Below are 60,948 nucleotides of genomic sequence, written 5' to 3'. Positions count from 1 at the left end.
GCAAAAGACAAAAACCAACAGAACGGGCAGAGAAAAAAAAATGCATATATCGATCACCTGGATCACCTGCTGAGAAAGAAAAAAGAAAGCAAGCAGAAGAGAACAAGAGTAATAGAATAAACAACATCACAATGATATATGGGAATATGACAGTAAATACTAAATGTTAAACATTATTGTGCAGCACATAAGATCAACAGAACACAGTGTGCTTTGAGGTAGGAGCCAAAAAGGGTGTAGTTTGTGGGTGTGATCACCTGTGTGTACACCTGTGAGCATGGACGCGCTTGTTTTTTGTTTTTTAAAAGGTTCCTTCATGTAATAATCTGCTAGAGGGTGTGGGGGGGCCACAGCCCCATCCTCCAGGGCGTGAAGCAGGTGTGGAGGAGATCAAAACTCCAGACATCCAGAGGCCCCCAGAACACAAGAGACCAAGGAAGACCAACAGAGGGGCAGCCGCGCCACTGTCCCGGAAAGAGCTGAGGACAGTCCCAGATGAGGGCTCACTCAGCAGCCGCGGAGCAGAAGCCAGGGGGAGTTGCAGTGACGCGCCCGTGAGCTCCGCCGGCAGCCAGCTGCGCCTGAGTGACCGAGCCCCAGGCCGAGAGGCCGGGGGCACCCCACCTCCGAAGTGGCCCGAGCGAGCCCCAGGCTCCAGGCCCCGATAAGCGGCCGCCAAGGAGTGAGCCGGTGTGTACCTGGACGCCCATCCCCGGACACAAAGAACCACCAACGCACCGATGTCTGAGGGGGTCCGCCACTGGCAGGGGAAGTGGTGGTAGGGGGAGATAGGCCTCCAAACCTTGGAGGGCCTGAGATGTCCCCAGAGAGGTGGCGCCTGACACCCAACCTGACATATAGACACAGACATACAGCCAGCTTGCAACAGTTTTTGTGTTTTTGGACTCCGTTCACGCCTCACCCGGACCCCTCTCCTTTCCCATCTACGTCTCGCCTCCGCCTGCACAACTAAGACTGTTACTAATCACTGCCCATCACATTTTAATACCTGACCCCACTTGCATTCCACTTGCATTCCACTTGCATTCCTCCCTTCCCCTGCAGCATAGGGTTCACGCTCGGGATTTTACCCAGTGTCGGGTTCCTTAGCTGCTCCCCTTACAGCATGAGACTAATTCCCAGGACCTTTTTCACGGCACATAAAGCGTACGTCTAGTTCATGGTCATGTTTTTGTTGTGTGATTCTTTTAGTGATGTCTAGCTGTGCCATAGTGTGTATATAAGCTCATAACTTAACACAGAAACTTTAGCTTGTTTCATTGACCGAGTGTTTGATACTGTTCAAGAAGTTTTGTATGAATTAACTCATAGTGTACTTTCGTGGCCTGTGCCCACTAGTATTGCTTTAGTTAATAGTTCTTTCTTAGTGGTTGTTTCCCTTCCAGAGGATTTTTCTACTTCTCGCCCTTAGTTCATAGTTTTAGGTCATTTGCATTTTGTTGTTCACCCCACAGTTTGTGTCACTCTATTTGCAGTAATAAACAGTTGCGTAACATCCACACCTTGCAACTCTGAGTGTTGTCTGCACCTGAGTCCATTTACCTGTTTTTGGCCGCTCGGCAGTGACAGATTTTCCTTTTTTGAATCAAAAAAACACAAGTAAAATGAATTAAAGCCTTCCAATGCCAGTGCGGCATGCAGCCTCCAGCTCCCTCCGTCCTCACAGGCCTCTGTTGTTACAAAAGCACCGATTTAATTAAGAAAAACCTTTTTATTGTCGTTCAACACATTTTCACACATACACACAGCCCCCCAAAAGCAGTTGTCTTAATTTATTATTTTATTTATTATTTTTGGACATATGATTATTGATTAGTACCAAGTTCAGAAATATCATAATGTGATGATTTTCATAAAACGTTATAACTGTTATTAACTCTTACTACTTCCTTTATTATTTCCTCAGTTATAAACCAGGGTTATAAATCACTGGTTTGACATAAGGTACATAATATCTCTCCAGATGTGCTAACTCATGGTGTCCAAGGTTATCTGGGGAAGTAGCTGAAAACAAAGTGAATCTTAACTAAAAGAGACACACAAGCCCCTTTCATCATCAAGAGAAAAAGGCAAAACTTAGAAGCTAAACAAATGTCAAGAAGATTAGATGAAAGCAGATACACTCCTCTCCATGGAGCAGGAGTAAATCATCAAAACATATACAGCCACCACACAGCAAAGGCAGGCTAACACTGGAGTTCTGCTGTCTCTTCCTAACTGCATAGGACAAACAGCTGCACACAACAGCAGGAGAGGGAGCAAAAAAACTGGAGCAAAATCACAGTGTTTCATGCTAGGCCTGTACGCCACACACAAAATGACCAATGGGTCTAAAAACTACTGGTTATGGAATTGACCCGTCAGCGATGGTCAGTATACTCCTCTAATTCTCAACCCTGGTCCGATCTCTAGCTAATCAGCATCCTGACTGGTAATTGCTGTACTTCTTATGTCCTCAGAGATCCTAATGAGGTCAAACGTACTGTCACCAACCTGTCCACAGGCTGACTTAACACCACATCAGGGTCAGTATGTTCACTGCAGAATGTTTTGTGTTACAGGGAATCCGAACAGGAGTTGCCTGTCTGGAGTTTGAGTTTGAGGCCACCGTGGTGAGAGGTATTTCCGTTTTTAGGATTTAGAAAACAGTTCTCTGTTATGTGGCTTCAACTACATCATTATTACCGAACGTGTTTGATTCAGTTTGGTAAGCTCCAACAGTAGACTTATGAGTATCCCCACTGCTGCCTGCTGCCTTTCATTCTGGGAGTTTGGTTTTTGTGCTGGAGCTGTATGTAGGGTCATCCTGGGCACATCCAGTCTGGATCACTCCACTTCCTGCACCATGAAAACATTGAAAATGATGTGAGGAATCCTATTACTATTTAAACAAAGTAAAAGGTCTGATGACTGATTTTAGAAAATGTTTTGTATAGTCACTTTCACTTATTCTGGACAAAATCCCAGAGTATGGAAGAACAAGCATTAGAAACAGTTTGGGTTCAGCAGCATCATTCTGCTGGACAAACCACAGCTTTCGTATCCTACATGACGCTGTGTGGAGCTTCAATGTAGTGAAGCTCCACACAGGACAGGACTGCTCGCATTGGTCTGAGGACATCAAAGAGTCATCCATCATGTGGACCAAGTAGGAAGCAGTGATCGCAAATCTCTGATTAAAATTAAAAACATACTTCCCAAAAAGGGGATTTTGTTCATCTGGACATGGTGTTTTGAGTGGGAGAACTGTTTCATCACTCATCTAAGTGACTTTTTCAGTTACTTATTTTTTCAGAGGTTACTTGGATATCACAATGATGCCATAAAGTTTAACAAAATACTATACTGACTGAATAATTCTTAAAATCTTAGGTTTTTATTGCTTGCTCAAAATTCTGCTCCAGTCATATGTGTAAAGGTAAGGTTCAGGAGGTGCTTGGAAATTTGAGTGTCAGTTTGAACAGCAAGCTATATAATGACAACGGTGGTGTCTGAGTGTGTCTGTGTCTGAGAGAGAGAGACAGAGAGAAAAATATACTAGACTCACGAGTGTAAAAATTGGCAGCTGAAATACTTGAAATTCTGGCGAGCACTCCCGGAAGTTTTGGACGCCGGGTGATCATTCGAGCTGGAAGTGTTCCCACGCTGGAGACAGCCTCAACTGCCGCTCATAAGCCGTCACCAGCTGCAGCTGATTGTTTATTAGAGACACAGATTAGAGCACAGATATGGAAACTGTTTATTCACTGTCACAAACACTCGCACTGTGTGGGGAGAATCGAGAAGATCACCTTGGAAAGCCACAATGCTGAAGATTTGGATATATTTGTTGTCATCACTGTTAATAAATTCACTGCTTTGTCTCGGAAGAGTCTTGCGTTGGGGTCTGCTTTCTGAACCCACACCCTGACAGCGATACATGTTAACAAAGAATATGCTTCGATTCCCTGTAGTGAACAACAGTTGTAACTCTAAATTTGCTTTAACAAGTAGGTCTTTCTATAAGGCTTAATTCTCCAAAGTGTGGATAAAAGAAAAAGTAGAAAAGATGAAAGTAATTCCTTGCTTGTATGTTTGCTTTTCAATCATGAACTGTGCTCCTTTCTGTGTGGTAGGAAATTTGTGACGGCAACTGGTCACGCTTCTCACACCTGACAAGCTTCCAGAAAGGTCAAAAGGTCAAAGGGAAAGTCCTGAGATCAAGGGTCACCATCAATCACACTCAGATTCTTGAGTGGCATAATGTACCCACCTGTTTAAATGTTTAAATGCATTGAAATGCTGCCATGTGACTGGCTACGCAGGTACTCGTGTTAACAAACAGTTGAACAGATGTACCCAATAAAGTGGCCAGTGAGTGTAGCTGGAGATCTGCAAATAAACTATGCCTACTACTACCCTCAGCAAGTGACATCAATATAGAATAAATAGCAGTAGGCAGGAATCAGACAAAGTCAAATAAAAAACTCTGTTAAATGAGTAACGAATCCTCCTCCTGAAATGCCCTGTGACCTCTTAACCAGCTGGATTAAACACAGGTCAGAGGACATCAAAAGATCAAGAAGAATGATCTCAGTAAAGTGTCATTTCCCGTAACAGATATTTTGCTCTATTTTTCCACAACCCATGAAGTCCGTGTTGGTAGTAATAGCTGAGTAATGGCTCCCTCTGCCTCTGATAGGAAACAGGCAGACGGGAGGAGTGATGTGACCTCACTGCCGTCAATCACTGCAGGTTCAGTGGGTGGCAGGGAGACAGGTAGAGACAAGGGTGTCGTTAGAGTGAGTCACAGAGATGAAGGGAAACACACACACATAAACATACAATACCTCCATCATGACACACATTTAGACACAGACAGCTGAGCAGAAAGTGACTGCGATCATCTGTTTTAAGGCAGTCAGGTGAGGTGCAGGATTTACGGCTCAAGTATTTTTATTTATTTTTTCTGTTGGTTGGTCACTGTAAACATTTCCTCACATCAGCAACTGTATTTGATAAGTGTTACTTTTTGTATGAATTATATAACATCAAAGCCCGGTAGTCAGGATGAAAGCGGTTTCCTATCGGACGCTTTGTGACTGAAGACCCACAAGGGGGCGCAACAACATTAAGAAACACGACTGTGCTGTGAAGCGTTGCTTAAAAACCGAAAGTGGAAAGGCCGGTTTTGGGCTCCTTTGATTGATTGATTTGTTTAATCCCCCCCTCCCATTTTATTTAAGTACTTTAGGCCTTTGGCTATTAGCTGCGTGTTTTCATTTATGTGGTTATGTAGGTTTCCTTTTTGCAAATGTTGGAGGCGTATTTTGCTACAAAACTGTTACAATGGGAGTAGCTGACTCCCAATAAAAATAACGAACTAAATAAATAAATAAAAATAATAATAATCATATGTTGTTCAAAAGCAAAATGTGGCTTTTGTGTTTTTGAGATATTTCATTAATATTTATATATTTTACTATTATTCATTATTATTATTATTTATTTTCTGCTTAACATTTTAGGTAATTTTAGGCGCAAAAAATAATAACTTTTGGGCATCGTCACGACCTGCAAAATAGTGCAATTTTTATATTAACTGGGAAAAAAATAAATAAATAACTGAGGGTTGAGGAGGAGGGAGCTCTGAGGTGGTGGGATCAGGAGGGAAAAAAGGAGGAGAAGGAGACCGAGGAAAGGCAGACCTCAGACCAGCCCGCCTTACCTCACTCCCCCTGTCCGCGAGCCCGGTGTTCACGGGCAAATCTGACCGCAGATCAGCGCACTCGGGCTCCCTACACACTACGAGTTACACCAACTGGGACTGAGACCAGAGGAAATCGTGTTCGTCGGTAGCCAAGGTACGCACGCCAAGACTCATCCACAGCAGACCGAGGCGAGGGAACGGACAAGAAGGGAGAGAATTCAAGGGGAAAGCTGGTAGGAACCACAGAGGAGTTCACTGCAAAAGAAAAAATCCCCACGCGTTTAGGGGCGAGAGGAGAGGGTGACTGGCTGGCCCCGCAGAAGGAGTAGTATTACGCGAAGCTAATTTCCAACATTTTCTATTCTTGGCAGCGAGAGTGTGCTCTCCGAGCCACATTTATAAAGAGAGCTAGCGGAATGTAATGCTAGCAGGCTAGCCGATGTTAGCTAGCTAATTAGCTTGTCAGGCATCCGAGAGTCGGACGTGTGATCTTTATTAAAATAGGACACTGTCGTCGTTTTTCTTTTTTCAGGGGGAAAAAAGAAAGAGAGGGACAACTGTACTTAATGTGCTTTGTGTTGGATTCTGCCATGGTTTTAAAGGGGTGTCTCGCATAGCTAAGGCTAAGTTAGACAATAAACAGTGCAAGCTTGTGTATATTGATGAAAATCCGTTCAATATTATCTGTCTGGGAAAAGCCAAATCCATTGTGAATATCGAGCCGTGGACAAACCAAAAGGAGAAGGCAAAGGTAACAAAAGAAAAGAAAAAGCCAAAGAGACTTTTGACTGGTGACTGTCTCCCGTCCAATGTTAATGTCGACCGACGTTGCATCTATTATGCTACCCGTTAGTCGGGGAATAATGGACCGGGAAAGGGACATTGATACAGCAGCCGGACCCCATGCAAACGCGGCCGGGGGTCCAGCCGTGGTCCGAGGGATGAAGAGAGGAGATCCGGAGCCCGACGCTCAGACTGCCGCTGCCCTCACTGACTTGTCCGGGGCGGAGTGCAAAAGACCAAGGATAGACGGGACCGGGAGTGTTGTCGGTGACATTGGCCAGGTATGAATGCAGTGTAAACACAAAAGATATGTTTCTCACATCTGTGTCTTTTTTGTTTCCATCTGTTACAAATGCTGCTCACTGAACTCAGTATCATCCGCCCTCCTTTTCCTTCTTTGCTGTTTTTTCTGTTTGCTTCTAAGCATCAGCTAGGAAGGATGATGTTTTTGACAGCCCCCCCTCCACGCGCGCATTTTCCCCTCTTGATAATCATGCATCGTTGCAACAGCAAATCCTTTAATTATAACAAGCGAAACGCAGGAAAAGTGTCTCAGTAGTAAACGCGTTGCTTGCTGTGATTATCGAGGCTTGCTGTTTGTTCCTCTTGGTGCTGCTCTTACCAAACCAGACAAAGGTAATATGATCCAGGCTCCATTGCTATGACAGTCCCAGACACCACGGCAAAGATCAGAGCCATTCATCATGCCTGCCTCACAGAAGGTAAACCAGTGCTTTGTCACATGTTGCGAGGGATTTTGTATTTTTATACTTATGTGGATGAAATTACTTTGAACTGTGCGGATAATTTGTCAGTGAGTCTTCAGAAATCCTGACACACACATGCAGGGCATTTAATGGCTCCGTGCCCCCCCATGATTGTCGCTAGGTGTTAAAAGAGAGAGGCAGACAAGGATTGGGGGAGGGGTCACCACAGAGAAAGACAAAGAACAGAGCCTTTTTTTTTTTTTGAGCTTGAAGGAGCGAAGGGTCTCTGGGGGCCCCTCCTTAACACGGGTCTTCCCTTGCTTTTATGACTCGACTGCTGAGACAGCAAAGCATCAGCGTCCATTCCTGCCTCCCCGGACCAACCTGTGTACGTTACAGTAAACTAGAGAACTGCCGAGGCGCAGGGTGCACCTCTCACTTGTTCTGCCTGGATCTCTTGCTATTTATTTCTCTCTTGCAAACACACAGCACGCATCATTCCTACACCTACACACACATGCTTTGAAGTGCCCCTGTAATGCAATAGTACAAGAGAAAAATTTCAGCTGACGTCTGGTGGGTTTTGTTTTTTTTTTTTTTCTTTTTCAAAGACCAGGGAAACTGCTCTAACGGTAGTCGAAGGGCAGGCGGACACGACTTGAGGTCGTCTGCAGGTAATTGAATCCTGGGGAAACTGGTAAAATGCTTCAATGGGCTGTGCAGCTGACCCGCTGCAAAGACAGAAAGGTCCAAGTGTGATGCTGTGATGCTCAGTGAGCCTCACAGAGGATGGATGTTGATGATGGGAAAAGGTTATAGCCCGCTGGCAAAGATGATGTGACAATGAGCAGGGCGGCATGTGGTGGATTCTCGCTGCCCATCGGTTGTATTGATTGTTGGGGTCGGGGTGAGGTCGTGTAAATGAAATAAAAGGGAGGATGAGGCTACAGCAAGAGAAAGAGAGTGCGCCGAAGGTTGCACGTGGAGGATAAAGAGGGGAAAGCGAGGATCGTGGTTTAATTGGGCACAATGTGCGAGTGGATTAGAGGAGAGAGAGAGAGGTGTGACTGGGGACTGATAGATGGATAGATGTGGGGATTTTGGGGTGGGGGTGGGGAGGTGGGATAAAGGAGACTGATGGCAGAGTGAAAATCTGAGCGGTTAGTTTGCATCCATCAGGCGGCATGATAAAGTATGCGAGGGAAGTGATGGATGGCAGGCATGACACCATCAGTTGTGGGATAGATAAGCATGAGGACAGGGCCTGAATGACGATAATCAGCTCAGTGACACTTTATACAAAGGATAAATAAATCGGAAAATGACATTGAGGGGATGTATCGAGTAGCTCTCGGGCGCTGCATGGCTGCTCGCGATGGAGATGATGACTCCAGTGGATGTTCCTTGAACTAAATGCACCCAGCAATTACTGTAGGGCTCCTACAGTGAGCTCGAGCTGGTATACTTCTGACCTTCCAGGCTGACTGCAAATCAGGACTGTAATAATAAACGAGAGTGCAGCCTCCCCTCTTTTGTTGTTGCTGCTCTCCTCCCCCGCTCCACCTCATACAAACTGCACCCCTTCCCACCCCCACCCTTATCTGTCCTCTGATTTGTCCCCCTCCTGCCTCCCCCCAGGCATATTTCCAGATTGCTAATTGACTCCTGGTTCACAGGCTTTCAGCGTGCCACTGAGGCAAGCCCCCCCCGGATTCACTCTTTCCTCTGTGCCGCCCCATCTATCTCCCCCACTGCCATCTTTGATAATGTCTTCATTTCTCAGCCCGTCTCCCATCACTCAAATCGGTGGAATATCCATTTCTTTTTCCCAGCTGTGTTGTCTTATTTTCCTCTCTCCTTTTCCCCCCTTTCCCCTCCACTTCATCTCCCCCTATGCGCTCTTTCTTTGTATGTTTGGTGCGCTCTGTTGGTCTTATTGATGCTTCCCCTTGAGGCAGCACTGTTGTCTGCGCTGAGGTAGTGGGAGTACAGTATCCAACTCTCCCTCTTTCCGCGTTTCTCGGAGAGCCGATTTGTCCTATCGTTGGCAGTAAAGAGGCTTTGTGTCGCGCTAACGAGATCAAAGCTCATTTAGGAGAGGGCATTAACCAGAGCGATCGCTTTAATGGGGCCAGGGTGGAGTTGGGGTGGGGGGTGTGGGCGGTATGTATGAACAGATCACTGAAAAAGATTATCACCGATAGCGCACGTTTTTTTTTTTTATTCATAGTGTTCACCACAAGCAGCATCCATAGCACTGAGAATCATTACTTCTCGTGGAACAAGTGAAGTTAAAGTTTAGTCTGCTGAGCAGCTTCAGAACTTATTGTGCTGCAAACATGAGAGCTGATGGTTGCCTGAGAAAAGAGACGTTAAAGAATACCCCCGCAGCCCAGGCAAGAAAGTAAATTGCAACAAGAACTTTAAAGTCTCATGAACCTTGGATATCACAACAATATTACATGTACCCACCGTAATTGCACCTCCTTTTTTTCCCCTTAGGCCCTCAAAGCCACAGGACAAAAACAATAAAAATGCATAAATATTTTAAAAATATGTAAAACTGAACATTTAACAATTTGTTTAAATAGTTTATATGCCCTTGTTTCATTTTAGTGCAGTGTAAAATTTTACTGCGTCTGTTATTTCTGCCGGCGGTAGTTTCTGTGCTTCTCTCTGCATGTGTGAGGAGTTTTGATTGGAGCTTACTGTAAGACCTGCGTTAGACTGCTGCGGGGGGTCTTTGTCAAACCTACAACGTAAACCATGTAAGTGGCTAACGTTGTTGCTCGCATTTATGCTTGTGTTGGTTCATTATGTGTTTAAAGTGTGGTTGTGGACTTTATTCCCTCCAGAGTCCCCGTGCTTGTTGTTTTTCTTTTTCTTTTTTTGTGCATCATAGGCAAAAATATTGGTCTTTGTGTATTTCCCTCATGTCCATTCCAATAGTTTTGGTGATCTTCTTTCCTTTGCTGACATTTGTGAGTCCATATATTATGATGTGTTATGATTATTATTCCTTATAGTGAGAGGATGATTGTCATTTTCTCGCTGAAAAATTCATCAACTGCAGCAAAAGACGAGTCGAAAATGCACACGATGAATCAATTGTGCTGAACAGGCCAATCACAATAATGGGCCAATCCAACCTATAGTGACATTTCTGGGCAGGTACGCTTCAGATTATGCTGTAGGTTATGGAGGGGTTTGTGGTTGTGACGTAGCTACAGCAAAATTTTCCAGCTGAGGCATTCCCCAGTGAGATGTGTAAAAGCTGATCAACCCCAAATCCTTTAGCTATTAAAATCAATTATAAGTGTTGCCAAGTTACATGTGTGTTGCATGTATCCAAAGGTCTGCCTGGGTCCATGTGATTGCATTGTTGTCATAATGTGGTAAACACGAGGCTCCATGTGCACATCTGCATGCCCTCAATTTTGTTGCATACACTCTGCAGGCACTACTAAGACACCCTCTGTGCATGCATCCCCAAAGTGTGTAATAACTATTCATCCCTGCGTGTTTGCACGTGAGCGTAATCCCTGGATTTAACACTGACTTCGTTTGACTGGCACAGCTAGACTTATTAGTGGTTAGTAAAAGTGATGAAAAAAGAAATGCAAAGACAGGGAAAAGTGTCAGTGAGGTAACAGGAAACCCTGTATGGAAGAAACAAAATGATTTGTTGGCAAGTAATAAGTGAAGAGAAGATTAATCTGCATTTTTGTTTGATCATGATTTATCAGTAGTTTTTTCTTTTTTTCCATCCTCCCCAATTGGGTTGATTAACTGCCTTTCTCCTCCATACATTATTGTAAACTGAAAGGGACAGAGGGTTTTTGTTTAGCTGCGATGCACATTTTTCAATTTTAAGACTATTAAAGCCTTAAAAGATGACTTGAGATAACAGTAACACTCAGATTCACTGATAATGAAAAAAATCATTAGTCACAAGCAGCCAGAAGTCAGCAGCTGCCATTATGCTAAGAAGAAATATCCCCAGAAGTGGAAAGTGTTAGGAGGACGGGGAGGTGTGGGACCAGTTGTGTGTTCGGCACATACTAATGTGCTAACATGTGTTGCAGAGGGTCACACAGTCCCAACCTGGTCTCGCATTATGTGCTGTGCAGCTGTTAATGATTGCTGTTAAACTTTGAGCCACAGCACAGTGGACTCACCCTTGACTTTTGAACCAGCAACGATAAGCTAAAATTCCCCATATGCAGTTGCTCAACTCCTCTTTTCTCCCTCCCTTCTTGTGTTCAGCTCAGCTCACTACGCAACAGCATTATTACCCAAGCATCGACAGCAGACAAAAGAAGGACGCCACTAGGGCTGGGCCATATTATACCGTTCACGGTAATACCGGTATAATGTTAGGCAACGATAGGAAAATGAAATATCGCGATAGAATGGGAGTAAAACGCGCATGCGCAGTGCCTTTGTTTTCATACGCACATGGCCGATTGTTGAGTGAAACAGATGAACCAGAATTGGTTTGTAAAAATGGTGCAACTTCAGTGATGTGGAACTGGTTTGGTGTTTGTCCGTCAGATACACAACAAAGCACATTTTTTTGCAGAACATGCAAGCGGCCATCGTTATTGTCATATTTGTCGGACTAAGATGCTCTTAAATCTGGGAGTAATCTGGGTCCTAAACTCCGTATGCTTCAGGTCAAACAACACTGCAGCATCACTGAGAGTTAAAAACTGTCTAAATTCTTTCATCTTTAATAAAACGATCAGCATTGCTGCTTTACCAGGTGTAACTATAAAGTTTAACTTCCAGGCATCCATGAAAACAAAAGTTATTACATTTAACGGAGTTAGAAGTTAGCAGGAAGCTAGCGGAAGTTAGCTCGCTAGTTTCGCTAGTTACCTAAGCATGATATAGCATGTTCTGACGGAGAGATTTCTGAAAAAAATCAAACGTACAGCTCTGCTATCACTTCCAACATAAATGAAGACAGGAAACTAAACAGCAGTGACGTTTGTAGGGTTACTGAAGTTGGGCTAGCTGGTATATAATGATGTGCTACGTGATCGCTAGCGACACAGCTATGTTAGCATAACATAAACAGTGAAGCTGGAGGACGAACACTAACACTTTTCCACTTATAAAAGTTAACGTGAAGGTTCTTCATGGTTAGAGACAAATGCAATCGCATGGCAGGATGCTGTAAACGGACCAAACTTCAGTCAGGAGAACAACTGAGATAATCCATCCACAATACGAGGTTAGTCATTAATATACTGCAACAACATGGGAATAGAGCAGCTGCCAGAGAATTCAACATTAATGAATCAATGGTACAGAAGTGGAGGAAGCAAGAAGAATGAGTTTAATAAAGTTTGATTTATCTGACTGCTTTGTTTCGCTTAATGTGCCTTATAATCCCGTGCACCTTATGGTGCGAAAAATGCGTACTGCACACTGCAGTTTAATGTTGCAAAGCACCTCTTTTTAACTTCAGTGGATATTATACATGGTTATGCTCAGGATATGTCAGCCCATTTCTACTGGAAATGCCTTTTGGTTAAACTTTCAGCAAGGAATTTGCATTTGCACTGTTACATTTTTATAAAGCTTTAATGTACATAAAAACCAGCTTCTTGTTTAAGTGAAAATAAATGGAAGGTTGTCTTTTTGCGCTAGTAATGTTGTGGAGTTGTATTTTGTCTCGCATCAATTATATCGTCGGTTATATCGTTATCGCAAATTTTCAAATATATATCGTGATAAATATTTTTGGCCATATCGCCCTGCTCTAGACGCCACCATTCATAAAGAGATCAGAATAGGTTTGAGATCCCTTTGTCTCTCACTTGATTTCCTGGTTTCAGCTCCTTCACATGGCACTTTCATGCTAGCACTCCCTTTATAGTCATCATGCCACTGCTCCCCCACCCAGCATAGCTCCTCCCCAAGGCTGCCCCCAAACTGTCACATGTGCTCCCATCTCCTCCCACACATACAGCCAAATGTCAATTCAGTGCTTCCCTTACATGGGGGTCATCTGCGATGTGCTGCCACAATACCCATCACAGCTGTCTATGAATGATACCCTGGTTTGCTATGTGAGTTTTCCCAACTTCAGCTGAATGCACTGCAATATTTTTGTATTTCTTTGATTTTTATTTAGTTCTTTTAAAGCTTTTATTAATGAGGCCTTACAGCATAAAGCATGTCCACAGTGCACTAAGAGCTCTGCCTCGGCAGACTGAAACAATAATTAGATCTGACAGAGAAGAGTGAAGCAACCTGTGCAGGTTATTGGTGGAATTTATGAATTGCGTTTAACTTGGTGGCTTAGTCCAGTACTAGTTAATTTACAGTTTGACCTTTGAAGTTGTGCCACATTAACAGTTGGATCCTTTTGCTATTGTGTTGTGTTATTTACAACATTCATCAAATCTTTTTTAAATTCTCGGCTTTACTTTGTGATAAAGGCAACAAAGAGTTCACATCTGTTAAATCACTAACTGGACATTTGTCCAGTAAACACTTTTGGCACTTGCAATATTTAGATAGTTACACAACTGCCTTGTCTGTCCAAACTTGACACGTGACCTTTTCAAATAAATTGTAAATGCCTTTAGAAGGTTATTTTAAACACCACCATTTTGACCTAATAGATGTTTGATTGTAATCTCTACATTATTTGGAATGAATGGACAAACAGTTGTGAGATACAGGGGTGTAGGACCATTGAGCGGTAAAATTAAATCGCTTCATCCTTGAGTTCAAAGGTGACGCTTGTTCTAGATGTAGTGAAATTTCTTTCATGTGTTCTTGATACTGTGCAAAAGTCTTGGGCCATTTCTTTATATTTCACTTCCAAAGGGCCAGACTTTTTTGTAATTTAAAAAAAAAAAAAAAAGGTAGTCTTGAGTAGTTAGCATGGGTCTATACACTTACATGAAAAGTCCTGAGCCCCCCCTACTTATGGATTCCAAATCCAAAAAAAGAAAAGTTGAAGAGGAAAATGGAGAATTTAACAGTATGTGCACAGATTTGTTTGTTTTCACCACCAACGCTGCTGGCTTAGAATAGAATAGCTTACCGGTATACTCAAACTGTGGCTGGTCTTTAGCCAAAATTAAACTGAAACTGGCCTCTCTCGCTTAACTTTTGCTATTCTTAAAACTTTGAGGCTCCTAAATGTTTTGTTTGTTATCAAGGTAGCCCACTTTTGTGATTCATTTGCATAAAAACAGGATAATGAATCATACGTTCTCAGTCTGGTTTTGAAAGCTGACTCAAAGCTGGCCTGCAGAGCTTTAGAGCTGCTCTGTTTCAAAGGAGGCTTAAACATGCTAATTGAATTTTTCTTCCTCCACTTTTTAGTAGTTGCATTTTATGTTTCTTATTTAGACAGTTTTATAATTGAAACAAGGACTGGAATTCTTTATAGTATTGTAATGAGTACCAAATAATGATAAGATTTTTCTTTGGTCAAAAATGTGGTGGTAAAGTTTGCAGATGCTTTCTTAAACTTTAACCACCCAAATCTGACTGGTTTCTCCTTGAGTTTAAGTGAGCAGGTGTGATCTCGTTTACAAGATTAGGACAGGTTTATCGACAGATGGGCAAACAGATAATATAACTCAGTGAAATAACAATGTGGTCCAGCTATAGATGAGTGCTTTCTTGTGCAGGAACCTTCATGCGGAGACGTACGGGGACCTGCATAATTCCCAATTCCTAGGTCATCTGTTTTTATTAGCAAATCCACACAGTCGGTACAGAGGAAACAGTCATCAATAAATCCACCCAGTGAAGTGCCCTCGAGCTTTATATTTTATTAAAGTCGGAACCACCACCATCACCAAAAAAAAAAAAAAAAAATGTGTCCAGTTCACATCAGAGGTGTTGAAGACTCCTACTCTTTTAGAAAATACATCGCTTAAAAGAGAGAAACTCGGGTAGTTGTAGCGGTGCCATTGTGTGGGCACAGTTTGGTCTGTAAAGTGAAAAAGATGCTGTTGTGATAAATGAGCCTTCAGTTCTCGGGAAAGCTTGTGTTTCATCTTGTCTTTCTGCGCTTCCTCTCGGTCTTTGTCCTTATGTCCTCACATATTGACTACCTCCAATGCATTTGTCATTCTGAGCGTCGTCTCTCGGCTTTAATACACCCGTCTCGAGTCCACCATATCCATCACTTTGTGGCTCTTCTGCACTTTTCTCCATAGCTATAATACGGTACGCTGGTGTCTACGTTTCCTCCTCCACGGTTGGGTTTTGTTGACTTGATAGAGCTGGTGGTGGAGCTGATCAGATGTTAGCATAGCTGTGATTTGACATTTGTCAAATCACCCCTCCTAGATTATTTTGCCACACCTCAGACATAGGCATGCAGCAGCAGATATATCAAAAAAGTCTTTTTCATGATGATTTGGAGGGAGCAGGTGTGTTTTTTATTTTCCCCCCCCTAACATTTGGTGATATGAGACCACAAAGCCACCTCCTCGGGCTGTTCTGTTTGGGACCGCTGGAAGCCTGCAGCGGCCTGCCTAATTACCGTCTCCCCTCCTCCCTTAGTCTCCCTCCCCTCTCACCATCTGTTGACCTCATGTCATTTTGTCTTCCTTCACCACTGCTGCTCCACTTTTTTCCCTTGCTTCTACCCATTTGCTCCAGCAACTTCCCAACTTCTTTCCTTCTCCTCTTAAAATAGCAAGTCAGAGACAGAGACAGAGAGAAAATAAACAAGAGAGACGCCCTTTAGTTTTTACCCTCTGTCGAGTCAGTGTTTATGAGCGTGTGACTGGTTTTTCTGTGCTTTTGCTGATCCCTGCCAGCGCAGACTGAAGCCCTCCACAGTCAGCCGGCCGGCGCCTTCAAAGGCTCCTCCTCGCTCGCAAACTATATGGAATTAACTTAATGGAAAGTTACAGAAGTGAGGCATGAAAGCACAGCTCTGAACCTGCACGGGCTCAGACCGAGCGAAGCAGCACAGCTGCGTTCATTTTTATTTATTTTATAAAAAGCTGTCGGGAATAAACTTTTGTATACCTTTCAGCAGCCACGTGATGTAAAGCCATATGGCAAAGGCAGTGTGTGCTTGTGTGTGCCTGGGTTTGTGTGGGGGTAGGTAAACGAGTCTGTAAAAACTTGGTATCAAATTCAACCCCTCGAGCTCCTTCCCCCACCCTGCTTTAAGAAAATATAAATCACATGGCATTCTTCACTTATGACTCATTGTCTCCATTTTGCGAATACTTTACTGCTTTATTTCTCTCCCCTTTCTTGGCTTTGGCTCTCTTATTACCCACATTCCTCTTTCTCCTGTGTGTCTGTCCTTATTTTCATCTGGTTCTTTTCTTCTTCTTCTGCTTCTTTCTTTCCTCCCCATCCGTCTCTTCCAGTCCCTCCTCTCTTGCAGACAGATTGATTCCAGATGTTGCTAAACTTCCTCCCCCTCTTCTCCCCTCCTTCTGTTCTTCTACGTAAACTCCTTCTCCTCCTCTTTCTCTTTCTCTCTCGCTTTTTTTTTCTTCCCAAAGTAGAACCAGCAGCGACTCTGCAATTTGATGGTCACGGGTAATTTTGGTTTGGATTTCAGTGGCATTCCAGTTGTCCTCCTTGGTAGTGCAGTGCCTACACCCTTACTTTGACTGGGAGTGTGATGAGAATGCACATTTACGTCATTAATCACCAGTAGTTGGGTGTAATTTTTTTTTTCTCATATGGCTAAATTACCACCATTTAAAGAATAAATAAGTAGTGCAGCTCCAGTTTTAAACCGCATCGTCACTTCAGGCCTTTTTTGAAACACACTGCAGTGTGGTGGGTTGTTTTTTTCTTTTCTTTATTTAATTCAAAAAAGGAAAGAGTTTTGTCATTCCCACCGACATCGCCTGGGGCTTTGTGGACTTTAAATTCTGCTCTGAACGGGCCTCCTTTATTGCATTTCCATATGCGCTGCATCGAGCACCAGCAGCTCGCCACGCGGTCAGTATGTCGTTCGATGTAAGCCTGCCCATTCCCACTGTAAGCGCGGCGCACCAAGGAGAGTGATCCCCCTGGGGACAAGGCACGAGGGGGAAATTGGTTCCAGATGAAACAGGAAGTGGGGAGAGGAGACAAAGAAAGGGCTGTTTCAAGCAAGGGGGGGACGGGCCCCGAGTCTGGACAGACCCGCCCAGAGTTAAGAGTTTACAGCTCATGCATCAAAAGAAAAAAAGAAAAGGTTTCTTATTTCCATTCTTTACATCTGGTCCATATTTTTTATTTTTTTTTTAAACCAAAACATCATACTCACTTTTCCCCATTTGGCTTCCCTCTATCCCCCTCTCTGTCTAGACACTACTTCTTTCCATTTCTTCATTCTCTCGTGTATCATCATCATCATCCCATCTGTGTTTTGGTCTTAGCCTTCATATCTCTAACCTCTTCAGATTAAAAGCTGTTTGTCTTTCTGTTGTCTTTCTGCTGCGGTCCTACCGGCCCCTTCTTCCTCACGCAGGCTTGCCCTCGATTGGCCGAATGAACGTTTGAAGCGATGGAGCAATTCCCGCGGCAGGCAGCATCGGGGTCAGGGCCGGGAGGTTAACTCTGTTGACACTCTTCAGAAGCCAAATCTGCCCCTTCTCATTGCTGCGGCATTACGGGGCCCACCCTCGAAGTGCTGGCCGAACTGAGGGGCGCGTTCATGCCAAAGTGTAGGGGGTTGATGACCAGCACATGGATTTGGAATATTTTGCTGATTAAATGTAATGAAAACATCAGCAGTTCTAAAAAAGATTTCAAACTCACCCCCACCCTCTAACATGTACACATACACATCTTTCTTTCTTTTCCCCCCTCGGAGGCCTTTCCCCTTATCCTCCTCCCTTCCCGCTTTCTCCCTCTAGTGAGACTCATGCCTCAGCTCCTTATCGAGAGCAGAGGCATGAGTCTCGCTAGGCGGTCATGTTTTCTCTTCGAGGCATGCCAGCAGGCTAGACCGTACCGGAGTGATCTCTCTCACTGCTGTCAAAATATCATCGTTTAGTTAACTTTCCCCATTGTTCCAGTCCTCCCCATCTCCCGCCTCCTTTTTGTCTTTTCATTTTTGCCCCCTCCTCTTCACCGAGCTCTGTAGCAAACAATGGCTCTTCTTGCCGGGGCAAAATGACACAGAGGGGGGAAAATAATAGTCACAGAGAAAATGGAGCGAAAGAGACAGAAATAATCTAATTAAAAGTAATTACAGAGCAATTAACCACAACACTGGTTTCTGAACAGGGGCGATGAGGGATGGGCTCGGTGGATTTTGATTGGTTGGTGGGACTGGATAGAAAAGTTTGCGAAGCTGCAGTGATGGTTCATCAGTCACGGCATCCACAAGACTGTTAACTGTTAACTTCATTCACTCATCAGTTGTTTTCCCACGCAAGAACGTCGTCTTTGCTCGTTTGAACTTTAGTCCCCTGCTAGTGTTCGGGTGTCATTTAAGGTCTCAAAATGCTTGAAGTACTTTGACTTGTGCTTTTAGATTACAGAAAAGGGTTGTGACAGTATAAATCCTCCTGCTTTCACAAGTTGGGTTGAGATTTTTTTGTCATCTAAAACGCACAAGTTTCTTTGGAGCGCCATTGCTGCATCCACTCACTTCTCAAAAGCACAGCCACTTACGCTGCTCTCATCCCTCCTGTTGTCTCTTGCAGAACAATGAGCCTTTAAATCCCGGTTTCCATGGATACCAACCTCACAGTCAGGTAAGAGACGAGTGACTGCTCGCAAATCTCTGTTACAATAAATTGCCAAAAATAAAAAATAAAAAAATGAATGAAATACAAAACCTTGACTTACTCAACAGTACGTACGCCTGCTTTCAGTCGTCTGATGGTAAAAAGCTGGAAGTGAGTTTGTCAAGTCCACTTGAATCAAACACTGTTTGTTCATGGGATAAAGAAAACATTTTGGTATTCTTCAAATGGGACCTGTTATGTTTATGTTGACCTCCATATTCTTGTTCACTGCTAAAATAGTTTTGTTTACAGTTTAATCCCTGATCGTCGGTGCAGCTCCTTTAAAACAAGCTGATCTCCATTTTAAACCAGCCTTATTCTGATTGGCTGCACCTCACAGGCACAAGGTTGGACACGACTGTGCGCCTTTGGTGTCCCTATGAGCGATAGCCGCTCTCACTGACGTCACACAGAGCAAGAGTTGAAAACACTGTCTGAGTAGGATGACGCCTGATCTTACTTTTAAACTTCTTTTATCAATTTATACTATACGTGGCATATGATAAGGATAGATGGACTGGCTCAGCCCCCTTTTAAATCGAAAGTTACACTTGTGATAGTCCACTTTCATGTCATTCTTCTTGCACAGAAAAAACTAGCAGTGTTGTCCTCACCATCCTCACATATGTAGCAGGATTCAGTCTGTTTTTACGACCACATTATTATCTAGACGGTAATGAAAGCCTTGCCTCACCTTTGGTAGCTCATCTCTCTTCGAGGAATCGATGGAAGAGAAACCAGTGATGACTGAGCTTCTCTTTCAAAGACTTGATTCTTAGAAAGTGGAGAGAAATTATGCTATCACCTTCTTCGCCTTGCACGCTCTGTATGCGGAGCTTTTCTCACAACGCCGTTCACATCCCCTTCGCACTTCTCTCTCTGTCTTTATGCCTCTCTCTCATATTCTCTGTTTCGTTCTCATTCTGAATGTCTCACCAGCATATTGCTCTCAGTAATTAGTGACTTATGTGTGCAGCGGCAGGGTTGCTGACTATTTTCTTATCTACCTCCAAGCAGCAGAGCGCATTGAGCAGCTCAAACCAGCTCAGTGCCCATGTGTGTGCATGCACACGTGCCGTGTGTGTGTGTGTGTGTGTGTGTGTGCTTTTTGTCTTCGTGCAAGCGTTTGTGCATCTGAGGGCTGTGTTTTGGGACGTGCAGCTCTCTGGCAGTGCCACAGGAGGGAAGTGTTGGCCTGTGAGCTTTCTCGCCCCCCCAGCCTCCCTCCTCGCATCACAATATGGAGATTCTCACAGACCTCATCCTCTCATTTAGTCTCCTCTCCCTCCTCTGCTCCCTGCACTCCACTCCTGCTCTACCCCTGGTAACATCTCTCGTGGGAGTGCAGCTCTCGGAGAACGCGAGGGGAGACACCAAAAGAATTTCAGGCTTTCGTGCTTCAAATCAAATTTATTACAATTTCTGGGTGGATGTCAACCTGACTATTAAAAACAAATGTTGTGCAAGAGATTAAAGGCGAGACAGGAAGACGAGAAATAAAGCAGGGAAGTGGCACAGAGCTAAAACTGAAATGGAAGCAAGTTATTTAAGATGGCTTGCCCGCAGGGGCACACAATCAGTTTCTTAGTTAGAGCAAGCTTGTATTCCAGTCTCGGCTCTCCTCTGCCCGAGTCCATCTGTTTGTAAGACAAACACCTGGGCAGAGAGATCACTTCTGATCTGCAGCGTGTGTGAACTCTCGCCCGGTGTTAAATTCAGAGCCACGGCATACCTCTGCATTTGTTTTATAAATGATTTAAAAAGTCGTCCCTGCTAATGTATTCTGCCCTTGAGCACACACATTAGGAGTCTCCAGCACACTGCTGGTTATCATGCAAATGGAGTTAGCCAAGCCTAGCTTTGCAAGATTGGCTTGTTCACCGCTGCAGTGCATTTGTCTCCGTAATGCGTCTGTCTTATGTTATTTATGCACATTTGAACTGCCCGCAGGTCTGTTTAACTGGGGACGCCGCTGCCATACGTCTCCTGTTCTCTAAGGGGGGTCAGTCCTCTGGGGCCGCGGTTTCCTGATGTTTAGAGTTGATGATCAGAGTTAAAGACACACATACAAACAAGACAGAACCAGCACACCTAAGCGTTTCTTTGGCATTTAGCAGCAGATGTAATAACCTGCACACAGGAGGTGCAGTTGTTGTGAACATGTCCTGCAGAGTAGTTGAGCAGGGCTGCTGATCATCTGTAGATACCGTGTTTGGAGAACGGGCCTTTGTTTGGACGAGCTGGTGAGCGCTGGATGGATATAGCCCTTTGTTTGAATTCATGTGTGTCTGTTTTCCAGCCAAGGTGCAGCAGCATGGATATGATCAGAGCGCATCTGCGTGTGTACGTTCGGTGCATGTGTTTGTGTGTGACTGCATGTGTTTATCGCAGTGTTTCAGCCTGTGTACTTAATCCCAGGATCATCCCCTATTCATCCTCTCATCCTCCTCACTTACAGCCCTAATCCTGTCATCCCTCGCTCTTTTTTTTCCCCCCCCCTCCACCCAACGTTTTTATCCATTTATCTCCCAATCCTGTTATCTCTCGCTCACATCCATTGCCCCCTTCAGTCCCTGTCCCCCTCTACTTCATCCCAGCTCCTTTTCCGTCTCACCCCCTCTCTCTGCCATCACCACCACCACCTCCGTCCATTCACTTTATCTTTCCTTCCCAACATCCCTCCATCCCTCTGGACCCAGTTCTAGCCAGACTCAGCAGATGTCTGAATGCTTGGCATCAGGGCTTTTTTTTTTTTTCTTTTTTTTTCCCCCTGCAGAGTTCAGTCCCTCCCATATGAAAATGCAGCGCAAGGAACTGCACTCTCATGCCTGCAAATTAAACGCCTCCTAACAATACAGTGTTGGAAAGTGACGGAACTGAGCCAAGAAGAAAAAGGTGCAATGCAGCGTAATGTTCAGGTTGAGGTTTAGGTAGTGGAATCGGGGCTGGCGCTTGCTCAGTTTTGTGAGACTTCCATCTGTGTGAGGAAGACAGCTGCAGCAGAGAGATGGTGATCTAGGAGCCTACCCACGCAGCTAGCTACCTAGCTGTCTACCGGCTGGCCTACCTACCACTGCTTTTTTGGAGCTGACAGGCTGCCACGCAATAAATAAATCATCAAAAAAAAGCTGCAATGCAGTGGGGGTCGCATTCGTGTTCTGTACTCTCAGGCAGCCAGTGCGTGGATAGAAGGCAGCATCTTCTTCCTTTCCCGTTTCTTGTCTCTCTCCGGGGGCTTTAGGAGACGGCAACAACATCAGCTTTCTGACTCCATCCAGACACAGGGTTAGATTGCTATATGGAAGGATGGATGCTTTGATGGATAGGAGGGATTGAGACTGAAAGGGAGGGAAAGTTTTAAAAAGAGGGGCGGGAACAAGAGGAACCAAAGGGGGGGAGAAGAGCAGGAGGACGTGTAAGGCGAGTGTGTGAATGACAGACGCAGAGCAAAGAGAGAAGAAGGGAAGAGACTCGGGTTGGCAAGAGGAGAGAGACGGAAAGGCCCGAGGGGGATCAGAGCAGCAGGGCTGGAGAGACGAGCAAAAGCGAGGCAGAGAGTGACAGGCTGACGAGGCTCGCGTGCTGGAGAAGTAGAAGAAGCAACACCGGCAGGAGGAGGAAGAGGGAGTGAACGAGGGAGAATTTGAATGTGTGAGGCAGACGTGGACTGAAGCCATCGTCAGCTCATGGTCCTGGAGCACAGACACGGGAGAGGAGGAATAGGAGGAGAACGAGAGACACAGACGGAAAAGGAGAGGAGAAGGAACGGGAAAGTGGAAAGCTGGTCAGCAGTTGTTCCTTTAGATCAGACAATGATGGGGCTGTACTACCAAGCTATGCTACCGGTGAGTTCGCATCTCAAGCAAGAGCTTCTTTCTCTCAAGTGGCTTTTTAGTATCGCGAGGGCCAAACTAGCAAAACAAGATACAATGTAAATGATTTTTGTTGTTGTTATTTATTTATTTTAATTTGGCGTGATGAAGCAGTAATTGCTTTGCTGTTCATGGTGTGGCCTGCTCTGGTTAGCTGTGTCTTGGCCCAGGTAAGGCCTTTTTCAGATAGTTGGCAGAGCATCAGGCCGACAGCAGGGCTTGTCCCTGCAGCTCTGCTCATTTCACTTTTTTTAACTCTTTGCACCCATCTGTGATTGTTTTGATAGAAACGAAATAATTTTTTTTTCTTTCCGTTAACCATACAGCATTTTGTCCTGGTGACACTGAAGTGCCGACGATACACAGGAGCAAAGCGTGTGCTTGCAGGGTATCAGCACACTTGCATTAATAGTTACTTAACACCACAGATTATAATGTTTATACAGTTGATGTGTTGTGCGCAAGGCTGCTCTTAACATATGGTGGGCGTGTCTGTGCTACTTTAGCTCAAAGACAGCCTCAGGATGAGAGCTGTTCTCTGGCTCTGTTCTAGCATGTCCTGCTCTCTGGTCTTGGGTTCATTTGGGCCTCAAGGCGGGTGTCGGGAATTGGGGGAGATGTCTGTGAGGCACACGCGTGCAGACGCGAAGTAGCAACTGCTGCTTGGATTGCCTGTGCTGACATGTATGTACATTGGGCACTGCGAGCCTTCTCCATGCTGACTGCACACAGTGTCAGATTATATTCCATGGATGTGTGTCTGTGTGTGCGTCGTGTCGTGTCATGTCACTTGCAGAGGGGTGGAGGCTGAGATTTTCTTCAAGCTGTCCATGCGGTTTAAACTTCATCTTTGGATTGAGGAAGACAGGTGCTGAAGCACAGTTGTTACTTTATACACACACACACACACACACACACACACACACACACACACACACACACACACACACACACACTCTGCAGTTCCTGGAGTACTTTACTAGCACCCCCTCCTTTTCTAATGGCAAAACTCAACTCTATGCATTTTAACCCTTCATAGGTCCACAGCATAATCTGTGTATTCTTAATAGCTACAGTAACAGTAGCTACTACAGAGTTAATACTGTCAACTTCATAGAGTAGGACGACATTTGTAGTGTGGGAAAAAGCAGCATTTCTTTTGTTTTTAATCACAGAGGAAGTCGTTTTGCATTATGAGAATAACATGGAGATGTTAAGAATGAGGTCAACTTGTTTGAGGTGACTTTAGTTTGAAAATGTCAACTTTTTATTTTGACATTTCTTCTTTCTGTTGTTTCAAAATCATCATCATCATCAACTTTATCAACTAAAAATGAAAAAAAAAACTTTAGTAATTTTTTTTCCAGTTCAACTTCAGTCTGCAAATGTCAAATTAAATTTTTGACATTTCTCAAAATTCAAAATAAAGATAAACTCCTTCCTAAACTTCCTTCCCTTGCTTTTCCCTGACCTTTTCTCAGTTAATATGTCATTTGTACTCGTGTAAAATTCAGTACTGACGTTGTAGTTTTTCCAAATTTATTCAGTGACTGCAAAGTTGTGCTAACCTATACATTTTTCTTTAAAAGCTCTTAAAAAAACCATTACAGTAAAGACGCTACTACTAACCCTGCTGCTGTTCACACCAAGGCAGTGCGAGAGCCAACCTTTTATGGTCATTGAGGCTGAATGTAAATACAGACCTCTGCTGTGTTACTGTGCACATATGATGACACAGTGACTGCATATAAGACTCCCAAAAACCAGTGAAGGTTCTTCTCCCTCCAGACCTCCAAAACGTCATGATCAACTCTCATTTTCCCACATGAGCCGTCTCTTTCTCCCCCCCGTGTTTCTGCTGTTTTTTTCTTTCCCCCCCTCCTCTGTTAATCTTTGCTTTGCAAGCTTGCGCAGCTGTGAGGCAAACACGTTATTCGTCTTTTAAAGAGAGTATTGCCAAATGGAGAATTGAGGTAATGACTTGAAGGGTGTGAGAGCAGGGGGGGCCGTGCCTTAGTCCCATGTGGGAATGCACTTTGAAGGTGACACATCACCAGTCACACCGGCTTCTGCAAAATTTATGGCAATGCTCTCTATTTTTGGTGACACGTCTCTATAGCATACTGTGGATAAACATCAGCTAGTGACCGCAGTGCAGTTGATGAAATACTAAAGGTTTGCCATAGCAAGACTTAGCTTCAGTTAGAATTTGTCACTGACTGGATCTGACTAGCTTGATGGTGCATTTGGTGGAAAATACGCTTCATTTCTCAGATTCTGTTTTGCCAGCGGGGCACCTTATCTGGTGATGGTGGTTCGAGCCACGAGAGTCAACTGATCAGCGTGTGGATTAGACTTTGTTCAGTCTGTTCGTTCCCTACACGCTGGGCAGCTAACGCGAGCTAGCCAGCAGGTATCTGCAGATATGAGTTTGATGTCAACAAACACAAACAGCAGGAGCAGATGAATTAGGCAGCAGACTTTGTTCTTACTGTGTCAAAACTAGACTGGTCTATAGTTGTTCGAGCCTGCATTTGAAAACTGCAAAATGATGAAAAGCTTCCAAGCTCTCCAGCTGTTTTGCTCATGTAGGCCCAAAAATATGTTTATGTCTTAGTTTATTGAGCATGCAGGGAAAAAGATCAAACTTGAATCAAAATTTAAATTTGGTGATGATTTGTTTGCAGCTGTATTGCCCGGCCGTGCGTCGTGTTAGTCGAGGCATTTAATTGGCAGCCCGTTTTTGCATTGCACACTGGACACGATCATGTGACTGTGCAGGCTCTGTCACAGCAGCACATGGTCCCCCAACTTGGCTGCTTATGTGCCAGTCCTAAAACGTCTTCTGTTTGCAAGAGAGTACTCAGTTAGTGCCATGCAGCGACAGATCTTCAGGGAAATTGGAGGGGATTCACACCCAAGTCTTTAATCCTCTGGGTTCTGTGTGCATGTTTGTCTGTGGGAGACAGCTGCCTGTGTGTGTGCTGAGAGTATTACAGTACAACAGCAGACAGTTTATTCTAGGTAGTTGCATGCTTAGCTTTATTCATTATTGTTATCCTTTTTGATTATGGGTGTTTCTTTGTGCTTTGCAAGTCTCAAAATAGAAACTTCCAGAGAAAACTAATTTCCCAATTTTACAGAGGGACACACATCGTGCATGTTACCAAAATAAACACTGAGCCAGAGTCCTCCATATTGGTGGTCTAATGCACTGTGTGAAACTGCTCCACCTGAGGGTTAACTGTTCTCCCACCGCCTGTAAAAGCCACCGTGATGCTGTCCGACACTAATGCTGCTGCTGTAAATGCCATTGCCCGAGGCCTGTGCGATGCGGGTTGAGGTGTGAAAGCACTCCGCATGTTACCTCACAGCAAATACGTGCACACAGAACACCACGAGTGTCGTTGTGCAGAAGAAGCCGAAATGTATGCGGTACTGTATCTCCTAGGTTACCTTCCCCTGTATGATAAACAGCAGTGTAACACTGGGTGTCTGCACACACACCATACCCTAGCTTACACTGCAGCAGGAAGTCAGTGCTGCTGGGCTTTTACATTTCATCATCTTCTGCAAAAGGTATGGCAGCAGGGAACGAATGGTCCATCTTGTAGCATTTTTCAGTGTTGGCAATCTAAGATTTATCCAAGAGTAGATTAAGATTTTCGATTTCTGAACTTATGTGATTTTTAGATTTTTATTGGTCCTTTTAATGTTTGCAAATTGTCAGTGATCGAGGTTTAACAGATGATTTTACTGCTGAATGCTCTGTAAATCGGTTGAAATGAACGAGTCGGGAGGCTTTAATTTTTTAAGTGTTAAGTGCAGCGATGAGCTGAGTGCCATAATGACATAAAAGTCAGCATACTTCTTAGAAATATTGTTATTATGATTTGGAAATTGGTGAAATGCATAATGCAGCAGATCACATGTCAGGCTGCAAATGGGCAGATTAAGTGTTTGGACTGAATTATCATGCAGTAGAAAGATTGTAGACAGTGTGCAGCGAATTTGGACACATTAACCTGAAATTGGCATCCAAGTTCCTCACTGAAATATATCAGTGTTGTTCTCCATTTTTGGCTTCTTTCTTAAGGGTCCACACAGTAAATCATCTGCTTTCATCTCATCCTGTTCTTCCATCCTTTGTCTTTTCCCAACAGTGGCATATTTTCCACTGACCTGCTGCTTCAACCGATTTGATACGGAAAGGTCATTCTTCACGATCCGCATTTTTGGTCTGGCACAGATTTTTAGGCTGGACGCCCGCCCTGATGCAACCCTCCCAATTTATCTGAGCTTGGGACCAACGCTGGCTCGAGGCCTCCATGGCTGGGTTTCACTGGAATATCTCAATGAGGGATTTAATGAAATTTTATGGTTTATATTTTAATTTAAACTGCTCTTGAAATTGCTCATAATATTAAATATTTTTGGAAAAATATTATTAAATCATTATAAAATCATATTATAGCCTCAGTCGCTGCTGTGGGACTTTAACATAGCTTTCATCATTAATTATTCTGCAGTTCTGTTGATGCTTTGTTAAAAAAAAAAAAAATGAAATCCCTGTTATAATTTCATCCGAGCCAAAAGTTGCTTTGCAAATGTATTTTTTTCTGATCAATAGTTTAAACCCTTTAATATCAACTCACTGTCATTATTGACAATTAAAACATCAAATCAGTCATCTAAATAAATGGAACCTAATAACCCGTTATTACTATTATTGAGGAGTAATTGATTGTCACGATAATTATTGTGATTCATTTTTCGACCTTCATATAATTGACCAAATACTCAGACGGTGATGGTTTTACTTCAGCACAGCGATGGTGCTCCAGCTGCTCTTTATCAACTGTCATAAAAACACTGACAGTCTTGCACGTGATGCATTATTGTATGCGCAGGCCAACTTACTGCACAACACACTGCCGATATTGACTGTTGCAGTTTTTCTAAAGGAAAACAATTTTGGTTGGTTATTTTTAGGACACATCGCCCAAAGTGAGTGCGAGTGTTTGAGAGAAGTCTGTGTGATTATGGTAATGATACTGATGGTGATGTTGATCAGAGCTGTCAAAAACCGACAGGCTGCATGTCACAGATCTCAGCGGAGCTGCGGAGCCGCTGACACTGACAGACAGCGTGGGGTTAGTCTGTAGTTCATACAGCGGGTTACGTATTTGGTTTATGTTAATTTTTTATTTTAAACGAGTGGAAATCGACACCACCTCAGCTTGGATATCTCCCTGATCCCCAACCGTCATCGTTACTCAGTTAATTAGCTTAGTTTTTCCCAACTTGACAACTCTTTGGAGTTTGTTATTTTTTCCTCCTTAGCAACAACTAGCCATCGAGCATGGGGTCACTCTCTGCACCTCTCTGTTAGTCATCTCTGTGCAGTTTTTGGAAGAGAAAAGCAAAAAGGCACATGTGCAATGTTGTTCTAGTAGTTTGTTACCAAAATGGAGGCAGTGCAATTTGTGATATTAATAAAAAATAAAAGACTTTTTTTTTTAGGCTGTGTCTAATTTTAAAACAGTTGTAAAAATAGCAAAGCTGCGTGTGGTCATTTTTGTCAGACGACGTTGTGGTTATAAAACCAGAGTCCTTAAGAGAAAATGCCTTTTAATTAAATATAAAGTTGTGTGTCCTGCTTTCATCGTCTTCAGCAGCACCCCACCCACTGCTCTCCCACTCAAGAGCTCCAACCAAAGCATTAAATATTCGCCGTTGATCACTCCGGAAGCTCCTGACAGCCTTAACAGGAGTCGGTGGTTAAGGCTAACCTACGAGCTGCTTCTGATTACAGTTATAGCTGCAGCATATGGAACGGGAGCTTCGACTTAAGGTTCTGTGTTGAGGCACTTTTGTTGCCAGATATCTATCTATGTGTCCTCTGGATGTGAGCCAGTGCACTATGGATGTACCTCTAAATGACAACTGGCGCACATTCAAGAGAGAGAGGCAGCGTCTGCATAGAGGCAGCTGTATAAGGAGATGGGGCTGTGGCCTGTTTGATGGACATATCAGTGCAGTTGGGGCTTTGAGTGACTGGAGAGGAGAGAGAGCCAGTGGGTTTGAAAGAAGGCGAAAAAATATGGCCCTCTTGCTTTCATCAAGCGTGGCAGGCAAGAATGAAGGGAGGGAAGAGAGGGAAGGGTGGGTGGACGGGGGAGATAAACACAGGCACACTGACTTCAGCTGAAGGGAAAGGAAAAATAGATGGACTGCAGTTGGAGAAGAATCTGTGAGTAGTATTTCTGCCTCCAGCCAGACAACTTAGTAGATAGTTGCAATAGACAAATTGTCATGAATTTTTCAGCATCATCACAATTTGGGTGTTGACTCTGTGGCTGGTGTCAACACCTAAGGTGACCCCCCCCCGCCAGAATCCTCTGTGTGTATGTAAAAACACAGTCTCAGGTCTCTCAAGTAAATCGCCCACTGTGTGTTTTGGGATGAATATGTCGTGGTTTCTTATTTGCGATATCAGGTTTTAATTTTGTGAGCTTTTCAGCTGATACTTGAAGCTACTCTGTTTTAACCTTTGCTCAGATTGCTTTTCATGACACTTTAATAAGAAGCATATCCTGTTTAATCTTATCTTACAGCGTCAAAATTCTTCCTTTGGAAAGTTTTTCTTGAAACCAGACGTAACTCTAATGCAGTGTCTCATTATTTCCTATAATTCCTCTCTCCCCGCTAAGTCCCCCTTTCATTTTTCCACGGTTTTCTTTTTCCTTTCCCCCCTCTCTCCTTTTTTCAGTATGTGACGCTGCCATGTAGGGCAGCACTGCTCCTTAGTCAGCGGGTCGGGAATGCCTGTGTCACCCTAACACTGTAGTCTTATCCAGTCTGATCTGGATCCAGTGACAGCTTTATTCCTTGTCCTGTTTATTAGTTCATTTATTTATCCAATAATTCATTTAAAAAAACTGTATCTTTCAATTTGGTATCTGAGTCCACAAACATGGTCATAAGCACTCTGTTTGTTTTGTTAAGCCTCAGCAGCAGGATGATGAATGGTACAATACTTCAAGATGCTTTTTTTCGTATAACTAATTATGCTACAAGCAGGCGGCGGCATTAGAAGAGGTCAGCTGGTCCATTGTTTGGTTGATATGCTCTCATCAGACCAAATTAATATTGGTCTGCCATTACTGTGGATTTATGCTTCAGCCGGAAATCTACGCCGTAGCTACTGCTGGAAATAGTCAGTGTGGCTGTGTTTTGTGAGAACAGATGATCAAAAAGTCAAGTGTAAACTTTTGCACATCACAGCTCAGCAAACAACAAAACCTATCATGCAAAAGCACTCAGCTAACCTGTCAGTGTTGTTCTACCAATGTTTGTGTGAAAGGCTCAAGGCTTTCAGTGTAAACGCACCAGGATTGGTTTATTTGAATGTTTGGACTCTCGCATGCAGCCACAGCTTCACCGAGCCCCGCTGTCTGTTAGTAGCAGCAGGTCCACAGCAGCCCAAACTGGATGTGAAGCTTGGTTTCTCAACAACATGGAAAAATAGTTAGGGATTCCCTTTAAAATAACAATAGCTTTTATGAGTATTTATAGTAATGTAGACTAAAAAGAATTACTCCCCCTCTCACAAAAGCAGTTCATTGGTTGCCGAGTAGGTGTGACTGTCTTTGGCTGACTACGGCAGCTTGAGTTGTTAGCATTGCATAAATGCACGTAGTCCAGTTTTTTCAGGCCCGATCTAATTCCCCTTTCCTCTTTGCTATGTTGTCACTCTTTCCTTTCTCCACTCAGTCTTCCTCCTTTCTGCACTATGAGTGTGTTTTTGTGACTCAGCCATGGGTCGGGATATGCCTGAAGAACACACCCTTTGGTGGCTTAACACAGGCTACTGCACGTTTATGAGCTCACATGCCCTAACAAGAACGCTTAAGCTTTGATTTAACATAGCCAGGCTAAGGCCCAGCTAATGAATTTTAATGGCGCGTTATCTCTTTTTGAACAGGTTTTTGATGGGCCGTCTTTATCACAAGGTGACAAAGACCGTAGTTGGATGCAAAACACACAGTTTTCTTTTTTCCTTTTCCCCTAACATGCATTTCCTGCAGTCAGAACAGTAGTGGACGAGTTCCCCAGATTTTTCCAGCCTGTTTGTGGATTACGCAGTCTCCTCTGATTCCTCCACTATCAGCTGGGCTCAGACTCCAGGAAGCTGCTTGTGTTGCAGATGGGCCTTTTAGCCTCGGTTGACTGTTTACAGCCACTGCGGCTGTGACTGCAGAAGAACAGTAAGCAGTCGGGCTATAGGATTAGAGAAAGGGAAAGAGCCCATTTGCTTTGCGGCATCTTAGTTACTCTGCCTAATTAAAAAGGCTGTCTGGAGACAGAGTGTCTCTAGGCGTCACCCAGCCCAGATACAGCCCATGGCAGAGACCAGACCAGTGGTTAATGGTGTTGGATGCGGTGTGTCATCCTGCCTAGCTTGGTAGAAAAAAAGCAGCCCTGACCCCAAACTTGATGGCCTTTTTTTTTTTTTTTTTTTTTTTTTTTAAATAAATCCATCTTTTCTTTCAGCCTACCTACTCATTCTGCTTCTCCCCGTCCATCCTCTACCTTTCTTTTACTCTGGCTTTGCTGTAAATGCCCTTGAGTGTGTGAAATGATTGAAGCAAGCAATAGTGCAGAGTCACCACACACCCAAACACACACAACATAAAGATATATATGTGTGTGTATTTGTGAGCGTGCTGGAGCAGCAGCAGCAGCTTTAAAGAATCTGTAGGTGATCCTGCTGCTGATACAGAGCCATAGGCAGTGAAGCTCCCGCGTCTAATCTGAAGTACAGCTTATCTTCCCAAGTAGTCACACAATGCAGCAGTGTATGTAAATATGTCACAGTTTACATGCCGCTGTTAGTATTTATCTACCGACTTGTCGATCCATCCTAGAAGCATCTTTGTATCTCAAACCTTGTATCAAATTTCGCAACTTAATAATAGATGATCCCCTCCTTATCGGGGTCGCTATTTCAGCTGGCACAGGGCGAGAGGCAGGTCACCAGTCTATTGGGGAGACAACCATTCGCACTCACATTCATACTTAGATTAATCTAACCCCAGTAATAATGACTTGGGACTGTGGAAGGAAGCAGGGCTACCCACAGTCCACATAGAAAGGCTGCAGCTAGATGTTGGGAGTCAAACACAGGACGTTGTTGCTGTGAGGCAGCAGTGCTAACCACTGCGCCACCATACTGCCCTAATAATAGATCTGTTTGCTGTAAATATTTCATGGTCGGCTGACTGAAAACACATGCCTGTCAGAGATATGGAGGTAAAGCGAGGCAGGGAATGAAGCAGTGACTGCGTGGTAAAGGAGAGAGAGAGAGAGGAAGAGAGAGTGAAATTTGATAGGCAGGATTTTAACCCCCTCATTCTCTCTCCGTCAGGGAGCTGCAGTCGCTGTAAAAAGCTCACTGAGAATATATGTTAAGCTGTCTCTGTCTCCCCCTCCCCCTCCTTCCCCCGCTCCCGCAGGGCTCTCAGGATTCGACAGGAGGACAGGAGGGTTTGGTGGCCCCACCCTTTACAGCATTCCCACCTCCACCCCCTCCTCAAAACGGTCTACCAGGAACAGAGTTTGGCCCTGGGGCCATGTTTGGTGCTGGAGGCCAAGGTGCAGCAGAGGTAGGGGCTGGTGCAAATGGAGCCCCCACCTCCAACAACAACAACAGCAGCAATGTAAGCACCACGATTTCATTTCCCTTTGTTTTTTTATTTATATATATATATATATACTTGATACCTTGTAGAGGTGGGCGGACGGATTCAAATATGAATAGTTTGTATAGCAAAAACTGGTATTGGTATCAGATCGATTGATACTATCCTCTAAGTTCAGTGTGTAGTCCACTGAACTGTATTACAACATTTGTGGAAATGAAACCGTGTACCTTAAATATCCATGGAAAATGTCTGAACCTATTTTTTCTATGTTGTCTATTTTTTAATACCCTAAAGCACATTTAAACAACAGACGTTGACCCAGAGTGCTTTAGAGACGGGCACATTTATACTTCACGTCTCCAAAAAAAACCCAGTTTCAAAATACATGAATACATGAAAAGCTGAGAGGTGTGTTTTGTTGACTAATTATTATAGAAAATTAAAAACACAGTGATTTAGTGATCATTAAAATGTGTTCAGAATTTACAAGTTGATAATGATTCATCTCATAAACCACGACACGCTGTGCTGCCACAATAATATTAACTCTCTCAAATCTGAGGTAACAGTGGGTGCCTGCTCAGTTTTTGGCATTCCTCAGCAGACTTCATTACCGACACCTGACGGTTAGTTGACTTTCCTCTAACAGCAGTAAAATAATCGTCAGGTGATTTTAGTTTTAATAGCAAGGAGCTACGGATCTAAATTCCCATGTTGTGTTTATATTAGCTTAGCTTGAATGTCAACAGCCAAATCTAATAAAATAAAAACATCTCACTGCATTTGCTAAAAGTCAATATGATCACATTGCCTCCCTAAAGATACTGGCATGAAATGAGCATTCATCTCATCTTCATCTGATCAAACTGAGACATTTCTGTTTTAATCTTTTTCGCTTTATATTAGGGCTGCTCAATTAATCGAATTTTAATCACGATTACGATCTGGGCTTTCAACGATCATTAAAAATGACTGAGCCGATTATTAGCCCCTCCCTCATGCTTTACTCTCGCGCTGCTCCATGTGGCAAATCAAGCGCACTGCTCTGCATTTCGAACACGCGTCACAACAATTAAGAGGACCCGAGGGAAGCTCAGAAAGCTAAGCAGAAGTTATTTGGACAGGAGAGTGACTGCCGTTGGTTGAAAAGAGAGGTAAAAAAAAAAAACTTAAGTGGTGTGGAAACATTATGGGTTCGCGGAGTCAGACGTGGATCAAGTAGACACAGTGTGTAAACTTTGCTATGGTGTCGTAGCTGCACCACAGAGCAACACTGCAAAGTTCACATTTTTCATTTATTTCTTATATTGCAAACATTTGCACTGTTATCAGTATTTGCACACTATTTTATATTATTTTTTAAAGTCATTATTCAATACATTGTTATTGTTAAACCTTTAAAGCCGGTCAGAGCAGCATGCTCGTTTTGTGTAACTATTTTTAAATCCCTGTAGAACCTGAACGCTAAGCTAGCACAATAAATTTTTTTCCATATGAAACCAGAGGAGTTGTACTTACTTCTTATGCCATCAGCTTGTCCTCGGTCACGGTTTCCTTCCACATATAGCTTTGCAAAAATTGCATAAAAAGAGCTTGCAGGAACAAAAACATAATATTCCAGAAACACTTTGCCGATCCGATCAGCTGTTCTTAACACTTCCCACATTGAAAAAGACATCAACGTGAACTATCGCAAGTGACGTCATTTTTGCGGAAAATTTAGTTTTTTACTTGTAGGCCTTAGAATTGCACTGCTGGAAATAGTTTATTTTGATGCACATGCACATTCTTTGCAAATTTGCATCATAGGATTGTTTTTTTGTTTTTCCTGCAGTATATAAAAATTGCTGTATCTCCAAAAATAAAACTATGAAGACACTCAAAATAAATTTCCTGTTGTTGTAAACTATTTTTTGCAACTTTTTTGTATTTAAAGTTTTGAGGGATAAACCTCTTAAATTTCTCCAAGTAGAAATATATGTAAAAACAAAAACGATTTTCAATTTTTTTGTAGTTTATTGCACTTTTTTGCAATTAATGTAGTTACTATGGACTTAATGCATACACATTATTAAAATATGGGCTATAACAGTTGTATTGATGTATAGCAACTTGAAATGCTCCCACAAATGGCACTACAGCATGTAAAAAAAATAATATAAGCTCTGGCGGACGAAATAAATATCGTCAAATAATCGTGATCTCAATTTCAGTGAAAATAATCGTGATTATCATTTTTGCCATAATCGAGCAGCCCTACTTGATATGCAGATGCAAAAAACTGTGCTTTTACTTGGAGTCTAAACTTTTAGACTGCAGGATATGTGAATTTGGGTGACTCCTTTCTACAAACTTTTAATTACGAACAAACCTGAACGCATCCTGTGTAGACGGGCATAAGAGCGAGGCTGCCGGCAAAACTGTGTGGACGCACCTCTTCTCATTTCTCAGCTTGTTTCATTGTTGATTCCTAGTCCCTCCCATCTGGGTTACTAGCTGAGGCTAAAAAACCCCAAACGCTTGATCAAAACGAGAAACCGCCAGTCAAGTTGGACTCACAATCCCCACAGGCTTTTACTTTGAAGGATTTTGCGTGTATCTTATCAGAAAACAGGCATAAAATGCAACGGGCGCTCTTTATTTTCACTATAGTTGACTTGTCCATGTTATTTTAAGAAACTTTGATCAGTTATTTTGTTTCTTCTTCTTATTTTTTTTAGAAGTAGGAGGAGCTTTTCACACTGATCACATCAGTGCCTCTGAGCATAGCCGCTGCCTCTTTGAGGAACACGCTTTCTTATGATGATGTCTGGCATTTTGACCCCTCAGTTAAATTTAACTTTAAATACATAATGTTAAGTACACCTATTGATATGATGATCAAATAACAGCGGTCTAACATGTCGCTACTGAGCTAATGAGTAGATTTTAATCTAAATATAAGAATGTATTAAGACTCACATTGAATCTTTATTTCATTATTCAAATTCATGTCTTCTTTTTTGTTTACCAATGTGTTAAAAACATAAAAAATTGAGTATTATATAAATAAAAAAAGCTCAAGTCACCGTGCAGCTCACACCTGGATAGGAGGGCAGTATTTTCTGGTTACCACAGCTTGACCAGATACGTAGTGTCATATCTTTATTTTATTTTATTTTTGTAACTTTTGAGTTCTTTGACTTGCTGTACTGAAGAGGAAAGGAGAGAGGAGTTGAGGCAACAGGCATTTAAATAAAATAAAAATAAATTGCTTGTCTTTTTTTCCATTTCGGTTTATTCTCCATTGTTTCTTCTTCTCCTGCTATCTATACAGCGCTATAACTTGACTCCATCTGTCTCACTCTCCTCTTCTTCCCACAAACAGGTAAAGACAGAGGAGACGTCTCAGGGTGAGGCGGGTGTACAGTGCGGCGCAGGAGGCACAGGAGCGGGAGGCTCAGCAGGAGACTCGACAGAGGCCAAAGGGACCCCCAAACGCCTCCATGTTTCAAACATCCCCTTCCGCTTCCGGGACCCAGACCTCAGGCAGATGTTTGGGGTAAGAACTGTTGGAGCCTCATTTTTAAGGTGGGGATCAATAAATCAGTCTAGACACCCTGCGTCCTCCATATAAGGGGCTGCCTCAGAGCGAATGACAAAAGAGTGAAACGCTCATAAAGAAAGGAGACTGATGGGTGTTCTCTTATCTGTGTCATCATGTTTGTATGAGTGTCAAAGTAGGAGGAAAGAAATGGAGCAGAGTTCAACGCAAAGAAATGCAAATGTTGTCTTTTGTGTAACAGTGACCCCTAGTGTAAAGTAGCTTTAATTCAAATAGCTTTACATGGCCCTTAATGACTTTTATTAATTAAGCACAGAATCGTGAGATCCCTTATTGATATAAGATTGTTGGCTAATATTTCTTTCCTCAAATTTCTTCGCAGCAATTTGGGAAGATCCTGGATGTTGAGATTATTTTCAATGAGAGGGGTTCAAAGGTAAGTGTGCATCAAGCATCTGATACTCAATGCTGTGACCGGCTTACTGCTGAAAGATTTCCTGTGTAACTGTGACTATTTGTCATGTGGTATTAGCAGTCCGCGTGAGAAATCGCTGTTCCAGAACTAAAGTCATCTGTTTAACAGTGTCAGAATGAGTCCCGCAGATTGTCCTCTACCGGTCGGCAATCCCTTCTGACATGCCCCTCACTCACCATCAACCTCTCTAACCTCTGCTGCGTACCACAGGGTTTTGGCTTTGTGACATTTGAGAACAGCGCAGACGCAGAGAAAGCCAGGGAAAAGCTCCACGGCACACTGGTGGAAGGTCGTAAGATTGAGGTAATTTTGCTCTCTCCCTTTCTCTTCCTTCTTTTCTTGTCTCCTCTCTCTACTCCCACCATAATTCTGCTTGATCACTGACGTGCTAGCTAGCTCCCATCCTCCCTTTAGTGATATGCTCTGATGCAGCCCAGTGGTATCCCACACCGGTCCTCTGCAATATGTTTCTTGTTTTTAAAACCCAAAAGACTTGATTTATTATTTTGATGTTTTGTTTTTGTGGTGGGAATGATTAGGGGTGCAAGAACACTACACTAAGGCATGCTGGGTACTTTTCCTCTGAAGTGTTTCCCCCCCTGCCCTCTGTATATTAACCTGTTGTCTTTTTACCTGCCCCCCTCAACCGATGCACAACTTGCAGCCACGCTAACGTTACAACTTCTCGTGCAACAATTGGAATGAGATTTGTGCATTTTGCACCGGAGGGCACAAGTGGAACGCAGTGAAAGGACGATGCATGGCAGATTGCTGTCAGATGCTCTTATTTTTCTCCCCCAGCATAGAGAAATCCTTCTGTATTCCCCTCTCCCGGTGCTGTAGCTAAGTGGTTGTGACAGCTTTTGGCTCCTGATGCAACAGCAGCATGCTGGGAATCACAGCAACACTGACGCATGCTCACTTTATGGAAGTCTGGGTTCTTTCTGATGAAATGTACACTTGATTTTATTTATTTTCTGGTTTTTGTGGTTTGAGGTTGTGTGTTTTTTGTGTGACATATTCTTTCCCATGTTTTACCTGAAGCATGTTCTTAGTTTTTGAATTGAGTTTTTCTTTTTTTTCCTTCCCTCTTTATTTTAATTGGGGTTTCAATCAGCCAGTTATCCATATTGGATCACTTGACTTGTGCCATCGTAAGCCAGGATTTGTGCATGGGCTTACTGTGGTGATTTCCTTGTGACGAGTATGTATGTGTGTGTCTGTCTGTGTGTGGGTGTGTGCAAGGCAGTTCCTGCATGATGGATGAGGCTGGAACCTTTTTAGTTATGTACTCTCAGTTCTGCTGCAGTGTGGTGGAGAATGAGAAACATCCACCTGCATCCACTGGTACAACATTATATTCCCCTCCGCCACCTCCACCTTCAGTCAGTCAGCAAGCTGAATGGATACTGATGGAGCCAGTTTACCATGCATCAGTTTTTCCTTTTGTATATCAACAACCTGTGCCATTCCTGGCATCGCTTTAACCTGATTCTGTGACTCTTCCCAGATTTTTGCATGATGTAAGTCACTTGTCAAACAGCAAGACATCTTTGTTTTCAGTCGTCACTCTGCATGTGTTTTGTTGAACTCCAGTAGCAGCGATGGCCTCGTAGTGAGTCACGTATCAGCCGCATGGTGGGTCAGCAGCAGGAGTCTGTAGAGCAGCCTCTCTCTTTCTGTCTGTTTATGGTGCATGGGCTTGAAGACAAAAGGCTGGCGCAGGACAAACAGTGGATTTGTGTTTATACATTCTTCCAGCCAAGGAAAAACGGCCGGACATTTCTATTTCAGGCAATGCTCTCTGGCAGTTCTCCTTTCTCGCAGATGTCGCTGCAGTAACTCACGCTTCAACCGGTCGTATGATTTCAGAGTTTGTTGAAGTTTGTTTTCAGAGACAAATATGGTAAAAGAGCAACAGTGAAATCTCACATTTCTTTTATAATTCAGAAACTCTGAAATATAGGCCTGTGCGACTGTTTAGACATAAATATTTCACCATTACGTGTGTGACTAGAGTTTACTGCTATCCAGTGGCCTGGGTTTAGCTGATGTAGATTTAGTTGTGCATGATTTATATTTTAATCTGGTAATTTGGAGCCTCGCTGAGGCAGTACTGCTGACAGCTGGATGTTTATTCTTGCATGTTTATTATGTATGGCTATTTTGTTGAATTAGTTGTGGTGACGGGCTGTTAATTTACTTGTTCGGTTGGCATGAACTGAGTTACACCTGAGTGCTTATAGCTTGTTTCACTTACTGGGGGAAAAAGGCTTGATAGCTGAACTCCTAGACTGATTTTGACTCAATGATTGATAAAGGAATGCTGTACTGTACTCGAGTGCTGGCTTGTTTTTATTCTTGGTGCATGCAAGTGGAATTGGGTAGTCTTATTTTATTTCCTTTTTGTTTTCCTACTAGCTCCCCATAGTGTGCATGTATGTGGATTAAATGAAAGAGAGTAGAAACAGAGTTGTTGTACTTAAAGTTACACTGTACTTCTCTTTGTCTGGAATAAAACTCTGCGCTTTGAAGAAGTCAGTTTCCTGTATGCTTCCAATGTATCCATGTAAGTGGCCCAACTACAGTTCTCTTTGTCTATACCTGCTTCTTCCCATCTCATCACCATTTACTCTATATATAGACCATTGAGTGCTATAGGCCTATATATAGTTGTGACAATGTGGATCTTGTACACACTTTCAAACATGCGCATCTTCATCTATCCATGGCTGTCTTTCTGATTGTGTGTATGCCCTGACATAAAGCAGCCCACACTCCAAGCATCTGTCTGACTGTACCATTTTGGCTGTCATTAACGTGTTGTTTTATCTACATTTTAGTCACATGTTGTACGTGCTATCACAGATTTATTCTACTTGTAGTTAGTGGCTGTAAGCGGAGTTGATTCGGGTCCAATCATAGTCTCAGTTCCAGTTACAGAAAAATTAAAGGGAGCCTTTTTCTTATTTTCTGTCTCTAAAGGTGGATGCTTATGTTAAACATAGCTAAAATTTCAGATAATAAGGTTTAGTGTCATCCCTGCGCATACAAGTCCTCTCAATGCTTACTGTTCAGATATTTGTTTGTTTTTTAATTGTCTTTGATCTGTATGTTGTCAGCCAGGAGCTTATATCCTTATATGGTCATCTCAAGCAGACCACTGCTGTTTGGGAGGGGCAGCCAATCAGATGAAAGTCAGCTTACAGGGATAGGATGAATAAAGATAGGGCTGGAATAAAATAAATATGGTAGAGCTTGGAATGAACATAATGGGTCCACTTTATTTTTAGGCTGGTGTACACATCTGGTGTGCGCCTCGCACATTTTGAAACAATGCAGCTGTCGTAACTGTGCTTCTGGCTGATGATTGGATTCTGCTCTGTGTGAACAACAGCTGCTGGTCACACAGAGCAATTTTCATTTGTTCAGGGAGCTCAGTTTTAATGTTTCCTTCTTTGTTTATTTATACGGGACCGTCTGAAGGTGAAGATGTATGATGCTAGGCTATTAACTTTTTGATTAATCCTAATAATCATGATCGAAGCACACTTTGATCGCACACTCAAAATTAAGTTGTTGCAAGTATCATATTTTACAGGTCTTCACACATCCATAGAAGAAATGGTATTGAGACAGAGACCATGTTGGACCCTGCAAACTCCCATTCACTAACCCTCGCTCTAGAATTGTGCGTTTGCGATCGATCTGTGTTGCTGGAGTGTTATGGGAAGTGAAGGCTCCTCCGCGGCGCAGAGTTTTAGTCAGATATAACACAAGAGCACAGAATGGCTGACACGTGTGTGTGTCTCTCTGTGCCACGAACGGTGCAGCTTTGCATGCAAAGTAGGGACTCGAGTCGGGGGTGCAAGCGAGCCCGAGGAGTGTCGTCATCGCTGCATGGATGTGTGCGGGTGAAAAGGGAGGAGAAGCAGTTGTGTCTGTGTTTCTGCATGCCTGACAACGCATATTCTCACCAAACGGTGCTGCTGCCACACGCTCCTCTAACAGACACAGTTGGGCCTTCAATCAGTCGTTTCCCCGTGAGAATTTCATTTGAATGAACTCGAATGCGAGTCACAGGATCAGCCACGGTCTGATTCGAAGGCTCACCTGTCATAGATGACCACGGCCCCCCACCCTGCACGTGCACGCACGCACGCACACACACACACACACACACACACACACACACACACACACACACACACACACACACACACACACACACACACACACACACACACACACACACAGTATTTGATCTGTTATTTGAGCTTTCTGTTACTGCATGAGTCACCGCGGCCAAGATTAATGAATGAAATGTGAGCGTGTCCGTGTGTGTTTACGAAGAAAGCGGTTGAAAGAAACGGGGAAAGAGAGTTTGCACTTTGCCCTTTTCAACCCTTGATCTGTCGCTGTGTGTCTGCTCTGTTCTTTCTCTTCAATATCCCTTCATTCTCTTTTCGCCAGTCACGTTTGTCTTTCTGTCATTTCGTATTGATTAGTTTGGAATAGACGAAAAGATGTTTGGTCGGTTTTCTTTGTTTTTTTTTCCTTATTTTATTTTATTTTATCATCCATCTAGTTTTTCTTGTTTGACTGGCCTTCAGTGTGCTCTTTTGTGGTGACTGGATAAAAGTGGAAATTATAGTCACTCAGTGTCCAAACACACATTTCTTCCTTCTGTGGCGTAACTTTGCTACACAAGAATCAGTCCATTTCTATCCAAAAATGTCCCTGCTTGCCCTTTTGACTGGAAATAGACCCAGGCAGCAATAAACTGACTTTTGCTATTCTGCTCTAACGATGGAGGGTGGTGTTATTTGGTGTCTTCTTTTCTTTTCCTTGGAGGTGTTCCATTTGCTCCTTAGTTATTTTGTGGCTAAGGTCCCCCTCCCCAGTTACCTCCATTCTTCTGGACCATGTTCTCTAGAGCGCCGAACACCTTGCTGCCACGTGTTTGTTGTTACAATGGTGAGAGCATCGAGAGCTAGCATCCTCTCTCCTTTCCCTTCCTCTTTCTCTCGTACTCTGCTCTGAGCTCTAACTATGCTGCTATCAGGTTTGGGGCAAAAACAGGTGGTGGTTGGTGGGGAGGGCGGGGAGGGGCATTTAGGTTTCTTTTGTTCCTGGGATTATTTGTTCCTTTATTTATTATATTTTTTCTGTTTCCCTGACGACTTCTGTGTGTTGTTGTCAGTCTCCACGGTAACCACTCGCTGTTTCTACGGTAACGGTAAGTTGTGTACAAACATCTATCACTAAAATTGATCCCCTTTCCCACCCACCCTTCAAATGGGTATTTATCTATTGTTACATTAACACTATTAATCTTTACATTTCTCTATACCGATGCTTTTAATGCGATAGGCCCATGCAGTGTGAGGCCTTATTGGTATTGTGTCATTTTTCAGTGCACACTGCAATATCACAAACACACACACTCACACAAACAGACTGACACAGCATCTTCCAACAGACCTGATCTTTTTTAGCAGTAATATTTCCTCCACATGGCCGCCCCCCACCCCCTCGCTCCCTCCTCCACCACGTCATTAACACCTCACTGGGAATGACCGAATGTAATCACCCTCCTCTTTTATTGCAATGACACGGCTATCTACAATCCCATCTTATTAATTCTCCATTGGACTCAATGCATATAGCATCCATTTCTTGATTAATAAAAAAGAAATCAGCAGAAATGAAACAAAGCTTTGCTCCCTGTGCTGCCTACGATCGCTTTGACTGAATGCAGAACTTGCAGGGCAATTTAAGGCTACCCTGGTTTTCAAGTTTTTGTTTCTTTTTCTTTAATTTCTTTTTTTAAATTTCACCGGTCTGTCTGCTTTTCGGGGAGAGCACATTTATCAGATATTTGCAAATTGGACGCAGTGTTTTGAAAAATGATTTGCCGCTCACACAGGCCGAGGCCTAATGCTGAACATGTGGCGAGGCAGGATCTTGGCATATCATACTGCAGACAGTCGCTATGCCAGGAGAGCCCTTTCTGTGTTTACTGCCAAGGCAAAGATTTCACAAATGTACATACCGAGGCTAGCACACTGGCTTTGCCTTGACGTTAAAAAAACAATTGGAACAATAAACATATATATATATTGGGATGTTTTCTTCAATTGATGTACAAGTAAAACCATTAGGAACCATCCAGACACAGTTGCACCAGTTTTTCATACAAGTTTGGCTGGAAAGTTTCTTATTTCCAGTCCAGCAGTTGAATAAAATGGGTTGCACCATTAAAACTTGTTACTATCCAATTAAGACCTGTTAGCCTTTTTCAATAGGAACTTCACAGATGTTTGTGATATACCTTTGAAAGTTTGCAGTATGTTGTTTTTCTTGTGAACACTTCACACACGAGGTAGCTGGAAGGGGTTTTTGCAGTTAAACTATATATCAGATGATGCCACAGCAGCAACTGGAACAGACTGAAAAACTGAGGACATTCCACACCATTCTGTATAAACCCTAGAGATGCTTGGGTTTTAAAATCCCAGTAGATCAGCAGTTTTTGTGAATTCCTCAGCCTGCCTGGCACTAACAAGCATGTCACATTTGAAGACACTTATATCACATTTCTACCTCATTGTGATGCTCAGTTTGAACCAGCAGGTAACCGTGACTATGCCTAAATACATTAAGTGCTGGTTAGATTTTCCATTAAGGCCAAATAGGGCCATAAGTGAATTATTTCTTAATAATTAAGTAAGCTTAATTTCCTCATATTAAATTCTGACTGGAGGCATCGCCCCCTGCTGGCCACTGGAAAGATGCACTTGGTTTCACTCTTTTGGTTGGTTCTGTTACTCAACAGCAATGCCTGGGAGTGTTTAGCTGTGAATGTAGTGTTTTATTCTATTTAGATTTTAAATGAAACCTAAATAAGAAGTAGTTTATTTGGTACAACTCATTTTAAAGTGACTGCCTTCAATAAACTAACAACAACAAGTTTGAGTGAATGAAAAGCTGATGCAGCCCCCAGCTTGTTATCACTTACTGAATCAGCGAGTTTTGTGTAACCATATGCATCTCTAAACCGATATGGGGTTTACCTTGCTGTTTTTTGGGTCTCTATTATGCTGCCTTTTCTTTTACTTTTCTTTTTTGTTCCTTTGGTTTGGTTTTCTTGTAGTGGACTGTCTGTGTGTTAGTAGTTGTAGTAGTAGTCATAGTGTACTGGTCTTTCAGTTTGTGACACACAGTTTTAATGCCTGGCATAGTGTCTCGTGTTTATTTTATTTCTCTCCTTTTTTGGGAATGAGGATTGCTCTCTCTCTCTCCTCCTCTCTCTCACTCTCTCTCCTCCTCTCTCTCACTCTCTCTCCTCCTCTCTCTCACTCTCTCTCCTCCTCTCTCTCACTCTCTCTCCTTCTCTCTCTCACTCTCTCTCCTTCTCTCTCTCACTCTCTCTCTCTCTCTCCTCCCTCCATCCTTTGGTGCTCTGTTTCTCAACCCACCACATACAGTGAGATTTTTCAGGAGAATGGTCACCAAAACTGATTGCTTTTTTTGAATGATGCACCTTGGTATATATATATGTTTTATTTTAAAGAGTAATTGTTTTTAGTTTGTTTTTTTTCTGTGTGTGTGTTGCTCATGTAAAAATTTCTCCCTTGTTCTCGTTTTTCTTCACTCCATCTTTTCGTTCTCCTGTTTATTTCGTACATGGACTGGCTCTGTCTCTTTACTCCTCACTTTTGCATCCCGTACTCTTAACCTCCATCCTTGTCTCGTACGTGTTTGGTGTGGGAGTGCTGCGATTGTTTTGATTGGTCTCTATGCTGCATCCGACGCTTGCTGATTGGCTGAAATTTTCCTTTTTTAAAATGTTTTTTTTTTATTTTTTTAATTTTGTTCATTCTTTTCTTTTTTTAGTTTGTTACTCACTCTTGGTCATGTGATGCGCCCGTATTTGGCTGCGTGTAATTTCTGTGTTATATGATTATTAATTTTGTCGAACAAATGTTTTTTACCCCACTCTTTCTCCCCCTCTCTTTTGAATTTTATTTTTAAAACTATTTTCTTTTTAGGTACGTAAACCCCACAAGTTTGGTTTCATATGGAAATGTGACTTTGTTTTTGTCTGGTTTTACTGTCCGGGTCCGACTGGGAGGGCAAAAGTGGGCTGAGAAAGGATGAATGTTTGATTAATCATTAACACTTAAGATTTGCCTTCCGTATTGGTCTCTGCTGATTTGCATGTGTTTCTGCCGATCGTTTACCCAGTTTCATTAATTGCGCATGACACAAACCACACAAACACACACACAAAATAGCTATATATTTAGATTTCTCATGCAATGTCATGCACATAATGGAAAAACGAAGATTTGTCTGCCCTATTGGATGTGATACAACCAGTATTTGTATTCCCCGACTGATTTGGCTGTGCTTCCTTTATGTTTCAGATGCAAACACCCTGTGATTGCTTTGGTTGCTAAGAGATTGATGCATTTCTCGGCGGGTTTTCATGGTTGTCTGCAAATGCTGGCTAACCACCAGCTACGTGGTAGTTAAACTTGAAAAAGTGCTAATCGGAAATGGCAAAGTTTTTGCCTTCATGCAGCAACAAACACGTTTCAAAAGGTGTTCAAAACTTTTTGAACTGGGAAATGCTCATTTGTCTCCCGTGAGTTTGGCTGTGAGACGGTTGTGGATCTAACTCTAGGCCTTATTGGCCTGATCCTACACTGCCAACGTGATTGTCACATGTCCAAAATGGCAGACAAGTTAACGTCACATGGTTAGAGGTCACATTTCTTGCAAAACCTCAGTAAACAAATAGATTATTAGAGTAGCTTAAATGTTCCGTTGCTACAGGGTAAAGGCCTTTGCACACAGCATATCCATCCAAATATATTGTGCTAGATATCTTTTAGACTCGTCTATTCATAATTGAAACGTTCACACCGACCGCGTGATTTCACTGGATGAATTTGAAGCATTTTTCTAACAGTGACAAATCAGATCACTGTATTTGGCAAAAAGTGCACTGTAGGTCAAAAAGCACACTGATACTGAATATACATATAGTAAAAAGTTTTGTGTCGCTTTTTTTTGCAGTGCGCTCGCTATATAATGGCCTTAAGTGTAGTGTTACCTTCAGGCTTAAAGCCTCTGGGAAATTTTCCCTCTTGTAACACAAACGTTTGCATAAATTTGATTCATTGACTAAACTGAGATTTCAGAATGTTTCCACTCAGACACCAGCACACAGTTGTGTGAGAGAGGTAGCCGGGCCTGGCTAATTGAATCATTTGCCACTGACCTTGTCATTTGCAATGAGGGAAAAATGAGGTAAACCTCATTTCCATTTGAATGAAGCTCTGCAGATAAAGAACATGACTCACCGAGAGGGGCGATGCGAAAGGCAGCCTTAATGGTCTTATAAATTGGAGTGAAGCGTGCATGCGCACACAAGCACTCTCATTCCTCAAGCTCTCTCGCTCTCTCTCTTTCTCACACACACAAGCAGAGGCTCTTCGCTGGGCAAAAGGTCATTAATCTTTAGCTTGCCACACAGTCAAATGTGCAACTTCAACAGCACACTTGGACAGTATGGGTTATTACAGGGAGCTACAATCTCCTTCTCTTAAAGCCCATCAAAGGAAGATGAGGATAGATCAAGGGACCGGAGTAGAAGCCTTTGAAGCTCAGAGAGGAGATTATCAGCCGTCTTGGATTGAAAGGCCGGAGCATTAGTCTGAAATGTCAGCGAGCATGCACAGAACACGCACGCCCCTTTAAAAAAAAGAAGAAGAAGAAGAAAAAGCCACAGTACTTGCCAAAAAATAAGTACAGCTCAGTTTCCTTTGCTGTATCCCCACCCCTGTTTATGCGCACATCAACAATACAACCAGTGTCACCAGTGGCACTCCTTGTATCTGTTCATAGCGAATCACTAAATCTCTACTGGGCAACCTGCTTTTTATTGCATGATGACTAAAAAGTCCCCTAACAATCTCCATCCAGTTATACACACAGACATACACGTGCTACATAAACAAGAGTCAGCAGCCTCGTCGCTGATGAAATGCAGCAGCACTCACTTTTATTTTCCAGCCTGTGATGTTGTGTTTCATTATTCTGCAGAGGCAGATTTCTCTATAATGTGCACAATATTTAACATGTGGTGCCAGCAGAAGAAAATATTGTTTGACCTTCAAGGGTGCATTTTGATGATAATTATTATAATAAAGAAATGTGGCAGACTAGGAAAGGCTGATTGGGGGAAGAAGATAAGCTACAATGTTGGCACAACTAAATTGCTTAACCATAATCCCAAATGACACCGCTATTTCCTTTTTAATAACAAAGTCAGCCACACGATGAGCAGAGACTATTATAATAACTCAACACAGCAGCAGGTTTTTTCAATCTACTGTACAAAACACCACGCATATCAGCCCTGGCCTTGAGATTTACATTTCAGACTATGTGCTACTTTTCCTCTGCTGAGCTGTTGTGTCTGTGCCTCTGACTGTTGGCTCCTCCATCCCCCAGGTGAATAACGCCACCGCCAGAGTGATGACTAACAAGAAGATGGTCAGCCCTTATCCTAATGGAGAAGCTCTCAGCACACTACCCTATGGTAACACACACTGTGATGTGCACAAACAATGAACCCAAGCCTGTCTAAAAATACAAACATCATAGGTACATGCGGAGAATAGTTTATAGCTTCGCAGTCCATTAAGTTCATTTCCAGCTCTGCGTTCTTATTCTTATTCTGGTTTTTAGTCCATTTGAATCGGACTCTGGCACAGTTTTCTTACTTGTTGCGGGGTCGTTTGAGCAGATGCGAACAAATTGGCACTCGGGTATAGACCAAAACAACTGCACCGAGACGCATCAGAGGTGGTGGTCTGTATGGTTTGTTTACAGTGTGAAAGCGAGCTGAACCAGCAACCTGCAAGTTTGAGTGATAGCGAGGTATGCTTTGCATTCTGGGATGCAGCAGCTACCATAAATGCACAGAGTGTACAAACGGTCATTGCGAGCTAGCAACAAGCTGTAAAATGAATCCATATTCCCCACGTTTACTTTTGTTTCTCCTGCCTCAGACACACCTGATAATCTGACTGAACGTGGTTTGTAGTGATGCATTTTTTTGTAAAAGAAAACAAACTAAAGGGAAAAGCTACAAACTCATTAACTGATTCAGATCAAACTAAACAAACTGCAGGTGTGAAAACACTCGGAGCTCTGCGTCATTCACAGTTCACAAAAGAAACTTTAATAATCAAAATGTATTTTATAATCGGTCCTGGTGCAGTCGGTCAGTTCATCCAAAAAAACGAATAACACAAGAATTGTATTCTTTATGTTTTGATTGGTTGCCGTTGCAAACAGGAGGTTTGAATAGCAGCTTCTTCTCGTAGATTTACCAGCAACTGATCTTTATAGCAAGCAACTGATGACAGCAGTAAAAGGGAATATCAGAACATATCCACAGTACACCATATGTAATATACTGGATAAACCATTTTTGCTGTAAAAACAGATGGGGTACTGTTATCATACCGTAAGTGCTTCTACAAGGTCGCTGAGGGGTAGCACTATGCATGCGACAGGCATTAACACTTTAAAGACGGCTCCTGTTTATCATTTGCTCTTTCCCTTCTCTGTGTGACTATTAGCAGGGTGGAAGTTGAGTCCTGTGGTGGGAGCTATGTATGGACCAGAGATCTACGCAGGTAAGGCCCATCTCTGTCTCTTCAAGCCACACTAAAAATGGTCTGTCTGGCTGTAGAGTGACAGCCCCACTTTACATTTTAGTCACACTGTGATTGTTAATCTGTATTAATGCACTGCTCACCCAGCATTCTTCCTCACTGACAGTTTTATTGATACAGTCCTCTGTGTTATAGTTGGAATGTTCCTCTGCCTTTCTTTCAATTTATTCCGAGTGTCACTTTGTTTTATATACTGTCATCCCATTTCCTACCTGGGTTGTCATCTTTCCTCCTTTAATCCTCTCCTGTCCTCTTTATCTGCTTCCTCGCCTACAGTTCCAGGGTTTCCCTACCCTACAGCAGCAGCAGCAGCCACAACAGCGGCAGCGGCATTTCGCGGTGCCCACCTCCGGGGCCGAGGCCGGCCCGTCTACAGTGCTGTGCGGGCCGCTGTGCCGCAGCCTGCCATCCCTGCCTATCCTGGGTGAGGATAACCTGCCTCTTTATAAACAAGAGCTGTTGCTGTTGAAGCTCATTCTGGATATAGAAAAAAAAATCAGGATCTGTTTTGTTTAGTGCTTCGGTAAATCCGCCGAGCATCACCTCATGAGTCATTTTCCAAATTCTGTTTGACCAGGTCTCTGCTTAACACAGCTGTGCTCATTCACTCCTCATGCTCAAACATTATTCACACTTCACTCTCTTCAGCAGTCCAACTGGCACATTGTCAGTCCGTTTACAAGCTATTCAGTGGAGTGTGACACACTGATGGGATTGCACCATTGAAGCCTCATTTGAATAAACACATAGATCCTACTGTCAGCAGATTTGCATAAACACACACGGACCACATGCAGACATTATACAGCAGCAGTCACCTTGCGCACAGATTTGCTTTAGATTATTCACGTTTACCATGATTTGTTTTTGCGTTTTTTGTTCCCTCAGTGTGTGTGCACTGTGCATGTTGTTGCTGTGCTGCGATGATTGGCTAATGGGGGTTGCGACTGCGATCGTATTCAGTTCAAAGCCAAATTGACCGGTGGCTTGTCTGTACATGACATTTAAATAAAGCGAAACGAGATGAAATTGTGCGTGGGGTGGGTGAGGGATGCAGGAAATACCTTCTCCATACGTGCTCCACTGAAAACTACACCTCCCAGACATCGTTCCTCATAAAACGATTTATTCAAAATGGCCTTTATTGGCCAGATTTTCTACTCGCTGGGGAGCAATAGCCGTTTATGGTCTCATTTCAGTTCAATAACCTTTATGTATTAGCCCCACGAGTGTATTGTTTAATGTTTTTGAGATGCAGTTGTGGAGCTTAAATGGAACTTGTATTTCCTCTGCATGCTGCATGGGTGTGAAATAACTACTTTTCTCTCTCTCTCTCTCCCTCTTCCTTCCTTTTTCTCCCTCTCTCTACCTGATCCATCTTTTTCTCTATTTTGCTGTGTTGTGACCTCCATCCACCCTGGGTTTCTGGGACCGTGCACCACTCTGTTCGCACTGCACCCTCCACTTCCTGCTCTTCTTCCGCTCTGTCCCCCTCTCTCTCTCTCTCCCCCTCCCATGTTCTCCTCCTCCTCTCAGCGTGGTGTATCAGGATGGGTTTTACGGAGCCGCAGACTTATATGTAAGTAAATTCACCTCCAACCGACACACCATCTCTGTCCCTCCCCTCACGGCTTTCTCCTGCTCTTTTTTTTTCTTCTTGGGGTGATTCTGCATGTGTGTCCGGTCATGCGCTGCACAGAGCTGCCTCCATAATGGTGAATGGTGAGAACTCTTTAGAAGCACGACATGCCACATACCTGCACAAGGTCCTTTGTCTTTTGTGCATGAGCGTTGTTTTTCGTCGACAAACGTGCTGGTTATCACACAACTGAGCACCAGCTGTGTTCATTTAAAAATGAAATAAAACCGAATAAATGACATCGTGTGATGGGATCCACAACACCACTACAAAGGCTGCTCTGTAGGCGGATGCGGCAGCGTGCGTCAGTGAATGAGTGTGTGCGTGCGTGTGTGCATCCAGGTTGACAACGGTTGTTTCTGTTCTCTCTATAGACTAGTGTTTCAGGACTCAGTCCTTAGTCCCAGATTGCCTCAGGTAGGGTCAACTCAACACCAAACCCTGAGTGTGCATTGTTTTACTGTACTACCTCCTCTGATCTTATGAATCATCTTCTGATCTGATCTGGAACATGTTGTCTTTTAGTTGTTTTAAAAATTACCGCTGCTTTGAATTTTGCTTTATTCTTTTACTAACTCACTGATTTTTCTTTTTTGTTCTTGCTTTTCCAGTTGTGGGAAAGAGCTTTGTTTTTGTTTTGTTTTTTAACTAAAAGTACTAAATTGTATGGAGTGCTTTTCTTCCTGCTCAAAAGAGAACCTGGTCTCTTTTGTCTGGTTGGCTAGTTTTGGTGGAAAATGACACCTGCTCTTATTTTGTTCTCGTGTTGGAAAAGATGGCAGTATGCATACAGTTGTAAAAGTTCTGGTCAAATGTTTGCATTCACTTGTCAGACACACTTATATCACTGCAGTTTGGGCTCCTTAATTATTTCTACAGCTGCTCTTTATTTGAGACGGCAGGAAATCGACTTTTTATGTCACTTGAAAAACAAGTGAGGGTTTTTTTTAATGTTCTTTTTTAGATCCCTCAGTAGATACAAGGACAACTCAGACTGGTCAAAAATAAGCTACAAAAGCTGACTGTATTTTTAGTAAGTATTAGTGGCCTACAGTCATGTAGAAAAGAGAAGTTTTCACTCGGTGCAGTCCTGTGAAGAAAACCGCCAACTTTAGCAATAACTGGATCATTTTCTGTTTGCCCTTAGCTGTTTACTGAGATCAGGCTCTCACATCGTCGTGGAGGAATTTTGGCCTGTTTTTCTTCACAACGTTGCTTTTATTCGTCTAGATTTGCAGGCGTTTTGCTCATACTTCTTTTTTTCAGCCATTCTGCTGATTTGCTCCTTTTCCTGTGATGAGTGACTCTGTGACTCCACGGTGCAAAGAAACCCAATTCACAAAACGTGGTGCTGTGGATTATGGCCAAAAATCTATATGGAGACAAAGTTGCCTCAAAAGGTTTACAAACGTGCACAAATGAGTGATTTGTGTTTAACTGTTGAGGACTCACAAGCACGTTTCAATCCACACACAAATACAAAGCAATCTAACTGGGATGTAACACTATTTCACAAATGCATAGACCCAAACTTTGAATATCATCACATGATTGGCATGAGGGCCTGTGCAGACTCATCCATGGATAATTTACATCGCAACACACCAACTACATGTGCGCCCAGAAGCATAACAGGTATAACTTCTCGGCCAGCGGCTTATAATCCAGGCTTTAATGGAAGCATAACACTGAACATTTCACAGCACTGCATAGAGTCCAGTAAACAACGCTGCTTTTCACATGACTGTACAGTACAGGTTAACCTCATGAGACTGACTCGTGCTATTTTGAAACCAGAGGCAAGGGCTGAGGCGTGCACTGAGCATGCTCATATGGTAGCAATGTCCCTTTTTATTTATTGTTTATTTTAATCTACTGAGGCCTCTAATTTACTCAGTGAAAATCATGCTGAATCTAGTGATTCAGATCATAACTCAGCAGGAAGTGGTTTGCTGAGATTTCCCCCTCCACATCACCACCAAGCAGACATCTGGTTGTCCTGTGCTTCTGTTTTTTGACCTGGCATCACTCGTTTTTTTAAGAAAGTTTGACCTAAAATGCAAATAAAAGAGTGCAATGATTTGTAAATGATTTAAAAGGAAACCGAGAGATGTAGTTTGAAAAGTTTGTAGTTTTGAATTTTAGGCAAGAAACTTTTCTGTTTTGTTTTGGAGCAGGTACAACAAGTGATTGGAAAAATTGTGTAACGCTAGAAAACCAACTAAAGGAATATCTCACAGCTAACGAGGTAGATTAGTGGTTTAGTAAGTACAGCATCTGTCGAGTAATTACTCAGTATATGGTGCAAAATGTAGTTTAAAGCATACTCGGAGCTCGACGTGGCCCACTAAGCCACTAATTATGGTTCATAGTACACCCCTCTGGTGCTAAACTGACCTCCCTGCAGTCCAGACACAAAACATTTTTTTTTTTTTACAGGACAAGGTGATGCAGCATGGTGCAACATTCCCCAGTTTCAGTATTTCATGTTTTGTATCGAAAATAAGCCGTAAATGATTTACAAATCATTGTATTTTGCACCTTTTCCATAAGGCGGTGAATGCAGATACTCTAGTGCTACTTTGTTTCAGAAATGTTGTTTTAATATATGCTTTCACATAATCAGGTTTATTTAAACTTGGCTGCAGAAATAATTGCCCCAGTACTGCTTTAATATACCATAGATGTCTTTTGCAAGTATATCTAAACCTTTGACTGTACTGCGTTTTCCAAAAACTAAAACACAAACTATATTTCCAATTGGATGCTACCATATTATTATTATTATCAGATTATCATAAACTCGAAGTTCCTTGTGTTGTAAACTTTTTGTTTCTAAATCTGAGGCTGTGATTTTACAGCAGTGTCCCGTGAACGTTAGTCTGTGCCCTGAAAGCCTTCTGCCCAGAGGGGGCTCAAGCTGAAATGGAGAACATGGTCTCTTCCTGAATTAACTGCACACCCCCAGGATGATTATTGAAGCATGTGCTGATCAGCTGCTGCATGCCGGCGTGCTGTTTTACTGCTCCTTCTTTCCCTCCACTTACCCAGAAAGCCTTGCTCTCTCCCACTAATAAACATTTTGTACCCCACCTGCCTCCCTCTGGTCCGTGTCTCGTAGCCATCGCTGAGAATGCTGGGATGTTTCTGTTGTGATTGGATATTCTCCATTCTGATCAGGTCCAAATGCAGTGGGATTGTTTTGTTTCTTTTTATTTGTTTTTCTTTTTTTAAGGAGGTCTGGATTGTAATTTTGGGTCATGCATGCAGTCTCAGTGCAAGGAGATGATTTTAGTGTCAGTCTAGGCTTGTGTGGGTGTGTCAGTGTGTGTGACCTTTTTGTTTCCTTCTTTTTTCAGTCTTTCTCTCTGTTGTCTTTGTTCTAAATCCATGCAAAAGAAACACTTCTAATAACAAATATTGTTTTTGTCATAAGCAAATACTCTCCATCACCACTGGAAATGCAACACTAGCATCCGTTAGTGTCCTTAGAGCTGTAGGAGTCCTCTTGATGTATCTGTTCATTACTTTAATCTTCCCAAGACACTGAGGTTTCTATACGGCCTCAGATGTGTGCGCATTTTATCTTCCACTACTTGTTTTTTTTACCTCCCCCTCTCCCGTAGCGGTAATAATACAATCTAACTCGACTTCGACAGTCCAATTTCCTCTCCCTGTCTCACTGATAAAACATTTCCTCCATCACGCCCCACCACCTCCTCCTTTTCCCCCTATGCATATGCAATATACTGACACAAACTGTATGTTTATCGTAGACGATAAGAAAGTAATTGTGCTCTGAATACACAGAAGAAAGTATTCGTAACTTCTGCACCAAATGTCAGTTTGTTGCATCTCTCCCGCCCCTCCTCCTTGACACACCGTAGCTCAGGTATCTTCCTCCTCAGAGGCGTGCGAGTTAGCTCTGCTGTATGTGTCTCTCTCAGGGAGGCTACCCGGCTGCTGCTGCAGCCGCCGCCGCCGCTTATCGCTACGCCCAGCCTGCGGCTGTAACCGGGGCAACCGCTGCAGCTGCTGCCTACAGTGACAGGTGAGGTCAAGGCAGGACACAAATATACACGTAGACACGCTAAACTGTACGGTAGAGCTCCCGAGGTGAAGCGTTAATATTCTGAAAGGCTCTGATCCTTCATTGTGTTTTAGGGGCTTTTTTATTTATTTTTTATTTTTTGAGTAAGAGAGAAAACTTTTAATCGAGTTTGGGGATTTAAGGTTCACTTATGTTGGATAACAGTTTGATAAGATAACAGTAAGAGTTGTATGTAATCTTGTATCTGAGGGTTTTTGTCATTGGGACGCAGTGGGGGGAGCATTTGCACTTTCAAGCCAATGTTTGCACAATGTGTGGCTCCTTATGTGCGAGAGCCAGAAAAGATGAAAGAGGGGAAAGAATAAAATGTTGACATGAAGAATTATCATTTGACTGTACCAGGACTTTCCCCTCATCCGCTTTTCATTCATTTAATTTTATTAGAGTTAATCGAATTCTGCAGGCTGGTTAATGTCAGGCAGCGCACAGGTATTGCATGGCAGGACGCTGATTTGCATTAGCTGACGTGCTGTTGGCCTATGCGAAGCTTTTAACTGGATAGAAATAAAATATATTTTAAAGTGTGTGATGGATTAATGCTGCTGTTGCCTGGGTTGTAGCACAATGAGGAAATAACTTCGATATATGACTGAAAATGGGCTCTTCTACAGATGCTCATCAACCAGTTTTATTTTTGTGCGTAAAAAAAGTAATCGTCCACTTCTGTTTGTGCTGAAGCAACTGCAAAAGATGCATTTATTCTTTCTGTGGATTTTAAACCTGCGTTTAAGTTTCAAAATTAGGCCGCCTGCTAGGGTTCAAAGGGAGATTAGAAAGGAAGCTCTCCAAAACAGGACAACAGCAAAGTTCATAGTTGCCAGACTTATTTTGACCTTGTTAAGTAATCTCTTGTGTTTTTGTTCCCAGTTATGGCCGGGTGTACACTACAGACCCATACCACGCTTTAGCTCCGGCGGCTGCTGCTTACGGCGTGGGAGCCATGGTGAGTAAACGGACACAAGCTCTACAACATAAGTAGAACAGTAGGGAGGGAATAATGGAATAACTGGGTGTGCGACACATTATGTTCAGTTTAGTTCAGTTTTGTTTATGTAGCACCAGCTCATAACAATCTATTGATGAGGCGACTGTTGGAACAAAGAACTCCCTGTTTAAAGGAAGTGGGGGGAGCGTGAAGTCAGTCAGCCAGCAATCTGAGCCTATAGCAGTATGACCCTGATGGTTCAGGGTCACCTGATCCACCATGGCTGAAAGTTTGAAGACTAATCTTAACAAGAGTCTACCAACTCCAAAATAGGAGCTGGTTCAGCAGCAGAAGGGCCTGAAAGCTGAAGCTTTGCCTCAAATTCTACTTTTAGAAACTCTAGAAACACCAAGTTAGCCTGCAGCATGAAGGTCATGTGGTGTACTGGGAAAATGTGATAGTATATGGCGTTATTTTCGTGCCACTATTCTGAGCGCACGTAAAAAAAAGTTTGCAGGTGCAAGTGTTGCATTTTGAGGAGAAATTTATTTTGAGCGAAGAAAAGCTGAATTTGAGTGAACAAAATTCATTGCTGCGTGCAAAAAATGTATTTCAGTGTTTGCTATTATCCACACACACACACACACACACACACACACACAATAGCAGCTCCTCTCGCTCAGTTTTTGTATTTGCGCTTGCTCGCAATGTGTTGCTCACGCTCTCAACATTTCTGCCTGTGCGCGTTCAACTCTTTCTGAACACTGTTATATTTGTGCCACAAAAACCAGCCAATCACAGACTTGGATGCAAAAATATCTGATTGGCTGTTCTGGTCTCCAATCAGCTCGGAATGACGAAATGCAATATCCCAGAATGCATTTCATCCAAAGCTCAAACGAGGCAGTGGCAGAGGAACACAAAGTGGCGGAGTTTGAAATATTACTCTTTCTGGGTCACAAAATAAACTTTAAAGATATTTTCATGTGAGAATGTTGCTGTGTAAACTTCTAATATCTGCTCGATTTATCAAGACATCACATATTTGCAAAAGTGCTCTAAACGTTTTCAGAGATGCCTGAGTTTTGGACGAAATACAATAAATTTCTCCTCAAAATGCAACACTTGCACCTGTAAACTTTTTTTTACGTGCGCTCAGAATAGTGGCACAAAAATAACGCCATAATAGTATGATGTCTTTAAAATAAGATGGGTCCTGACTGTTAAAGACTTTGTGTGTCAGGAGAAGGACAAATATTATGTGCCTTTTCTTGTCACTGCAGTGTTTTGGATCAACTGAAGGGTTTTGGATAAGATAACGAAGTTATCACGATGCAGTGATTCTGAGATATTTGACAAACATCTGTGTAAGTGAACAAGAAAAACTCTTGGGGAAAAAAATGAGGAGTTAGATATTTAATCTGTACGTTGTGGCGTCAATGTGGACTCTTTTTTTTTTTTTTTTTTAATAAAAATTTTGCAATTCAATTTATTAGCTATTTCACTTTGTGAGTTTGATAAAAGCCTCCATGAGGAAGCTAGAATCAGGGACTCTGAAGTGTGATTGGTTGGGAGAATCATCAGCTGTATTTTTTAAATAAAATATTTTGATATTTGAAACCAGCTATAAAATGTGTTGCCCCCCCATCAAGACCATAAATGGGTTTTATTTTTAAAGAGAGCATCAAAATGTGTAAGTGTTGACAGTGAAATATTGTAGTTTTGATGATAGCATTGTGTGGTTTTTTTTGACCGTGTTAATCATGAATTGAAAATCCTACGTCGTGACCTCACTCGACTTTTTTCTCGTCCATCTTTTTGCAAGATGTCGCGCCGCATTTATGTCACTGAATTTTTCTGAAGAACAAATAAATGGAGGCGTTTGCGGTCTTGGGTGAATTCTAGTTCAGTCAGTACGTTTCTTGTAAGCGGTGTAATAGCAGCTTTTTATAGATGCATTCAGCACTTTTTTCTTCTTCTTAAATTATGTGTATATGTCTACTTTCATGACTCTGTTGTCCCTTCTGTGTCTTTCAGGCCAGTTTATACCGGGCTGGATACAGTAGGTTTGCTCCTTACTAAAACCACAAATCACATCCAAGGAATTTCACTTTGGTCCAAAACCCTTTTTCAGGCTCTTTGCTTGGCAGGAGCTCCCCTACATTTTTTTCTGCAGGCAGATTATAGCAACAACCCCTTTTATTATTTTCTTTTCCCTTTTTTTTGTCTTGTGGCGAGAGAAGTCATTGCCACATCATCAACTGAAACTCAGTTCCTGTACTTTTGTGTCCGTCACTGACATGGAAACGATGACAAAAACCCCCAAAACAAAAAAACTGCCAGGAGTGTATCCCTTGTATAAAGAGCTGGAGCAACAGGACACAGTTTGGGATGCTTTTTTGTTAGATTTGTTTTTGTTTTTTTAAGAAAAAACACTACAGGACCTGGAAGGAGACAGACTGCTGTTGTTCCTATGACATCCTGCACACTACAAAATCTTTTTTTTTTTTTTTTGTCCCTAAAAATATCCAGACTTCCAGTTTATCCACTGTCCTGTCAGACCTAACCACACACACACTCTTACATTAAACACCAAGTATAGATTCCTCTACACTTTCCTTTAGTGTCAGACTTCACTAAATGATACTAGAAAAAGGTACTTCTGTTTTTAAACACTACGTTGACATAGAGCTGCTCCCCCCTACATCCCTCTGATGTTAGTATCATGTAATACTGAAAAAAAAGAAAAGAATCAAATTCAGAGGATGTAGGAGCTATTCTTGTTTTTGCCACGCTGGAACATCCAACTTTCAGCTGGAGGAAACTTCTGACAGAAACCACTTTTTTTGTTCTCTTAATAACTTCGAACTTATATGGCATGTCTTTGGGGGGGGAGGGGGGGCTTTTTTCTAACGTTTAAAACGTCCTGGCCAAATGTAAAAGGAAACACAAAGAGACTGTTTAAAAAAGACAAGGAAAAAAAGGTCTTTTTTTTTCTGCAGTACCTCGTTTGTTTTGCCTGCCGCAGACGTGTCATCATGTCGGAAAAAACAAACAAAAAACACCACGTGGCTCAGTGATTTTGAGTTTTTGTCCTTAATGCTCGCCTGCACATACTCCAGTCATTACTGCAAGTACAACTCCAACATGGAGACATCACGACCGTCTTTTTAAAGGCCTCGTCCTTAAGTCTGCTTCTTCCAAAAGGAGAAATAAAGGACTCGTTTCTATCTCCTAAACCGTCAGACGTTCCTGCCGATCACATCAAAAAGATCCACAGGACACGAGTGGAACTAGCTTCAGCACCCGCACCACCCGCGTTGGGAAACAAATAACCTGTCAGTCGAACGGACGCCGATCCCTCCTGGCCGTCGTTCGGGAAATGGTGTGTGATCTCGACTCGGCAGAGCAGAGAGTGCAGGGAAGCACAGAGACGGGATTCATTATCGGTTTTGTTTCTATTTATATGCAGTGTTTTCACTAGGTTTTCACATCATTATGTAACTCTTAGGCCCCTCATCATGCTCTCTGGGATGGTTCACTCTGAATACTTTCAAAGCTTTCCTGGTGCACCTGAAGGCACAGCAGGACCTGTATGTGTTGCATCTGCATTTACTCTCACGTGGTTGTTGTCGTTATTGCTATTATTTGCCTTTTTTTCAGTTCCAAAGATTTTCAGAGGAAAGCACATTTCTTTTTTTGTGTGTCCTTGTGTATTTTGTTTTTATTTTTGTGTTTTTCTGCCTTTACTTTATTCTTTAGCTGTAATTTTTATTTTTTTTAATGTGTGGGTTGAAGCTGTACAGCGTCGTAGCAGCACCCCTGGGAAATGTCATAAAAGCAATGTCTGCAAGACAGGGAATACACCTTTAATCCAGCCTGCAGAATATAATGACACTGCTGGGTTTAATTTGGTCTTAAGTGTCATTTATTAGCTTTTCTTTTTTTCTTTTTTTGCACTAACACATGAGGACACAGTGCAGATGCAGAGGTGTTTGCTGCAGACAAGGGAAATCAGAGCAGATGGAGTCATGAGGGATGCACGGAGAGGCAGGTAGACCGAGAGGATATTTCAAAGTGCATTTTCCTGAAGGGCCAAATTAAAAAGTAAATTAGGAGGGGAGGGTGGGGGGCGGCACGATGTCAAAAGGGGTCCAGAGGCCCAGCAGTGTTCACCTTTTTTTTTTGAACAATGAAACAATGTGTGGGCGGTCAGTGAAGGGACTTTGTGGCAGTGTTGGTGAAGGTGAGAAGCTGAGCCATTAATCATCAGCTGACAGAATCACAGCGTCCCCCACTGTCTCTCCCTCTCACTCTGCTCCTTTCTTTGGGGGGAAGGCGGGGTAGTACAGTGCAAGGACAGGGTGGGTGGGGGGGTATTTTGTTTTTGTATGATTGTGAAACTGTGTGCAGTGGGTCCAATGAGTATTTTTGATGAGCATTACCTCCTTGTTTTTTTGTTTTTCTTACAAGTATTACCACAAGTGTTGCTATGCATGCATGCTTTTTGCGAGAGAGGAAGGGTGTCGAGTCTTTCTTTTCTTTTTTGTGCATGAACTCAAATCGCAGTGCTGGAGGAGGAAGACGAGGTGGAGCGTGGCGTGTTTACACAGCGGGGGGAGTAAGAAAGAGAGAGAACCTGGGATGATGTGTGATGCGGGGTGACAGCAGTGACGGCTGCTCTCGGTTCAGGCCCTGCACAGTGTCTGGATTGTGGGGGAGGGTTGGGGGGGGCAGTCCAGTCCACTTCAGTCCACCTGGGTTATCTATGCTCTCTGCTGTGTGGTCCTCATGGTAATCACCTGTCTGTCCCCCCTGTGGTTTTTTTTTTTTTTTAGATTAAAACCCTTAAAATGTTAAGAGTAACAGCATTAGTCCACCCCGGTGAAAAGCTTCTGCGCAGAGCCGTGTTAGTGTTGTTATTATTATGAACCTGCCCACAGAGATGCTCATTTAGAAAGCTCTCCGCCTCGCTCATCCAGCTGGCAACAAGCTGCAGTCACGGCGCCGTTGTTGAGCAGCGACCGCGGCGCAGCTGCTTTCACTCGCTTTTTTTGGTTTGTTTGTTTGTTTGTTGTTGTTGTTTTGGTTTTTTGCCTCCTCTAATTGGGAGTTAATCCTATTTTGAAAAGCTGCGAAGTAACCGCACAGGTGCGCTCGAGGAACACGGACTGAAAACAAAAGTCATCCTCAGCTGCTGGCTGCCGATGCCCCCCACCCCACACCCCGACTCCCTGCACTGCACTCAAGAAGTCAGCCCAGTGGGAGTTTTTGTACAGCAGTTTAATAAATGGGTTTAAATTGCATGTGAAGTTTTTTTCCCTTTCCTCCTCCCTGTCACATGCTCTCAAAGGCTCATTTATCCAAGTGATTTTTTTTTTAAAAATTAAGTAAGTGACTTGTATTTTCTCACAATGTTTTATTTTGCCATTCTTGTGTCTGCCTTCTGTTTATTCTCTTCATTATTATTGAATGTATATAATAATAAACTGTTTGGTTTTTATACCCGTCTTTGATTTGTTATTAGCTTTTCTGGCCTTTAGTGTCGCAGGCCCTCGCACTCATACCTGCCTCTCGCTCCGTAAACGATCACCCAGTTCTGCTCCCACATGACCTCCAGTAAATTTAGTGTATTTATTGAAACTAAGCAAATCCTGAGTAATTTCCGAGCTGCAGTTCCTTAAAGTGCACAGAGGTGGGTTGGAAACTGGAGATGCTTGCTGTGCATTATTTCTGAAGTGCAGGAGAGAGCTGCGTGAAGCTGAGGGTTGAAAAACACATTTAAGCTCTGTTTAAAAACTGCAACTGAATCAACTTTACATCCACTCTGCATCACAATCTGAAGCCAGGAACTTTTTCTTCCTCAAACATCCAAATTTGAGAATTGCATATAGTACTATGCAAAAGTTTTGAGCTGTCCTTCATTCCTGTTTTTAAATATTTTGCTAGGAAATTCAAAATAGGTGCAGTGACTTGTG

At 42.8% G+C, this 60,948-nt stretch overlaps 1 protein-coding gene and 1 long non-coding RNA gene across 9 annotated transcripts; one reads left to right on the top strand and one right to left on the bottom strand.

Annotated features, from left to right (window-relative positions):
• Positions 1–2,656: 2,656 nt before the first annotated feature.
• On the bottom strand, positions 2,657–3,884 carry LOC309705950. Its single transcript, XR_014276642.1, has 3 exons — positions 3,813–3,884; positions 3,569–3,712; positions 2,657–2,859 (listed from the first exon to the last, which is right to left on the bottom strand). It is a non-coding gene; the product is annotated as an uncharacterized lncRNA (long non-coding RNA).
• A 1,772-nt stretch (positions 3,885–5,656) lies between these two features.
• On the top strand, positions 5,657–58,816 carry LOC309705719 (RNA binding protein fox-1 homolog 2-like). 8 transcript variants are annotated; one of them, XM_082531658.1, is made up of 14 exons: positions 5,663–5,943; positions 6,564–6,774; positions 18,855–18,905; positions 32,329–32,532; positions 35,885–36,058; positions 36,444–36,497; positions 36,747–36,839; positions 47,064–47,151; positions 48,200–48,256; positions 48,572–48,719; positions 49,832–49,874; positions 53,882–53,985; positions 54,913–54,988; positions 57,008–58,816. In XM_082531658.1, the coding sequence occupies exons 2-14, from the start codon at positions 6,574–6,576 to the stop codon at positions 57,050–57,052; spliced, it is 1,338 nt and encodes a 445-aa protein (XP_082387784.1). In that variant the 5' UTR covers positions 5,663–5,943; positions 6,564–6,573; the 3' UTR covers positions 57,053–58,816. The 8 variants fall into 8 exon arrangements, with proteins under 8 accessions (XP_082387786.1, XP_082387782.1, XP_082387787.1 ...); XM_082531657.1 differs by having other exon boundaries at positions 5,663–6,461; XM_082531655.1 differs by lacking the exon at positions 49,832–49,874 and adding an exon at positions 50,309–50,351 and having other exon boundaries at positions 5,661–6,774.
• The last annotated feature ends 2,132 nt before the right edge of the window (positions 58,817–60,948 follow it).

This window comes from Aulonocara stuartgranti, assembly GCF_965226115.1.
Source record: "Aulonocara stuartgranti genome assembly, chromosome: 4".
NCBI classification, from domain to species: domain Eukaryota; kingdom Metazoa; phylum Chordata; class Actinopteri; order Cichliformes; family Cichlidae; genus Aulonocara; species Aulonocara stuartgranti.
Note: the sequence above shows the minus strand (reverse complement) of the source record. Positions and strands in the feature narration are given on the sequence as shown.

Excerpts from the sequence above, each read along its gene's own strand:
- LOC309705719 (XM_082531655.1), top strand. The coding sequence starts at position 6,520 with ATGTTAATGTCGACCGACGTTGCATCTATTATGCTACCCGTTAGTCGG. Across the intron at positions 6,775-18,854 it reads TTGTCGGTGACATTGGCCAG|AACAATGAGCCTTTAAATCC; the intron begins GTATGAATGCAG and ends TGTCTCTTGCAG. Across the intron at positions 32,533-35,884 it reads ACAACAACAACAGCAGCAAT|GTAAAGACAGAGGAGACGTC; the intron begins GTAAGCACCACG and ends TCCCACAAACAG.